This window comes from Ziziphus jujuba, chromosome 1, assembly GCF_031755915.1.
Source record: "Ziziphus jujuba cultivar Dongzao chromosome 1, ASM3175591v1".
In the NCBI taxonomy this organism is placed as follows: domain Eukaryota; kingdom Viridiplantae; phylum Streptophyta; class Magnoliopsida; order Rosales; family Rhamnaceae; genus Ziziphus; species Ziziphus jujuba.
The window spans coordinates 19,718,585-19,790,673 of record NC_083379.1 but is presented as its reverse complement, the minus strand read 5'-3'; the positions used below and the strand labels follow the sequence as shown (position 1 = coordinate 19,790,673).

General features: G+C 32.1%; 3 protein-coding genes across 15 annotated transcripts in view; 1 reads left to right on the top strand and 2 right to left on the bottom strand.

Annotated features, from left to right (window-relative positions):
• Nucleotides 1–43,383: 43,383 nt before the first annotated feature.
• LOC107422015 (vesicle-associated protein 4-2) lies at nucleotides 43,384–47,319 on the bottom strand. Its single transcript, XM_016031398.4, has 7 exons — nucleotides 46,586–47,319; nucleotides 45,297–45,367; nucleotides 44,943–45,024; nucleotides 44,686–44,804; nucleotides 44,148–44,225; nucleotides 43,923–44,042; nucleotides 43,384–43,835 (listed from the first exon to the last, which is right to left on the bottom strand). The coding sequence occupies exons 1-7, from the start codon at nucleotides 46,872–46,874 to the stop codon at nucleotides 43,776–43,778; spliced, it is 819 nt and encodes a 272-aa protein (XP_015886884.3). The 5' UTR covers nucleotides 46,875–47,319; the 3' UTR covers nucleotides 43,384–43,775.
• A 1,360-nt stretch (nucleotides 47,320–48,679) lies between these two features.
• Nucleotides 48,680–49,523, bottom strand: LOC107422001 (uncharacterized). The gene is made up of 2 exons (XM_016031382.4): nucleotides 49,106–49,523; nucleotides 48,680–48,988 (listed from the first exon to the last, which is right to left on the bottom strand). The coding sequence occupies exons 1-2, from the start codon at nucleotides 49,385–49,387 to the stop codon at nucleotides 48,821–48,823; spliced, it is 450 nt and encodes a 149-aa protein (XP_015886868.1). The 5' UTR covers nucleotides 49,388–49,523; the 3' UTR covers nucleotides 48,680–48,820.
• A 16,990-nt stretch (nucleotides 49,524–66,513) lies between these two features.
• LOC107422036 (putative PAP-specific phosphatase, mitochondrial) overlaps nucleotides 66,514–72,089 on the top strand; it is a 7,569-nt gene continuing 1,993 nt past the window's right edge. For 9 of the 13 annotated variants that reach the window (XR_007242433.2, XR_009639656.1, XR_009639651.1 and 6 more), the window contains exons 1-8: nucleotides 66,515–66,815; nucleotides 66,916–67,015; nucleotides 67,148–67,253; nucleotides 67,497–67,708; nucleotides 68,057–68,116; nucleotides 69,328–69,716; nucleotides 71,257–71,335; nucleotides 71,420–71,470. Coding sequence is in view for 2 of the 13 variants with exons in the window: in XM_060818996.1 (XP_060674979.1) it covers nucleotides 66,694–66,815; nucleotides 66,916–67,015; nucleotides 67,148–67,253; nucleotides 67,497–67,708; nucleotides 68,057–68,116; nucleotides 69,328–69,716; nucleotides 71,257–71,335; nucleotides 71,420–71,470 (1,119 nt within the window). In the remaining 11 variants the exon portion in view is untranslated. Of the gene's footprint in view, nucleotides 66,816–66,915; nucleotides 67,016–67,147; nucleotides 67,254–67,496; nucleotides 67,709–68,056; nucleotides 68,117–69,327; nucleotides 69,717–70,119; nucleotides 70,166–71,256; nucleotides 71,336–71,419; nucleotides 71,476–72,089 lie in introns of those variants that run through there. The other 4 variants (XR_009639661.1, XR_009639658.1, XR_009639657.1 and 1 more) reach the window with 2 other exon arrangements.

Genomic DNA, 72,089 nt, shown 5'->3' with positions numbered 1-72,089 from the left:
TATATTGTCATTGCTTTACATATACTCTTATTTTTAACGTTTTATCACAATATAATTATATTGCACCATGTTATTACCTTGAACATATTAGAAAGTTCCATCACTTTGCATATAATAATTACTTGTACTGTTGTATTTATGTAATGATTTCTATTCATCATACTGTTGTATTTGTGTAATGATTTCATGTTTATGATGATCATGCTCCATTTTAACTAGGTTAATAGAACATCTTTATTTTATCCAACAAATCAAGGATATATTTTTGTTGGCACAATGACAAACCTGCTTTTTTTTGTAAGACTTCAACTCCATGAAAGTAATGAAGATCTCCAAGATTTTTGAGAGAAAACCATTGCGAAAGAGCATGAACAGAGACTTGTTTTAAAGAGTTGTTATTACCTGTAATAACAATATCATCTACATAGACAAGTAGATACATTAAGCTGCCCTGTTGATTGTAAAAGAACAATGGGGTGTCAAAGATCTAATTTTGAATGTAAAGTTAAGAGGAAAGGTTTTCAAAGTCATCCACTAAGTATGTGGGACCTATTTAAGATCATAAAGTGCCTTTTTAATCTTGTAGAACTATTTCAGTTCGAAAAGGTTAATGAAACCTTGAGGCTGTGTCATGAATACTTCCTCATCCAGATTGCCATTTAAGAAGGTGTTATAGATATCCAATTGCTTGATGCTTCAGTTTTTTGCAAGGGTAAGGCTCAAAACTATTCATATTAGTGGCTAGTTTTATAGCTGGACTAAACATTACAGTATAACCCATTTAGGGTCTTTAATGAAAACCTTTCACCATTAGAGGAGCTTTATACGTATTAATGGATCCATCCAAACTCCTCTTAATTTGAAAAACCCATTTGTTTCCAACAACATTCTAAGAAAAAGATCCAGGAACCAGGTTCCATGTGTGGTTACGTAATAGAGCTTGGTACTTATTTTGCATTACGTCAAACCATTGTTTGTTAGCTAGAGCTCATGCCACAGATTGTCAGTCCTTTATCAGTGTAGCTGAATCTTTTATGGCTTGGGAAAGATGTTATTTAAAGACATGGTGTGCATGAGATGGACCTATTGAGGTGGTGAAAAGGCTTGTTCCATTAAGGATTAAGTATAGGGATTGGATGTTACTTGCGGGTTAGCATCGCTAGGAGGCTTTAAATGATGTCATCGTGAGTATTGGAATAGGGGTGATTGGAGACATGAGGGTATAGCTCTTTCTTGTGGATATGAAGAAGATAGAGACAATGTAACATTTAGTGTGGTCGTAGAAGTAGTTTGGGAAGAGATGGAAGTCTTTTGAAATTAGGTTTATCAAGAAAAAGAATTAATTTACAAAGGAGACAAGATATATTTTGGTGTGACATATCATAAGAGGATAATGGTAAGAAGTCAGATTTATCAGAAAATGAATTAGTTTAAGAAGGAAATATAGACTTGATTAAAGTTACATGATGTGGTATGTAAATTTTTTCAGTTGAAGGATCAAGACAATTTTAGTCACATAGAGAAGGTAAATACCCCAAGAAAATACAAGGTTTTGATTTGGAATCTAATTTATGGGAAGTGTATAGTTTGAACCAAGGATCGCATAGACATCCAGATTTTTTTAATAATTGATCATTTAGAGACTTGTTAAATAATTTCTGAAAAGGAGAATTCCTTTAAGCGTACCCGTTCTATTATAGTGTATGAGGTGTTGTTAAAAAATGATTGATTCCATGTTCTTTAAAAGAAGATTTCAATTTTATAAATTTTCCACCATTATTAGAATAGAAAGAGATAATTGAAGTTTGAAAAAAATTTACAACAACTTTTTTTGAAATAAACAAAAACCTTGAGGACATCAATTTTTTTTTTGAATAGGAAACAACCACAAATATTTTGTAAAATAATCAACAAATATTAAGTAGAAATTGAATCCATCATAAGACTTATTTTTGGAAGGTTCCCATACATAAAAGTAAAGTAGCTAAAAATGTTTACTACTAGACATAGAAAACAAACCAAACAAAAGTTTTTTGTGTTTTATTACAACAACAGGCATCACAATGAAAATTTTTAAAGCTAGAAATAAGAAGTGAAAATTGCAAGACAACTTGATGAAAGACTTGTGTAGAAAGATGACCAAGACATGAATGCCAATCTAAATAGGTGGCTTTATAGGCTGTAAAGACAAAAGGTTAAGAGTTCAAAGATGGCCATTTATAAAAACTCAACATAAACATTATTAAATTTGCAAAGTTTGGAAATCGATAAGAGATTCTTTTTATTGTTGAAACATATAAAACATCATACAGCACAAAAGATCTTGAAGGTTAATAATTCCAATATGGGTGATATGAATTTGGAATCATTACTTACAACAATTTCATCTGTGTCATCATACTGAGAATGGATGGCAAGTTTTGAAGATCTATGGAAATGTGATGAGAAGCTCTTGCGTCAAGTAGTCAATTCCAATATTATGGAACAGTAGCTGATGGATGTTGGCCGAGAATTTCATTATCCATAAGATTGACATGATATGCAATGATGTCAAATTAGAATGGAAAGATCAAGGTTGTTGTCGAGCACATGTATATGTTCATTGTTGTTTCAATGCATAACAATATTTTGCATAATGAACTTGTTGATAACAAAGTTGACATTTACCATTATAATTATTTGGTTTGGTGGAGTTGTTCTATTGAGAAAAAAATTGAGAATTATTTGGTTGAGAGAAAGATGAAAACCTGAAAGACTTCTTAGAGGAGGAGGATTTGACAGATGACATGTTTGCCACATTTGTATTGATGGCTATGTTATCTAGAGGAGTTGCAACTTGTTTCAGGTATGAATCATATTCAATAAACTGGTCATCAAGATCTTCATACAAGAGAGATAAGTCTCATGCAAAAATGTAACACCTTGTCTTAATAAATGCTTGAAATTTTGACCAAGTTTAACTGACTGGACCATTTATGGGTCTCAGATTTGACCTTTTGTATGATCAAGTTTTGGGTTTGACTAGTATACCATTGTGTTGAGCTTGTTAATACGAGTTCATAGGCTAGTAGCAAGCCTAATTTTAAGTTATGGTTGAAAAGTTATGGCTCTAAGAAATTTTGAGTATTAGTATTATATCGGTGTCCAAATCAATCTTGAAATTTTATATGTTAGTGAGTCAACACCATAAATATGTATTAAGGAGTGTACCTTCATTAAACAATTGCAAAAATACCTAAAAATACCTTCAAACTCGAGAGGAATCCGAGCCGAGTTGACCTAAACTCATTTGAGCACCAAGTGGATCGACTAGTTTTCATAAATTTTTAACCACCTTAACGCCACACATGCCTAACCTCTGGCAAGCCCACCTCGAAGGGACCTTGGCCACCAATTTTCCAACTAGTTGGCTGGAGGACACACTAATATCAATGGCCCAAAGTCGGTGCCCATTAGTCATGGGTTTTTTGGCATGCTGGCCATTTTTCTGTCACTCTGGCTTGACCGATACACCTCTCCCACCATTTTTAGACTCAAATCTGACCTCCATTTGTTCAAATTATTCATGGTTTGAGTAATCCATCAATATTAAATTTGGCCAAATTTTCCAATGTGTTTTCTAATCTTTAACGACACTTTTAGACTAAGGTGAGTATACCAATGCATTTCTCATCTCTTGGACTTTCTATTAATATTAAGTTTATAAATTTTGGATGATATTCGATAATTTTTTCATTTTTAAGTCCGTTAAATACTGAATAAAATTAGATGGTGTTTAAACAATTTAGGACTAAATTAGAGTTATTTTTATGTTTAGATGTTAATAGAACTTACTGGAAGATTTAATTTCATAAAATTGGTTTTCGGATGAAAAATCCCAATTTTAAGTATCGGACCCGAAGCGTTTGCGGTATAATTAGACCTTTTAATGTCCAATTTTTATAATTTGAGAATCGTATAAAGTATTTTAAAACATTTAGTATGCACCAATATCTTGGATTTGATTTTTAAAGCCTAAGAAATATTTTTATTCTATTATTGGCACCCGTACTAAGACTAAAGGCGACCTTACAGAGGAGCAGGAGGTGGACGTTAGCGATATCTATGAGTGGTTTATGTTTTTAAAGATTTTGGGGATATTAGTATAATATATATATATGGTTTGAACATTATATATAGTTCAATTTAAATGTTTATTTTATACATATATGAATATATGCTTATATATATATATTTTATCATTTTATGTGACTTTTGATAAGTTTTTAAATGATTTTAAATTCTGATGAGTTCATAATAAACTTGAAAATCTTAATATTTATATATATTGGTATTTGAATTGATGTTTTAGTCTTTTGAAAAATAAGTAGTTTTAAGAAAGAAAATTGATAATTGTATATTTTGAAGCATATATAAGTGTTTTATATTTCAAGATACTTAAAAGTGGTTTATGATAATATATATTTCCCTATTGGTATTTATGTTTTGGCATGAAATAATTTTGTGGAGGTTTTGGAATATTTGAATAAATTGTTGGGTTTGAATATTAAATTCTAGTCTATGTTACCTTATTTGTTTGGGAAAATTGGAAAGTAAGATCTTGAAATGGTAATTTGTGAGTATTGCATTATTGTTTTTAAATGGTGTACCTTATAGTACTAGTGATTTTGTCTTATGTTATTAGCAGCAAACAAGCTTATTTTCTGTGTGTATTTGCAAAATGAAAATGATGATTGGTTGTATGCCGTTCTCTCAAAGTGATGATGAGTTGTGTATCACTCCTTTATGATGTTAGGTTTTGTGTATCTCTTTATTGTTTGATGATATTTCGGGACGTTGTGCACAACTGGCAGCGCTGGATATACTGTATGGTATATTATTTGTTTTTTTTTTTTTTTGATATACATATATTGGTGGTTTTGCTATGTTTTTATTATTGTTCCTATAATTATAATTATAATGTTTATTGTACAGGATTAAATTTATGTTTCACTTGGTTATTAATATTTTAAATATTTCAATTATGAATTGCTTATTTTATGATTTTGATTTGGGACACAAGTTGGATTTGGTGAAATGGTTTAAAAATGAAAATTTTTAAAACATGGATGTGAGGTCTTGACTGAAAGTTTTGAAGTTAAATGATTATTTTCATATTATAAAATTATTCTATTCATTGAGATTGTATCATAATTTAGTTTTTAAACTATTATCTTAGGCCTTAGTTGACAGGGTAGGTACATCATATCCAAGTATCGTCATTATTCGTATGTTATTTTGCTGCTGATGTATTATTCTTTTCCTTTGACTCTGTGATAATAGATATATTTGTTTTTCGTTGATTTTGATATATACATTATTAAATATTTTTGATATTTTGTGTTTGTTCATTTGTACTTCTTAGATTACTCTGGTGGGTTAACATAATATGTGTGCCTGTTATACTGTCTTTGATTGATGATTTTATGAGATTTCTCTTAAAAAATTTATAATATTTTATCTGTACTATTAGATTATATTCAAATTACATAAATGTTATTGAATGTTTGATAGAAATTTGATAGGTTTTCCTAGGTGGGACGACTTTGGATGTCCAAAAAGGACCTCGGACGTGGTCTTGTCAGAAAAGCTGTGGAGATATCCTTAAGTTCCAGAGCCAGGCCATTGATGATGTACAAAGCAAGATCATCATCACTGACAGAAAGATTAAGAAGTCTTAGTTCATTAGATGTAGTGCATACATCATGGAGATATGCAGCAAACGGTCTTAGCCGTTGTGGTTTGATAAGTTGTTGATGTAAATGAAGAATATAATGCCTAGAGCTTGGTAAAATGGTTTGCCAATTTATTCTAGACTTCATCGTATCAGTAGTGGCAACTTTTGGAATGATTAAAGCCAAAAGGCATTGAGGAAAAAGTTATCCTACCTCACCTAGAAAACATAAGCTGAATTTGTTTTCAGCGAGGGAGGATCAGTGAAGCCGCAACCATAGAAATCTTATGCCACAAGAGAATAGTCAAACTAAGCACGACATGAAAAGTAGGTAATTTCTTTGAATCCAAAAGGTGCTTGGAGGTTGAGTTTCACAACTACAAGGGGAAAAAAGAGGGAAAAAGTGTCTTCAATGATTTTCTTTGCCATGGGAAATAATTAGGATCGAGAAAAAAATAGCTCATTTAAGTTTTTAAAACTCTAATACCATATAGAAAAAAAAAAAAAGATTTAGGAAAACTGTATATTTTTTTATGTGGATTTCATCATATAAATACATAAAAACCACTACAATACATAAATGTGAACAACAATACAAAGAGTAGTTATATACAAAAGGTGTTATAGTATGTTAAAGATAAACAATTCCTTTTGTTCTTCATCTCATAATTATTATTTGTAGAGATGCCTCTTTTTCATAGCCAAAATTTGGTAGAGTTTTTATTTTTAACTGCTCATGCATTTGGTAGAAAATTGGGACAGTACTACAACATATATATGTACATGAATTAAATTTATAAAACTATGGACAAAAATTAATATGTTAGTGTTTAAAAATATAATGAAATGTATCAATAAAAACAATTCCATGTGAAAAAGTAAAATACCACACCCGTGAGGTATTGAGAAAAAAAAAATTTTAAAAAATAAGAAAGAAAAGTAAAACACTATTGTGGAGTAATGCGAACTTAGCTCAAGCTGCTTTCACATTTCCAGATCATCACAGTAGTTAGAGAGGTCATATGGCTTATCACATGCTTATAATTAGTTATTAGTTTGTTAGCTTTAGTTTTACACTGGGTATTCTGGAAACTTTCTAGTCTTTCTCTCCTACTTTCTTATCTACTTTCTTGCTCTTTCTCTTCCTTTCTTGCACTTTCTTTCTTCGCATGGTATCAGAGCACACCTTCATGGCTACTCAAAAATATACACTGCTTGTTTGTTTCACCCTTTTCAAGCAATGTTATGAAGCTTGAGGAAGATAATTTTGTTCTATGGAGATCGTCGATTCTACCTAGATTGAAAAGGCATGATCTGGAAAAGTTCATTCTCATAGGAAGAGCAGCACCAAAAAAGGTTTCAATTCTTGATGAAGATAGATCTAGAGGTGTGGATGAGATTGATGAAGAGCTTGATTATCAGGAGAAATAAGAGAAACAATATCAATTACAGTTAAGGTGCATTCGAGCTACAATTTCATGAAAAGTTCTACACCATCTGCTTGGATTAAAAATAATATTTGATGTTTGGTAGACTCATGAATCTAGGTATGCATCTCACTCACGGTCTCAGATTTTACGTCTTTGAACACAATTACAATCAACTGAAAAAGGAGGTTTAAGCATCAATGAGTAATGGCTTAAAATGAAAATAATTGATGATGATCTTGAGGCTATTGTTGAATTTGTGCATAAGACAGATTTTGCATATTATATTCTTGGTGGTTTAGGAGCTGAATTTGGTCCTGTCTCAGAAAATCTAAACTCTAGGCTAGATTCAATTGGTCTGATAGAGGTTCATTCTCGATTACTTGCATATGAAAACAAGTTGGAAGAATATAACTATGCTCTTTCTATGAATATTGGTAACTCTCACTCAGCAAATATGATAAATTCTGTTTCTAACACTGGTTTAAGTTCTATAAATTTGGTTGAAAATCCAAGTATGGTTCAAAATCCTGTTGATTTCTCTGTTATTTCATTGGGCTAGCAATTGCGTTTAATATGCCTAGCTTTGATAATCAATATGTTCATTTAGTTCATGGAAACATTTAGTCATCTGGGAGTAATTTTCAATTTTCTGGAAACAATGGCAATATTGGTTGTAGTTACCCTCCAAAAGATAGGTTTGATAAAGGATATGTTGGCAACTAGTTACAATGCTCGAGGAAGAGGTGCCTTTGGTGGAGGCAAGGGAAATAATCGACCCATTTGTCAAGTATGTAAAATGTTGAGACATATTGGTGATGTTTACTATTATAGGTATGCTAAACCATTTCAGCAAACCTCTCCATAGCCAAGCTTTAATGCTGTAAGTACAGGTCCTAGGAATTTCTTTACTGGTGTTCACACCAATCTACAACCTCGTTTTCCTAATAACTTTTTGTGTAATTACAATGTGAGACCAATTGTCATGCCAGAACAATTTCCTAAGATTGTTACTCCAAGTCTGCTGCCATATGGTTCTACTTTTGGTTCGTCTAATCCTTTTAACTATGGTGTCTCATCACAACCTGGTAATTTTAACAATCCCTCTAGTCATGGTCAAAATCACTTTGGTGCTCACATATCGTCTTCAGTTGGACCAAATTCTATTGGACACCTTTTAATGCCTTAAATGTCTGCTCATATGAGTAATTTGTCCATTTCTCCCAACTTTTTTTGCTAATATTGCGTCTGCAAAAGTTGATTAAAATCTCTCTTGGTTCTTACACGGTGGAGCTACTAACCACATAGCTGCAGATGGTGACAGTGTTCTTGAGCAAATTGAATATCAAAGAAATAAGAAAATTGTTGTTGGCAATGTCTATGTTAATAAGACTTAACAATATTTTGATTGTTCCTTGTACAGCTAAAAACTTACTAAGTATTTCACAACTAACTAAAGACAATGGTTTAGTTACTGAATTTACTGACAGCTATTGTTTTATTAAGGACAAAATGGGCAGACTTCAACTTATAGAAGTGTTGGAAGATGGATTGCCCAAATTGCGAGCTCTTGTTTTTAGAAGATGAAGAACACAAGCAAATAAAGTTTTTACAAATTTCTGTGCTGCTGGATATAGTCAAGATTATAATAAGGATTATTGCTTGTCAAATAGTACTAGTAAACCTGTTGTTGACACCTCTAATATTGTTGGTGGATCAATTGGCTCTCCTTTAGCATGTACCTCTTCATCTAATTATTTTCCATTTGTAAAAAGTGCTATCTGTCACAACATGAATGCTTTTGAGTTTGCATTGTTTCATAACAGACTAGGACATCTAAATAACAAAGTCACATTGGAAGTCCTCACAAGTTGTAATAAGAGGTTTCTTAATGAAGATAAGTTCTTTTGTGATGTATGTCAACTTGGTAAAAATCATTTAGTAAATTTTCCTATCTCTACTTCTAGAATATCCGCACCATTGGAAATCATATATACAGATTTATGGGGGTCTGCCTCAGTTTGTTCCAAGGAAGGGTACAAATATTATGTACAGTTTTTGGATAATTACTCAAGGTATGTCTGGATATATCCTTTAAGAACTAAGTCGGAAGCTTTAGTAATATTTTCAAAGTTTCATATTATGGTTGAAAGGCAGTTTGATAGGAAAATCAAAGCTCTTCAGGCTGACTGGCGGGGAGAATTCAGATCTTTTTTCCCTTATCTTTCAAAATTGGGTATTATCTTTGGGCACTCGTATCCATATATTCATACACAAAATGGAAAAGTGGAAAGGAAGCACAGACATGTTGTTGAATTGGGATTGTATCTCTTGGGTCTGGCTCATATGCCACTGGTTTATTGGTGGGCAGTTTTTCACTATGCTTCTTTCATGATCAATTGACTGCTAACTTACGTTCTTAATTAACTTTCTCCATATGAGATATTATTTCATAAGAAATCTGATTATACTTTTATTAAGGTCTTTGGATGTACTTGTTTTCCATATCTAAGATCTTCTAACAAGTTTAAGTTGGATTTTCATATAACCAAGTGTCTGTTTTTAGGATACAGTCCTGATCATAAAGGTTATTGATGTTTACATCCATCTGGAAGGGTATATATTGCCAATAATGCCGTGTTCCATGAAACTGAGTTCCCTTTTCTTATTGGTTTTCCTTCAGTTTTTGATAAGGAAATTGAAACCTCTTCTTCTTATTCATCTTCTTATGCACCATTGTTTGTTATACATAAAAGTGTTTATTCTATTTCCTTGTCTAATTTTACTGAAATTACTTCTTCTTTTCCTAATATAAATTTGCCAAATTTAATTTCTTAAAATATTTCCTCTTATGAACTAAATTCTTCTTCTAAAAATATTATTTGTTCCTCTAAAAATAAATCTTCATTTCATAATGTTTTTTCCCAAATTTCTCCAATTACTTAGTCTCCAAATAATTGATCTCCACAATTTGATTGTTGTTTTTCTCCTTTTGATATTTCAAAATCAGCTTCTAGTATTGAATCCTTTGTTAAACAAAATTCTTATTCTAATATTGACCAACCAGTTTTATCTAGCTCACACACAAATTTTCACTCTTTTAAATCCTTACCCAAAACTCAATCTATCCATCCTATGATAACTAGACCTAAGAATGGCATTTTCAAACCCAACACTTCAAAAGTTCTTTTAGCAACAAAACATCATTTACCTCCTACTTCTCTAAACACAATCATTGAACCAAAAATAGTCAAAGCTATTCTTCTTGATCCACCATGAAAATCTGCTATGGAACTTGAGTATTCAGCCTTGATGAAAAACAGTACTTGGCAATTAGTTCCTTATACCTCTCACATGAATGTTGCTGGAAATAAATGGATATTCCGAGTGAAGTATAATGCAAATGGTATTGTCCAAAGGTGTAAAGCCAGATTAGTTGTCAAATGTTTTCTACAAACACCAGGTTTGGACTATTTTGAAACTTTCAATCCAGTGGTTAAGCCACCTACAATTAGATTGATTTTGACAGTAGCTCTTTCGAAAAATTGGGTAATTCGACAACTGGATTTTAAGATCTCAATGAAACAATGTATATGTCACAGCCTGAGGAATTTGTTTCTTCAATAAATCTGGGATAAGTTTGCAAGTTACAAAAAGCTTTATATGGTTTGAAACAAGCTCCACGAGCTTGGTTTGAAAAACTTAAAAGAGTGCTGATTTAAAAAGGATTGATACATCATTATTCATGTTTAACTCTGATACAACCTATGCTATGATACTGGTGTATGTGGATGATATAATAGTGATGAGAATCCGCCCGAACCTAGACAACTGATAACCCGCTAGGGTGCTGACCCGATATGGATGAAGGCTGGGCCAATTACTAAGGCTCAAACTAAGGGATTTAAGGAAAACCTAGTTGCCTTTATTCAGGGAGTTATCAATTCTCAAAAGGGCTTGTCCATACCCGAAGATGCAAAGCCTGTTTTAAGCATCCCAGTGATGGAAGCTATTACGAACCCAGATAGCTATTTTCGTGCAATTATGGACTTCGGGCAACAAGAAATGGTTCCAACACTTCATGGATTCATTGAATATCATTAAGAGGCCATGGAATCATGAAAAGGCAGCAGCTAAGGCCTTTAAAACCAGCTTGTGTGCATAGCATCAATTTTTGGCCGAAAATGACAAGTTTGCCGCTGGCTTTGATTCCATTTGATGATCAAGCAAGTTTGACTTATTCCAATCAAGGGAAACATGTGGGAACCCGTACTAATCCTATTAGGCATCCTACAAGGTATAAGGAAGCTGATTTGGAGTTTAAATTGGTTAAAGATTGGTCAAAGACAGCTTAGTTAGAAAGATAGTCAAATAGTTTCCTAATTTGATTTTAACTTTTTGTTTTAGAAAATTAGTCCTTTTTTTGTTTTTATTTATTTATTTGCTAGAAAAATCAACTTAGAAAAGTTAATATTTTATTATTTTCATTGTAAATTAATTAATTCCAAATTCAAAAGAAAGGAATTAATTAATACAAACTAGTTTAGGAAAGTAGTCTGAGAATCGGCCAACATGTTTCCTTTTCTCTTTGGTGGCCGGTTTTACCCTAAATTTTTAGGATTTATTGTTTTGAGACTCTAGCCTATTTAAGGGCTTAATTTTGAGGAAGAACACACCTTCAATATTATTCAGAAAATTAATTGTGAGATAGAATTCTCTTTGTTCTCTTTGAACACCTAAAACACCATTAGAGAGTGAGTATTTTAGTTTTGACTTATCAATAGGGCTTCCATAACCTATTATGGTACTTCATTATACCAAGATTTCTAATCGCAGGTTGGTTAGGGTTAAGGTTTTCCCAAAAGAACTTGAACTTAATTAAGATCCAGACTAATATAATACGAGTTTAGGCGCGAATTAACCTAGGTTCGTATCAAATAGTCATAGGGAACAATGATCTTTTTATCATTCAACTGATTAAAAATTTGAATGCGAGTTTTCTCTCAAGGATCTTGGAGATTTACATTTCCTTCTTAGAGTTGAGGTTCATCGATCTGGAGTTATTATGCATTTAAATCAACGCAAACACATCACAGATTTGTTATAGAAAAACTAAAATGAACAAGTTAAGCTAGTTTCTCCATGCTCCTACAACAGCACATCGGGAGGCTTGCAAGAGACTACTTAGATATCTAAAAGGTATTATACATATTGGTCTTCAACTACAAGCTTCAAATTAACTAGTATTAAATGCATTTGCATATTCCAATTGGGTCAGTAATCTTGATGATAGAAAATCTACTAGTGGATATTGTATCTTTCTAGAGCAAGTTTAATATTATGGAGTTCTATGAAGCAACACATAGTTGCTAGATCAAGCATAGAAGCTGAATATAGAGTCTTGGCTCATGTTACAGCCAACTTATGTCGGCTAAAAAATCTTACTGAAGAATTACAGCTTTTGTTTCAAAGGCCAATAATATGAAGTGATAATGGTGCAACATTATTAGCATCTAATCCAGTGCATCATGCTCATGTTAAGCATATTGAGATTGATTTGCACTTTATTAGAGATAAGGTGTTAAACAAAGAAATTGAGATTTGTTATGTGCCTTCAAAGGAGTAGATTGCTGATATTTTTACTAAGTCATTGTGTACTTCATGTTTTCAGTTTCTGAGGAACAAATTAAAAGTGAGTGAAGTCCCTGCAATCATGAAATCTGCAATGTTGTAGTTTTTTTTTTTAGATCGCAGAGGTACCTTTAGCTTGAAGAGGCGTATTGTGGAGTAATGCAAGCTTAGCACAGGTTGTTTTCACATTGCCAGATCATCACAGTAGTTGGAGGAGACCATGTGGCTTATCATATGCTTGTAATTAGTTATTAGTTCATTAGCTTTGGTTTTACGCTCGGTAGTAGAACTTGGGTTTAGCTTTGACTATAAATAATGTAATATCAGACTTTTGTAAAGCTAGCTTCTACTAAATTACTAAATAAAATATTCTAGAAACTTTCTAGTCTCTCTCTCCTACTTTCTTATCTACTTTCTTTCTCTTTCTCTTCCTTTTTTCCATTATCTTTCTTCACAAAGACCAATAAACAAATTAAAAAATGTAGTCTCATTTTGCATGTAAAATTTGATAAGTACATCCAGTGCGTAATTAATTTTCGTACATGTAGAATGTGAGATATGGGAACAAAATTTGGTTGTTTGGGTTGATCATAAAAATCAAAACAATATAACGGTGAGTTGAGTCACTAATATTTACTAATCATTTGACATCTATAATATTACAAACATTATTAAATAACGATAATATTTACCAATATTCTTTTTTTTTTTTTTTTTTGAATAACTTATGTATTGTTACATATTGAATTTCGCTTACACTTCACCTGTACATTTATTAAGTGTTGATTTTGCTCTTTTTAAATTATATATATATTTTTTTTTCAACCATTAATATATTAATCCATTATTTACCACATAATATAAAAAAAAGTTGGTAGTTGTATCATTACTCTGTTAATATTGTATCTAATATAACATTGGAAGCAACCTAATAACAAATCAAATACAAGTAATACTAGTTATAAGAATGTCCCTTTTGGAATATAATGACTGTAGATGATAGTATTATGAATTTATCAAATATGGTGCTAAAATGCAAGTAATAATAATAAAAAATTAAACTAGGTAAGAGCAATATTGCAATCGGACAGTGAGAATTTTTATAAATGATAGGTGGTAGATCCAATATAATGCCAGATGCATTACATATTTCATTCTTACAATAAAGCACCAAAGTCCCATAAGCACATGAAGCAATTAGAAAAATTGGCCAACATTGACGACTTCGCTGCGGTTGACGCTCTGTTTGTTTGAACCAAAGAACTCATAATAAGTCAAGTTGAAAATCTGTGCAACGCCAAAACACCTGTCGCCTTTATGTAAACCGTAGACTGAATTACACACTGGGGGGTCTGATTTTGACTTTTCCATGTCTCCTTCCAATTATCAGACAAAAATACGTTAATTGGCAATCCAAGCATATAAATTAATTTTCATATTTAAGTATAAGATACTAATATGAGGTGCTGTATCACCCAACGAAAATATATATTTATATATATATATATGTATTTATAAGATACTAATTAGACTGAAAATTAAAGATCAAAATGTTAAATAATATTGACTTATAATAAAGGTGGAACTCAAATATAAATATATAGATAGATATATAAAACTTATTTTCATATTCTAATTAATCCTGAAACAAAAAACTTACTTTCAATTAGTCGGCTCTGCGCACCAGAGAAAATGAGGAGAAAAGAGAGCATTAAAAGCAGGTGGGTCATGGTAGTCTTGCTTTTAGCCATGGTATAGTCTTTTATATGTTCCTTTTTGAAGATGGAATGCTCTAATTAACTCACTCTTATTGCCATCTTTGGTCTTCTTAAATTCCTCTACTAGTGTTAGTTATAGTTGAAAACGATCAGTGGAAATGAATCATCGGCACGCAATAAGCAGCCAAAGAGTATTACTGATAACTTTAAAGTAAAAGTCTGACTTTCCTATGCAGCCTAGCTTATTCTTTGTTTAGGCCGGCTGGATTTGGATTTGTTAAATGACAAACATTCCTTGTGTGTTGAGAATAATCTAAACTCCCCAACTATAGTACAATCACTGCGCTTTATTATATTGTTTTTCCTTTGGATAATCCAATGGACAATGAGACATTGATGTGTATATATATACATATATTATTTTAATATATTGTAAAATACTATTGCATATTTGGTATTAATTTGTTACACTAAATTGTGTAGTGAAAAACATAATACTCTCTTGTAATTGACGTTTGCTACTGCAGATAAATTTCGTGACTTTAAAGCTGTTTCATTACACATTTTCACACTTGTATATTAAACGAGAAAAATGAAGCCGGTTTGGTTTGGTTCTTTAGATACCACTAATTAACGTCAACTAAAATTTGAGGTACATGTACATAATTTGGTAGAAAGAAGTAACATCAAAGTATTACTCGTAAAACACATTAACCAATAGTTTTCAAAAATAGATGCAAAAGACTGATGTTACTGTTAGGACAGATAATGCCTTTTAAATCATTACCAATTACATATCATAGTTCTAATTTATATCTAATCTTTTTCTTTTTTTTTGTTTTTGTTTTTTTGTTTTGTTTTGTTTTGTTTCTTTTGTTTTTTGTTTTTTGTTTTTTTTTTTTTTGTTTTTTTTTTTGGTGGCACACCTATCCGATTTCATATCATATGCTTCAAACATTAAAAATCAATGAGCTTGCAGCTTCTTGGTTTCCAATAATTTGTAAAGGAGATTATCATATTTCACTTAATTATTCTAGTTTGAATACAATATATATATATATATATTGTTGGATTTTTGCTCCAAAAGCAATCTAAGCCGTTGATCAAGAGTTTTAATTAATAATGACCGTTAGATTTCCAAGCTAGCTAATAAAATGACAGAGCCCATTAAGTAATTGTTTATAGATAAGTGTGGCCCATCAGTTAGGTCCAAGGCAACTAGAAAATTCTAAAAGGCTAGAGTTTGGAGTTTATAAATAGACTGCTTTCTAAAAAACCTCCATATAGAGTTTCTACAGTTTTACTTTTCAGATACTGAAAACCTCAATGGTAAACCAAAATAGAAAAATAAAACCTTTTAAATCTTCTTGTTTCTAGTAATTAGGTGTGTCCAAATGCAGTTTATTGTAACTAGAATAGCTTGGAAGTTCTTGCGGAAAAGGTTAGTAAATTTAATAGATAATGACACCAATTTATCACATGGTCTATTCAATCTTGATCCAGCTTCCATTATATGCATGATTTCAGCAATTGGTATTAGAGCCTTAATTGAATTGGTGTGTGATAAATCAAATATGAACAATTTTGAATTTGCCTCAAATAAAAAATAAGTAACTCCCTTGATTCAAGAAAATTTTCAAATTATTAAGTATTAAGGTTCCTTTCGTTTTGTTAGATCACACCCTACAAATCCCAACTATTCATTAGTTGGTAATAATCATGTCTTAATTTGGATTGAAATCAAATTAGTGCAATACCTGTACCACATTAGTTCAAATCCCCGAGGATTTCATTTAATTAGGAATTGATTATAAATCATAAAAAAAAAAATTTTCTAGTCGAGTCTTAATAAGATCATGAAAAAAATTTTGATTTTTATCTCTTTTTTTTTTACATATAATGGATTTGCCACCAAAGCCCCTTATTGGATTTGAACTGATGACTTACGCCTTACCATGGCGTTACTCTACCACTAAGTTAAAAGGGCCCATTTACTTTAACTCCTGAATAAGCCACTAGTTACTGTGAGTTTAGTGTATATACTTATTATATGTTATATGTCTATAGACATATCTTATATGTTTATACGTTATAATCTATGTAATAGATATATCTTAGGTGCATAGTGGGTTATTTAGGAACGCTCAATTTGATTTACCTAGTGAGTATGGAATATACTAGTAAGTGCATGTAAAAAAAGGTTTATTGATATTGGATTTGATAAATATCAATGCAATGAATTGTTTCCAGACTGGCCGACCCTAATTTCTTTCCATTATTTTCCATTATAACAAAATTCATTTGCTTGATACATGTACCTACCAATTCAACATAGCTTCGAAACATTTTATCGAAGCAATCGTTGATAAAGAGATTCGGCCTGTCCTCTGAACCAAAAAAAAATTTAGAGAAAAAAATTTAATAACTTATCGTTTTTTTTATTTGAATTTCCTGTCTTAGTGTGAGGTAGAAATATGCCTGACTAATCTTAACAATGAGTGAATCAATGAATGAAAGTGTAAGAATGGGGTTTAATCCCCTTTTTTTGTAGACCAATTACTCATCGAAAAGTGCTATCCTTTGTATTGAGTCATACCATTCCCATTCTATTATATTGTATATTGACAATTTCAAAAAAACTATTCATACATAAGCATAGTATGATGGCGTTCAGGCAACTATGCCCCATCTAGTGGTTCAGGACATCTCTCTTTCAAGGAGACAGCAGGAATTTGGCTTCCCCTGTGGGTAGGGTACTATGAAAAGAAGTTGATCATGGACTATCAATAAACATAACATTGCTTCTTCCTATCCTAGGTCGATGCCCGAGCGGTTAATGGAAATAGACTGTAAATTTGTTTGCAATATGTCTACGTTGGTTCAAATCCAGCTCTGCCTAATGATTTGCCAATCCGCCATGATATAATCCATTTGTTGTTTTCCCGAAATGCTCGATCTCAATAGGAAAAAATTAAAATTTTTTGATATATCTCCACCATTATTTAGTTACTCTATTTAATTTATTTTTTTTCCAACAAATTCAGATTTTTCTAATGATCTAGATTCATATCAGGATTGGTAAGTGTAAAGGCTAAGGACAAGAGTAAAATAAAGAAAAATGAACTTTTTCATGAAGTTGGTTAGCTACCTCTCATTTTGTTCTAGGATTTTTCCTATTTGTAGGTCATTTATGGCATGCGGGAAGGGCTCGTGCAGCTGCTACAGGATTTGAAAAAGGAATTGATCATGATTTTGAACTTGTTCTTTCCATGACTCCTCTTAATTGAGACGAGAAGCCTGATGCTTGAAGTAGGAATCAATTTGATTCCACCATATATTTTAGGTTAGTTGGGTCAAGTTAAATTTAAAAAGTATTCATTTTTCCCTTCCTTTCAACCCATTTATATCTAATCTTTTTTTTTTTTTTTTGGGCTAGGCTATCCCACTTAGCCGAGTCTTTCCCCTTTATGATACTGAAAGGGAAAAACCAATAAAATAAAGAAAAGCAACAAATCTATTCACCAAACCAAGAAAGGAGAGAGAGGGATTCAAACCCTTGATAGTTCTTTGTTTTGAACTATATCGGTTTTCAAGACCGAAGCTATCAACTTCTCAGCCATCTCTCCGAAAGCTAATTTCTATTTTTTTTTTCACTGAATAGAACACGAACATATGAGTTGATACCATTACTATCTATGGAAAGATATCGAGTATGAATCTATAGGCCTATCTATCTGTATATATATAGATGCATGATCCAGCATGCCCCTTCGTAAAGTAAAAAAACCACCCTCGACTCTGTGCCTTAATAAAAAAAGTGACAAAAGTCGGTAATAAGTCATATAGAATCAATGATGGGGTCATGGTAAAATACTTTTATGATGCATTTTTTTTTTTTTTACTATTTTTTGGCTGATAAAGAGATCAAATGGTATAATTCTTTCGTTGGTAGATTGGAAGATTAGAAGCATGACTATTGCTTTCCAATTGGCTTTTTTTGCATTAATTGCCACTTTATCAAACATGACTATTGCTTTCCAATTGGCTGTTTCTGCATTAATGGCTACTTCATCAATCTTATTGTAGCTACTTCATCAATCTTATTGTATTTGCTTCTCCTGATGGTTGGGAGAAAAAAAATGTTGTATTTTTCGATACATCATTATGGATCGGATTAGTCTTTCTGGTGGATATCGTTAATTCTCTCATCTGTTGAACCTATTCGCTTTAGATCTATAACTAACCTTCCTTGAATTCTTTTAGGTTGTGAGACACATTAAAATTCCATATAAGCCCCAAAACTAAATACAAATAAAAAAAATTCTAAAAATTAGAGGGAGGGGTCAAACTTATTGTATTTGTGTATTTGTTTTGTAAATTTTGTTTATATAAATATGAAATAAATATGTATTATAAATTACATATAAACTATATAACAAATATTATATCGAAATAAAATATGTAAATATATAACAAGATATATAATATATAAACAAAAAAAAGGTTATTTATTTTTTTATTCACATATAAATAAATTTTAAAATTATATAAAATTATATTATATATATAATTATATATACTACAAATAACATAAAATATAAAAATGAAAGAGAGTATTTGGCCTAGCTCTGCTCCAATATAATCTATACATTTCGTATCAGGAAAGAAAAAAAAGATGCGGATATAGTGGAATGTAAGTGAAATTGATCACAATAGTATATTAGTTCTATCCCCCCTTTCTTTTTCTCTCGCTCCCAAAGAAAAATGGTAATTAATTACTAGTTAACAAATTAACAAAATCAAACCTAAATTTTTTTGTCAAAAAAATATTGCAGAGACAGGGTTTGAACCCGTGACCTCAAGTTTATAAGCGCTACCAAGCTACTCTACCCCATAAACTAACGGGCAAACAAGGATTGAATGCACCTCTCAACCATATCTGTACAAATAGGATAGCCCATTTATACAGAATGGTAAAGGGGCCTTCTATGATCATCGATCATAGAAATGAATAGAAAAACGAAGAGATAGTTTAATCCTTACTAATTCTATCTTGTTGCTCCGACAACAAACATGAATAAATCATTTCATGAAGTATGTGTCCGGATAGACCAAAGTCTCGATAGTTAGCTCTCGGTCTTCTGGTCAAAAAACAGCATTGATGAACAGCTCTAATATGATCAGATTTATAAGTAAGCATCTCTTGTTAAATATGAGCAACACCAAATCCCTCTAAAGCCCAAACTTCCATTTCTCCTACCCACTGCCCCCCCCCCCCCCCCTGCTTAGCCCTTCCTCTAAGTAGTTGTTGCGTAACAAGTGCATAATGTTCGCTAGAACGTCCATGTATGTTATCATCAACTTGATGAATTAATTTCAAGATAGAAGGCTTTCCTATTATAATAGCTTGTTCAAAAGGATCCCCTATTCTTCCATTAAATATTCTGCTTTTTTCTAGATACTAAGGTTCAAGTACCCATGGATTCGTTGTTTGCTTACTGGCTTCATATAATTCAGAAAAGACTAGTTTTCTCGAAGCCTTTTGTTCATATCTCTCATCAAAAGGTGTTATTCGATAATGTCTATCTATCAGATTTCCCGCCAACCTGAGAGAGCATTCAAATATCTTGCCTACATTTATCTGTAAGGGTACTCCTAATGGGTTGAAGACCATATCAATGGGTCTTCCATATTGCAAATAAGGCATATCTTGTCTAGGTAAATTTTTTGAAATCATACCTTTATTTCCATGTCTTCTAGCTACTTTATCCCCCACTTTAATTTCACATTTTTGTGAAATATATACACGAATCGTTTCTGGATTATAAATAGAATCCCTTTTTTTTTTTTTGGACCCATCTCACATCAATAACTTGACCTCTATCACCGATAGGTAATTTTAGACAAATTTCCTTTGAAGTGGATACATGAATGCCAAGGATGGCTCGTAATAATCTATCTTCCTGAGCATACGATGATTCTTTTGCCATCTGGGGCATTAATTTACCTACAAAATATCACCCATCTCCACCTAAGACCCCAACATCACAATTCCTTTTTTGTCTAAATTTCGGAGTAAATGGGCTTCTAGATGTGGTATTTCATTAGTGATTCTTTCAGGATAGTGACTTGTTACATGAGTCTGAATTTAATATTTCCGTATGTGAAAAGAAGTATAAATATCCTCATATACCAGACGCTCATTAATGAGTACTGCATCCTCAGAATTGTAACCTTTCGATGGCATATAAGCTACTAATACGTTTTTTCCCAAAGCGTGTTCGCCGCCAACGGTAGTAGCACTATCCACTAAAACTTGTCCCTTTTTAATATATTTACCTCGCGCCACTTGGGTTTTTTTATGCATACAAGTATTTTTGTTGGAACATTGATATATATCACTAATGGAATGCTTAAAGTATCCTTATTGCCTGATAAAAGGATCTTGTAATTATCGGTATAAATTATCTTTCCCTCATATTTGGCTATAGCGAGAACCTCGAAATCTAGAGCTACTTGGCATTCCAACCCAGTTCCAACAATGCACTTTTCGGATCGAGAAAGAGGAACTACTTGATGTTGCATATTAGAACTCATTAAAGCTCGATTCGCATCATTATGCTCGATAAAAGGAATGAGGGAAGCTCCAATAGAAAAATATTGGAAGGGAAAAATGCTTCGAATATGAACCTCTTCCCATTCAATAGTCAGGAATTCTTGAACAACCTACTCTTCCTGAATACCTCGATTCAGTGCGAAAGAATTCCTTGCCACTACCATATAGTATTCATGCCTACTTGGTGATAAATACAGCATCCGTACTTTTTTTGATCTCTTAGAGATTTCATAAAATGGGCTTTCTAAAGACCCCAATGACCACACCTCGCATGGATTGCTAAGGAGCCAGTAAGTCCAACATTGTTTCCTTCAGACGCGTTAAGAGTACAAATGCGTCCATAGTGACTATGATGAATATCTTGTATCCGAAAACTAGCAGTTTGCAGACCTCATACAATAGCTGTCCAAGCTTTACCGTATCTCTTGTTTCATTTCTTATGGAACAATCACAAACACTTTCTTTTATTATGGATCTACTAATATAAATTCAATGCATAATCTTAGCATTCAATGTGTATTCCTGAATAATCTCATTTTTCAATCAATCAACATTTATATGTTTTGATGCAACAACAAGATGTTATTTGTAACAAGTATTTTTGTTGGTTGGTTAATTGGTCACATTTTATTCATGAAATGGGTTGGATTGTTATTATTCTAGATACAGCAAAATAATTCTATTAGACGTAATGTACTTATTAGATTTAATAAGTACCTTGTGTCAAAATTGAGAAATTCTATGGCTCGAATCTTTAGTATTCTCTTATTTATTACCTATGTCTATTATTTAGGTAGAATAGCATAACCCATTGTTAATAAGAAATTGAAATAAACCTTAAAAATGGAAGAAAGGGGGGAAAGCGAGGAAGAAACAAATGTAGAAATAGAAACAACTTCAGAAATGAGGATCTAAACAGGAACAAGAGAGATCCACCAAAAAAGATCCTTCTTCTTCCTTTTTTTCGAAAGAAAAGGAGGATCTGGACAAAATTGATGAAATAGAAGAGATATGAGTGAATGGAAAGGAAAAAACAAAGGACACTTTAAAGAGACACACTATAAAAATAGACCCGTTTATGAAACTTATTATATGAATGTGGATGAAAATCAAGAAAATTCAAAAATGTGAATAACCCGCCCTCCTATCTTTGAAACAAAGGGCACTTCTGGTTATGTCATTGCTTGAAACAATTTTGTCTTCTCCATATTATTATATCTCTGGAGTTAATAATTTTATATGATGAACTACTAAACCCAATCACTTGCTGCCGTTACTCTTTAGTTTTCTATTAAGGTCTATCCTATAAAGGTACTCAAATTGGATCAGTGATCGATTTCTAGGTTTCGTCGTAAACCTAATTGGTTACTTCAAATTACATAAATCAATAGTTTAAACCACACTCAAAGGTAAGGAATTTCCCATTTTTATAGGAACTTTTGCACTAGAAACAATGGTATCTCCAATTATAGCCCCACTGGGATGTAAACTATATCTTTTCTCACCATCCCTATAGCGTATGAGACAAATGTATGCATTTCAATTAGGATTGTATTCTAGAGTTATGATTCTACCCTATATGTCTTTTTCATTCCGTCGAAAATCGATTTTATGGTGTAGACGCTTATGACCTCCCCCTCTATGCCCTGCAGTAATGATTCCTGTAGCATTATGACCTTTACCACAACGATGCTGCTCATAGATCAAATTATTTCATGGATTGGATTTCACTTGACTGTCTACGGCTCCTTTGTGTGTGCTCAAGGTAGAAGTTTTGTATAAATGTATTGCCATGCTATTAAGTATTTTGATTTAAGTTCTTTTCATTCTAATAGGTGGAATAGAATAACCCCGGTTGAAGCGTAATGATCATACATCTGTAATGCATTGTATGTCCCATAATAGATCCCATTCTTCTACCCTTTCCCAGGAGTCGATGACTATTCATAGCTATTACAGAGTTTTTCATTACCAAAAATTTTCTTTCATACCCAAAATTAGACATTGTGAGTACTCCAATAAGGCCTTTCATTGGAAAAAAGGTCATAATAAGGAAATTGTTTGATCCAAATTTCTCGTGACTGTAGAAAAATTTCAATATTGGAATCGAGAGTTCATACTATAAAACCTATCTAATCTTATCAAGCATTATGTTAGAATTGTTTTTTTTTTTTCCCAAATCAATCATGAATTTGGCTAGAACGTTATTAAATATCTCATCGAAAACTTACAACAACCTACCAAACAAAAGCTAAGAGAAAAAATAGCACAGGTATTATTGGCATAACATCTATGATTGGATTCAAAAAAGTGTAGGCCTCTAGTAATTTGGCAATGAAAAAATCGTTTGAATAAAAGGCAAAATAAAGATAGATCCATATCAAACTAAATATATTAAGCATAACAAATATTTTGTTATTTTTGTTATTGAAGATAATTGTATTATTTTGATTGAGCTATTAATAAGTTATTGATAGAAGGGAAAATGAATAAACTAAATAAAATAGACCCCAAAAACCTTCTTTGATTTGAACTCCCCCAATCAAAAATCCTTCAATTCTCAAATCAAAGGAGAATAGAATAAATCACACTTTCATATAATATATTAATTGAATTCTATGTAATGATCAATAAATTCAATTTAATTCTATTTCAACGCATATTAAAAATCTAGCAACAATCTATTTATTTTATAGATATTTATACTAGAGTTGACAAAAAACCAATACCAATATTAGTGTTTATTAGGGTCGAATAGAAATGGGCCGTGGCCGAGTGGTAAGGCAATAGGTTTTGGTCCTGCTATTCGGAGGTTCGAATCCTTCCATCCCAGAGCATGCCTAACCCATTATAGCATTATAATATATATAATGCTATATATCAGAAAAAAGATTGCCTTTTAAAATAAAACACATTTCTGTTTAAGAGTATAATATTGGATTGGAAAATTTTTATTAAATTTTTAATGATCCTTCTTTGAATCATATCTTTTTCACAAATTGAATCATGTTCAAATAACCCATAGATATAATTGGATCCATTTGTGATCCCTAAATGTTAAATATTTAACATAAAATATCTATAATTCCTTTCAATAACTGTTTCATGGCCACATATCTTTCCGACTAAGGAATGAGAAACCTTTCTCTTGTTACATGAATCCAATTTTCATTTCATCCAGGAAAAACCATCTTTTTCTCAACAATATATGTGTTATTTGATCCAATAGCGTTCCGCTAGATAGGAACAGCTTTGATAAATATTGATGATATTTATAGAAGAGGAATAACATGCCTTTATTTGCCTTATCTTTAGTTCTATTCTATCCATCCAGTAATAGAACAAAAAATGACAAATTCTTTCATTCTTTTTCTTTTAACTCAAAGCAAAATGAACAACTCTATAAGGTTGAATAAAAATTCGATTAATCATTTGATATAATTGCTACGCTTAGTGTGTGACTTGTTGGTTTTCTTAGTATTAAGATTCAAAAAAAAGAAGTACCAACCCATAGAATGAACTAATAACTATTATAGAACTACTATAGATATAAAACTAATAACCAACTCATCATTTGCATATGGCACCTAGGATTCTATTATTCATGTTATTTATAATTTTTGTATTATGAATTAATGATTTGTTTTTTGCCTCAATCCATAGTAGATTTTTGCTTTTTTTTTTTTTTTTTTTGGGATGTAACAAGGATGCTAATCATAATATTAGGTTTCCTCCCTTGATTGATTTATTTATTTTTTTCTGCAATTTTTTATTTGAAATTTTATATGTTAATTCAGATTTATTGGAAAAATATGTAAAGGTACCTAAGAAAAACTATATACATGTTGTTGTTCATCATTTTCATGCCGATTGAAGCTACGTTTTGATAAACCAACACCAAGAGCAGATACAGGTCATGAAGGAGGATAGGTAAGAGGAGGATTGCCATCGGAGACAGCCGCATGTGCCCACAAGCACCACCCAAAGTGGCTGCCAGTGGGCTTCACGCTTCTGACTTCAAACGGTGCATGGTGGCACGTGTGGACCATTTTTGGGTAGTTGTTTCCTCCTGTGGTGGTCTACCTCCCTATAAAATTTTGTGATGATCCAAGTTTTGTATGGCAGCTGATGACAATTTCGGTGCTCGGAATCCATAGAGGAAATGTTAAGGATTTGTGTTTTTTGGGCTAAAAACCCTAGAAACCAATTTTAACTTTGCCCACACCCCATAGACTTGCAAGACCTAAAGAAAAGAAGAAGTACGAGCCAGATATCAAATTGGGCTTCTTGGCCCTATTGGGTTTGTAATTTTCTTTTCTAGGAAACCATGGATTAGGACTTATTAATTATTCTATATTTATAATTGTTTAAATTATATGGATATAACATGTTATATATTCTTAACATGCCATTTAGAATAAGTGGTGCCATATAATTGCATCATTTGATATATATATGTGCATAATAATATTTATTTTATTTAGATAAGATTATTATGAAAAATCCTAATTAATTAATGTAAAATATTGAATGGGTGAAGGTTAAAATTAATTCAATTAATTTGAAACCTATGGGTTCCATTAACGGTCCAATAATAAAATGATTACATGATATCCCAACGGATAAGCATGATTGGAATTTATTGGATTGGATCTAAAATAATTTCAAAATTTTAATAAGGTTGTACAGTCTAACATCGACAATGCCTAGATACTTAAGATAAAATTAATGGTTATTACATTCAATTTTGGTAACATTTATAATCTTCCCAATGAAGCTCTTTTAGTGTTATTAAAAGCCCAAAGATTATTGAAACAATTGTTGAATGGTGTGTGTTTGTGTTATCTGAGAAGACTTTGTCTAAGGAGGTAGGTTTTTAAAGTCTTTGATCCACCCCACATTTCTTGAGAGCTGACTTGGTAGGATACTTTGCATATCATCTTCAAAATTTAGCTTATTATAAATGTCTTGCCCAATATAAGTATTTGTAATGGAAACTAAATTATTGTTGCAATAAACATTAATAATAACCAGTTTAAAGGATCTACATATTTGTGTGTTTGTTGTGTTGATTACATGTTAATATATGTACATTTTAAATTTCAAAAAATGACATCCTTTAATCCTCTAGCTACAATTTTGAGTTAAAAGCCATTTGATGGAAATAACTATGACCTATGGAAAACCAATTTTTATATTGTCCTTGATTTTGAGAGAATAAAATTTATTTCAACAAATTCGAAACCCCAGGGACCCGCTATAATATCCCACATCGGTTGGAAAGGGGAACGAAGCATGGCTTATAAGCATGTAGATACCTTTCCCTTTAAGAGGCCTTTTCCTGTGACCCATCGTTGTACTGGGTCGGGAAGAGCAAAACCGTGTGGGCCGGGCCAAAAGAGGACAATATCTTGATGCGGGTGGTCTGGGCTGTTACAGTGGTATCAAAGCCAGTACCCGGATCGGTGTGCCAGCGAGGCCGCTGGGCCCTAAGGAGGGTGGATTGTAACATCCCACATCGGTTGGAAAGGGGAACAAAGCATGGCTTACAAGCGTGTGGATACCTTTCCCTTTAAGAGGCCTTTTCCTGTGACCCATCGTTGTACTGGGGTCGGGAAGAGCAAAACCGTGCGGGTCGGGCCCAAAGCGGACAATATCTTGATGTGGGTGGTCTGGGCTGTTACACCTGCTATTAATGCTCTAGAGGAAACTAACTGCCAGATTGGCATCGGGCTTGTAGGCGTTACAAAACATTTGGGAAAGTAAATTGATAATCTGGAGTGTGTATCAAAAATAGTTCAGACTCTAGATAGGATTTTAGCTAAAAGTAGCATTACTGCTAGACAGCCAGCTATAGGGACACTAATGAACACTCGTATGACTAGAAAAAGTGTGCAGGACCATTGTCTAAAAATGATAGGACACATCAGTACTGTGAAAGTGATGAGGCTAAGCTGGAACAAGAGATGAAGATTGAAATAATCTTAGAATCTCTACCGAATAGCTACAGTCTGTTCAAAATGAATTATATGATGAACGAATTGATGCTTATTGAAATGATGCACAAGCTTGAGAGTGCTGAAAGTTCTTTCGTGAAGTAAGGAATTGATTATCATGCTGAAAGTTCCTGAAAACCTAAAGGGAAACCTAAGGTGGAAAAAAGAACAAGAAGCAGAAAGGAGCAGGTCCAGCTATCAAACCAGCTGCAATGAAGAAGCCGAAAGGCAATTGTTTCAAATGCGGACAGAAAGGTCACTGGAAAAAGAATTGCCGCAAATCAGGTATGGATAGTCTAAATGTTGTTAAGGCTTGTTTAGTGGACAATTATAATGATAAATGGATCATTAATTCATGAGCCACTAACCATGTTTGTTACTCTTTACAGTGGTTCAAACAAAGCAGCTCCCTCAGTAAAAGACAAAGAAGCTTGAAGTTGGAAAATGGGTAATACGTCTCCTTAAGGGCAATAGAACTAATTGAATTATGTTTTGATCATAAAACTTTATGTTTATCAGACTGTTTGTTTGTTTAGGATTTTAAAAAAAATTTGGTTTCTGTTAGTTGTTTTGTTGAACATGGTTTAACAGTGTAGTTTAATTCCTCAGTTTCTATAAAGAGTAATAATACTTTAATTTGTTCTGGATTACTGATGAATGGTTTATATTATTTAACTCTTTAACTCTTTTATCTTATAGTATTAATGTCATTGAAAATACTGATGATGAGCAACTTCCCTTCTATAAGAAAAGGAAGATTTCAAATGAAACCCATCCGTGACATTTGCCATTGGATCATATTAATTCTAGCAAAATTCATAGTTTGGTTAAAAGTGGAATTTAAAATTCCTTGATATTTGGACCTATACCAGTATATGAATAATATTTATAAGGTAAAATGACAAAGAAGCCCTTTAAGGCCAAAGGGAATCATGCCACTATACAATTGGAATTGGTACATACTAATGCATGTGGACCAATAAGCACTTAAGCCAGAGGCAGGTATAAGTATTTCATCACATTTATTGATGACTACTCAAGATATGGTTATTTTCACCTAAGGATAAATTTCGAGAGTATAAGACTGAGTAGAAAAGCAATTGGGTATTCATATCAAGCAGCTTCAGTCTGACCAAGGATAAAAATACTTGTCTGAAGAGTTCAAGTCTTACTTGGCTGAAGATAGGGTAATTTCTCAATTATCATATCCTAGAACACCCTAGCAAAATAGAGTATCTGAAAGGAGAAATAGAACCCTTTTAGATATGATGAGATCGATGCTAATTATCATTATTACCATAATTGTTTTGGGGATATGCCTTAGAAACAACTATATACATACTAAACTTAGTTCTATCTAAATCTGTTTCAAAAACACCCACAAAATTATGGAAAGGGCACAAATCCAGCTTAAAGCATATTTGAATTTGGGGTCTCCAGCACACATCTTGGTACAGAACCAATAAAAGTTGGAATCTCGTACAGAAATGTGTATATTTATTGGCTACTCTAAGGGAACGAGAGGCAGAATATTTTATGATCCAAAGGAAAAGAAAGTGATAGTGACTACTCATGCCACTTTCTTAGAAGAGGATTATATGATCAATTTTAAACCTATGAATGAAGTGGTTCTTAAAGAGCTTGACTCAGTTCGAGATCCACCAGAAACTCATAGCTTTCACCCCTATTTTTTATTGATGTTCAAAGAATGTACAAAATGTACAAAATGTACCCGAAGGTGAATAAATATAGGAAATAACTCAATATCAAATTCAAGAAGCTCAAGAATAAGAACAAATGCAGAGATTGGTGATCCATCTAAACCACAAAACTTAGATCCTCCTATACATGCACAACAACCAATGTAACAAACTTGTAGTGGGAGAATGATATGTAAACCTTCAAGGCATGCCTTGTTAGGAGAGACTTATCAAGTCATTTTAGATAATCCTAATGACGACCTTACCAAGACGGAGAGGCATTAGAGGACGTTGATGTGCAAGAGTGGAAAAAGGGAATGGACCATGAGATGGAATCTATGGGTTCAAACTCAGTATGGTTTCTTGTAGAAGCTCCTAGAAGGATAAAACCTATTGGGTGGAAATAGATCTATAAGAGAAAAAGAGGACCAGATGGGAACATTGAAACCTTCAAAGCTAGATTGGTGAAAAAGTTTATACCCAGAAAAAGGGCATAGAGTATGATGAAACTTTTTTCGCCAATAGCCATGCTTAAATCTGTTCGGATTCTCTTAGCTGTAGTAGCAGCTCTCACTTATAAGATTTGACAAATAGATGTCAAAACAACTTTTCTAAATGGGGAGTTGGAAGAGGACATCTATTTGCAACAACCGAAGGTGTTCATAGAAAAAGGTCAAGAACAAATGGTTTGCAAGTTGCATAGGTCTACTTATGGACTTAAGCAAGCATCCAAGTCATGGAACATCAGGTTTAATCAAGTTATCGAATCATAAGGTTTTCAGAAATGCCCTGATGAACAATGTGTGTATAAAAAGATTTAAGGTATAGCAATAGTCTTTTTGGTTCTTTACATAGATGACATTCTGTTAATTGGAAACAGTCTGAAAGTGTTGTCAGATGTAAAGTATTACCTAAAATAGCAGTTTGATATGAAGGACTTACGTGAAGTTAACTAGATTCTAGGAATCAAACTTTTATGAGATCGAAAGAATAAGGTGTTAACTCTATTACATTGACAAAATAGTGACTAGGTTCGGAATGGAAAATTCCAAAATGGGACTTCTGCCCTTCAGACATAGAATTCATCTTTCTGAGGAGCAATCACGATGGTTCGATTGTTGGTAAGCTCATGTATGCCATGTTATATACTAGGCCAGATGTCTACTATGCAGTGGGAGTCATAAGCTAGTACTAATCAGATTCCAGAATAGAACACTAGACTATAGTGAAGCATATACTTACTGGAATAACAGTGGGGCCATAGAAAAATCCAAAGAACCTAAGTCTCATAAAAAGCAGAAACACATATTAAGAAAATATCACTTGATCCATGATTTCATTAATAGAGGTGATATAGTAGTTACTAAAATAGCATCTGAGGATCAGACCCTTTTACTAAAACTCTTCCCGAACATATATTTGAAAAGTATGTAAATGTATGGTCTTAAAAGGAACCTAGGCTTACTTTAGAGTAAGTGCGATTTAGTTACATTTATGCTCTAGGAGCAAGACTAATTGTAATTTTATTTTCTAATTTAATGTCTAAATTTCTTCAATTCTTATGCATGCTTTGTTTTACGTATAAGGTACAGATTAATTATGTAGTATATGATCATATGGATACGTCCATAGAAGATATGGTCATAAGTTCTCATAATTAATGAATTATCTCACATTTAATAAATAAAGTTGGGCGCTTTATTTAGACTGTAATATTCTGTTAAATAATTTGTCTTGGTTATTATAGAATACTAGAATAAATTATGTTGTATTCATTCTGAGAGGATCATGGGAGATTTAATTAAAGATAATATTCTGTGAAAAGGAATTAAATCTCAGGTAATATTAGTTATGTTATTTTTTTTAATCCTAAATATATTATATATAAGTAGTTAAGTGATTATTGTTCTTTGAGTTATCAATAAGTGAGGTCTATTTTAAAAGGCCAATATCTTGATAATTTAGGAATAATGATTATTTGATTACTAGAGTTTATGAAATATACAAAATAGAATTTGTATGAAATGTCCTCTTGATATGTTTCAGTACTAGGAAATAAGAAGTCACTGGCTAGTGTAATGGATGTAAAGAAATTGATAAATCAAGAGAATAAATAATTAGTTGATGCACAGAAAAATTATCAATTAATTATTGACATTTTACAAAAGAAAAATATATTTAATATATACATTATTAATTTTGAAGTTCACATCTGGGTTTTAGTGAAGTAACACTGGATAAGATCAAGGTCCCAGACTTGCTCCCAAGTAAGTGAGAGATTGCTAGATTTATACTCCATAAGCAATCTAAACCGTTGATCAAAAACCTTAATTAATAATGGACATTGGATGCCTAAGCTAGCTAATAAAATGACAGAACCCATTAACTAATTGTTTAGAGACAAGTGTCACCCATTTGTTAGGTCTAAGGCAATTAAGAAACCCTGAAAGTTTATGAAATATACAAAATGGAATTAGTACGAAATATCCTTTTGATATATCTCGGTACTAAAAAATAAGAATTCACTGGCCAGTGCAATGGATCTGTTAGAGAAACTGATAAATAAAGAGAATAAATAATTAGTTGATGCACAGAAAAATTATCAATTAATTATTCATATTTTACAAAAGAAAAATACATTTAATATATACATCATTAATCTTAGAATTCACATCTGGGCTTTTAGTGGAGCAACACCGGATAAGATCACGATCCGAGACTTGTTCCTAAGCAAATGATGATCCTAGACTTGCTCATAAGTAATTGGGAGATTGGTGGATTTATACTCTAAAAGCAATCTAAACCATTAATCAAGATCCTTAATTAATGGTTGTTGGATCCCCAAGCTAGCTACAGAAGTGATAGAGCCCATTAACTAATTGTTTAGAGACAAGTGTGGCCCCTCTGTTGGGCCCAAGGCAATTAAGAACCTTGAGAGGCTAAGATTTGGAGTCCATAAGTAAACTGCTTTCTAAAGAGCCTCCATATAGAGTTTCTGCAATTTTAGTTTCCAAATACCAAATACTTCAGTGGTAAACCAAAACAGAAAAATAAAACCTTTAAGTCTTCTTGTTTCTAGTAATAAGGTGTGCCCACATACAATTTTGTTGTAACTAGAATAGATTGGAAGGTTCTGCATAAAAGGTTAGTAAAATTTTATGAATAATGACACTAATTTATCACGTGTTTTAGTCAAAGGTTAGTAAAATTTAATGGATAATGACACTAATTTATCACATCTTTTATTCAATCTTGATCAGGCTTCCATTGTATGCATGATTCCAACATGTGTGTGTGTGTGTTTGTGTTCAGTACTATCATTAATTAATGTAACATATTTCACTTTTTTTATATCATCATATATAGAGAAAAAGGAGACACACAAAGTTGTGAATTTTATCTCAATATTGATGTCGAAGTCTCTTGAGAACCACATATTGCAAATTAAAAAACGAAGTTCAAGAAAATTTTCTCAGGTATATCCTTATATACCACATTCCTAGGCTGATTAATTAGCTAGCTTATGCATTTTGAAATTCTCAATCGGTAACAACTGGTACATCATGTTAATCATACTACTAGTCATTAATTAATTAAAATTATTATACAAGTTTATAAATGCTTAATTTAGTATGAAAAAATCATTAAAAATTTATTATACGAGTTAGTTTACCTATAAGTGGAACTTATAATGCTATCATTATAAAAAAAAAAAAAATTATAATTTAGCTCTGTGCTTTTATATATATATGTATAAAACTAATCTCTTGAGAAATAATTTTCAATTTATCTTGAAGAACATGTTGATATGAATGTCCAAATTAAATCACTTCTTAAATATAGGAGCCATATCTTACCATATCAAATCCTTCTATATATTAATATTATTAATTTATTTTCACAAGAAGTTATAAATTCTTTCTATATGTAGAATTTCAACTCTTACAAAAAGATAAAATACTTTAAAGCATATGAGCCATGACTTCTTAATGAAATCCAAAACCAAGTACAATGGAAAACGTAGGAAGAATTTTCCAACCAATGAGAGATTCAAATTAGTTCACTCTTCTTATTCCTTAATTTTATTTCTATATGCAGCACTTAGCTGGTCCTGCCATCAATACAAAGCCATTGACCAATGAAGAGTGAAGTGCAATTGAAGCTGGGGTTGATTAAATCAAATAAGGCAGTAGTTAAATTGGACGTCTATGCAACCTCAAGACATGTGTCTCCACTTTGTACACCTTACACGGAATCACATTGCACAGTGGGTTTCGGATCCAGGATTCCTAATGCTTTATTTCAACATACCAAAATATAAACAAAAAGAAAACATAATTTCAATACTTAAATATATATTTTATGCATCAAATTAATTTATATATATGGGAGACTGAAGCTTTACAATGTGTATTATATATATTAATGCCATGAAAATAATTTCTATTTAGATTATAATAGATATATATATATATAAATATATATATATATATTTGTCTTCCTATGCATTGCTATATATATCTATCTTCCTATATGCATTTCTATTCTATAATACAAACTTACATCCAAAAATTCAATTTTCAATTTCAAAGAAAATGAAGAGAAGAGAAAGCATCAAAAGGAAGTTGAGAAGCATGCTAATTATGCAGTTGTGTTGGCCATGTCTTCCTCTTTCTGTATTTCTTTTCTTTCTTATTAATCTAGATAATGTTGTGATTCTTTGATCATGAAAAACACACAAAACCAACACAAAAACAAAGAGAGACAAAAAGCATGAAAATTGAGAAGAAAAAGATGTGTTATTTACTATGAAATTTATACACAAAAAAAACTTTTCTAAAACTCTCTCTCAAAACCTGTGTTGTCTCTAATGTGTGTTATCATACAAGATTGAAATTGAGCATCTATTTATAATGCTCTCTAGGGTTGAAAACGTAATGGGCCGGGCTTTAAGAGAAAAAGGTTGGACCCCCACAATTCTCCCCCTCCAGCCACATTTCAAAAACTTGATGGTCACCCAGCATCTAAACCAGCTAGGTCTCTGCACAGCTTCAACTTCTCTGGCATGACAACCTTTGTAAATATATCTTCTGCTTTCTCCTTTGTGTGAATTTTCACCAATCTGAACAATTTATGCTCAGTCACATCACGTATCTAGTGATAGCAGATATCAATATGCTTTGTCCGAGAATGATACATTGAGTCCTTGCTCAAATCCATAGCACTCTCGATGTAACAATGTATCTCGTAGTCCTTCTGCTTGATGCACAATTCATGGAGTAAACATTTTAACCACAATCATCTCCTTACCGGCTTCCGCTTCGACAATGTACTCTACTTCTGTCATAGATAAAGCTATACACTTTTGCAATCTTGACTGCCATGACACAGCTACTCCAGCAAAAGTGTAAATATAACCTGAAGTAGATTTCCTACTATCATGGTCTCCAACCATATCTGCATCTGTATAGCCTTGTAAAACTTGGATCACCTCCCCCGTAACATAAGCATACTTTGGATGTATCCTTAAGATATCTAAGAATCCACTTGGCTACTTCCCAGCATTCCTTTCCAGGATTTGAAAGAAATCTTGTCACTGTACCAATTGCATGAGCAATGTCTGATCTAGTACACACCATTGCATACATTAGACTTTCCACAGCTAAAGAATAAGGCTCTGAAGCCATCTCCTCTATCTCAACTTTGGATGAAAGGCACGATCTCTTGCTCAACTTGAAATGGTTTGCTAATGGAATGCTAACTGGTTTAGCCTTATCCATGTCGAATCTCTTTATCACTCATTCGACATATTTCTCTTAAGATAGTCATAACTTGTGATTCTTCCTAGCTCGGGCTATTTGCATTCTTAAAATATGTTGAGTTGGTCCCAAATCCTTCATATCAAATGACTTGGAAAGTTCCTTCTTCAACTGACTAATTTTCATTGCATTTTGTCCAAAGATCAACATGTCATCAACATATAGCAAAAGTGCAATGAAATTTCCATCTGAAAATCTCTGAATATAAACACACTGGTCTGTATCAGTCTTCTTGTATCCTTGACTCACCATAAAAGAGTCAAACTTCTTATATCATTGCCTAGCTGCTTGCTTGAGGCCATACAAGCTCTTCTTTAGCTTGCAAACCATCATGTAGATCACCATGAAGGAATGTTGTTTTCATATCCATCTGCTCAAACTCTAGGTCTAAACAGGCTACTAAACCGAGAATAACTCATATCGAAGTCATCTTCACCATTGGTAAGAAAATCTCATCAAAATCAATTTCTTTCTTCTGAAGGAAATCTTTGATGACCAATCAAGCTTTGTGCTTCACCATACGTCCGTTGCCATCTTTCTTGAGCTTGAATTCCCATTTGTTCTTTAGTGCCTTCTTTCCCTTTGGAAGCTTAACCAATTCATAGGTATGGTTCTTCTACAAAGATTCAATCTCATCTTGCATTGCATGCAGCCATTTATCTTTGTCTCAATGACAATTAGCTTCCTAGAAATTCTCTGGCTCCCCCTCTTCAGTAAGCTGAATATATTGAGATTCTAGATATCTTTTTGATGGAATACGGCCTCATTCAGATCTTCAAAGAGATATACCATCATTTGACCGCTATGATGGTCCTGTAGCTTCTGGTGTTTGAGCATCTCCTTATTCAATATCCTCTTCTCTCTCTTGTTCTGCTTCAGGTAATTCTCTATGCACCTCGTCATCATCTGTGGAGGGTTGTTCTGGTGCTGGATCAGAAATAAAATCATGGGTACTGGTACTGGAAGACTTCATTGGCTTCTCAATGTCTTCTATAGTCTGGTTTTCTTGGAATACTACATCCCTGCTTCTAATAACCTTCTTTGCTTTTAGATCCCATAATCTATATCCGAATTCTTTATCTCTATATCGAATAAAGATGCATGGAGTAGTTCTTGCGTCAAGCTTCTGTCTAAGCTCCTTGGATACATGTACAAAGGCTAAACATCCAAATACTCTTAAATGAAAGTATGAGGGATTCTTACCAGACCACATTTTCTCCAGAATTTCAAAGTTCAGTGGTACCAATGGCGATCTGTTAAACAAATAGCAGGTGGCACGAACAGTTTCTCCCCAAAATGACTTTGTCAGCTTAGCCAGACTGATCATACTTCTGACCTGCTCCATAATCATCCAATTCATTCTCTTGGCTGCACCACTATGTTGTGGGGTGCAAGGGACCATCTTCTCATGCTAAATGCCTTATCCTCTACAGTAGGCATCAAACTCTCAGAAAGTATACTCACCTTCATTGTCTAAGTGAAGACATTTCAGCTTCTTTTCTGTCTCATGCTCTACCATGGCATGGAACTCTTTAAAGTGATATAAAACTTGATCCTTTATCTTCAGAAAATAAACTCACACCTTCCGGGAAGCATTATCTATAAAGGTTAGGAAATATATGTTGCCATCTAGAGATTCCTCTTCCAAAGGTCCAAAAACATCAAAGTGCACCAGGCTAAGGAATTCTAATCTTGTTGTTAAAGAAGATTTAAATGAGACTCTGTGTTGCTTACCATACAAACAATTATTACAAGGATCCAACACAACATCCTTGGAAATAATGATAAGCTTCTTATTCGTCAAGGTAGACAATCATTTCCAACTCATGTGACCGAGTCTCTGGTGCCATAGATTTTGAGATATTTCTCCTTCTGTAATATTGAGGCTATCTGCACAAATCTTCACATGAGTCTTGTAAAGTGTTCCACAAATATATCCTCGAGCGACAACCATAGCACCTTTTATCATTTTCCACATGCTATTGCAAAAATGGTTGCCAAAGCCTTCCTTATTAAAGGCTATTCCTGATAGCAAATTGAGTCGAAGGTCTAAAACATGTCGGACATCCTTCAAAGTAATTATATGTCCAACGTTGGTAAATCCGAATATCACCAATTCCAGCAATCTTAGCGAAGCTATTATTTCCCATCTTCACTATGCCAAAGTCTCCTGCTTTATATGTTTTGAAAAACTCTACATGCAGAGTAACGTGGTAGGATGTTTCAGTCTCAACTATCCACTCAACTAGGAATGTCAACGAGGTGGGGCGGGGCCAATTTTTAAAATCTCATCCCCATGGTTTTCCCCATTTCTTTAGATGTAGGTGGGGATGGGGATTCTCTAATCGGGGACGGGACGGGCCGATTTTTTTCCTTTTTTTATAACAGATTTATTTTTTTGAAAAAGTTATATAGAAGAATTTTTTTCATAAATTATTTACTCATAAAACTAAAAGCATCACCACTTTACTTCACCAAATAAAAAATGAAAAAGAAAAATCTCATTTATGTAATGGTAAAGCATTAACATTTACAAATTGTTGGAATTTTTTAACATTCAAAATGGATTTTCTTAACTTACAAATTTCTATGTTTATTATGTTGAATTTAAAGTTAGATTTCCGTTCGCACATGTAGTAGTACATATGAATTTGGTGAAGAAATTTCACATGTCTCCCATGAAATCTAATTCTTCACCACACTGTAGCACAAATAAATATTATCATAATTTGCACACAGTTTCGATTCTCGAAAACATCAAAAAATTGGGCTTAACGTGGCAGCAAAAGAGCTGTCCCAAATGAAAGAAAAAATAAAAGATTCAAGCATTGTTCACTAAGCAGTATTGAACATTCTGAACCAAATTCCCAAAATGCAAATTGACCAATTTATTCTTATAAAAATAAGTGATCATAAAAGAACCATACGATTTATGAATTCAAAAAGAAAATGAAGGACTGACCTTTTGAAGATATAAAGGTGCGGCAGTTCTTGAAAACCTACTAAATCATCAGACAATGAAAGTGCGGCAACTGTGAGGTGAAGGTGAAGGTGAAGGTGCGGCAGCAGCTCAGCTGTGAGGTGAGGTGAAGGTGTGGCAACAGTGAGGGAGAAGGTGATGATGGCTCACGCATAGGCACGGCAAGAAAAAAAGGAAAGGAAAGGAGTTGTTTATCTTAGGGTTACATTATTTTTAACATAAAATAAATTATATAAATAAATATATATATTGGGCCGGGTTTTCATTCCCCGGGCCCAGCCAGGCCCCGATCTTGGTTTTGATATATTGCCTCGTCCCCACCCCGCAACCCCGATTTTTCGGAGAAAAACCACCCCATTAAGGACAATGCACTACGGGTTTCGAGGCGTGCGGGTCAAATTGCCATTCCTACACTCAATTTCCTGGGTTGAAATGTGAATGCATGATTCTTCATGTGTGGAACAATATGCCACTTTTCCTCTGACAGTGACCAAAGTTTCACCATCCTTCTTCGGTTAATTACTTTTCTGCCCCTCCTCTCATAACATCTTCCTGCAGTACTTCTTCAAGTATCCTTCTCGGCCACAATAATGACATTTATATATTAGCCTTCTTCCATCTGTGGATCTGCCTCTGCTCTGGCTCCTGTCTCTCCCCCTGTCATGAGTACCTTCTTGCTGTCTCCCCTGTTTCTCTGTGATAAGGCATGTGTTTGATCATTGCCATTGTCCTTCCCCCTGGCCTCCTCATTAAATAGAGCATCCGTCACCATAGCGATAGTAAGTTTACCGTTAAGGGCCGAATTGTTGAGAGAGACTACTAGTGTCTCCCAGCTGTCTGGAAGAGAGCTAAGAAGTAAAAGTGCATGTTCCTCATCCTTTAATTGTAACTCCACCGTAGACAATTGGTTTATCAATGTCTAAAACATATTGGTGTGCTCAACTACAGAAGTTCCATTCTTCAACTTCAAATTCACCAAATGCCCCATCAATAAAGCTTTATTCCAAGCAGTGGTGGCTTGGTACATGTCCTCCAACTTCTTCTAGAGAGTGTTTACATTTGTCTCTTGCGCAACATGATGGAAGACATTGTGGTCGATCCATTATCGGATTTAGCCGATTGTTTTCATGTTCATCTTCTTCCATTCTACTTCTTTGGTGGGATTGGGATTTCTTCCTTCGGCATCTAAGAGGTCAAATAAGTCCTTGCAATTTAGAAGATATAACTCCCAAATATAACTCATCCATTGACATTTTGTTTTGCAAAAACTAGAGTTGAATTTGGCAAAATGGAGTCCACCAATGTGTCCAGAATGGTCAAAAACATTAGGTTTGACTCTTCTTAGCTCAAAATCTAAATCTCCAAAATTTGATATTAAAGTGCAATTTTCAAAAGTTCTAGGTCAAACTGTAAATATCAAAACTTCTGGGAAAATCTACAAATACAAAAAATATAGGGGTATTTTTGCAATTTCAAAAAAGTTTGGGACCGGTGATGATGTGGCAGACCAGGGTGGCATGGCACCACATAGTAGAGAGCTGGTGGATAACGTGTCAGGACATGTGTCACAGCTCAGGTCTGGAACTCGAGGATGCGGCTCGGCTCCGCGCTAAGTTGGCAGCTAGTCTCCTTGGCAAATGAGATGTGTGGCGCATGGGTGAGCGTGAAAACTATGGAAAAAGTTTGATTGGCAAGTGAAAGACCTACAAAGAGTTTGACCGATGCATGGGGACACGTGCAACAGCTGTTGGAGATCCAATTGGGTTCGTTCTCTTCGTTTCAGCAAGATCTACCTCTTGATATTCTTGAATACTTTATTTAAGCTTTTGGATGGCAAACCCTATATTTGGATCTTAACTCTGATACCACTTGTTGTGATTCTTTGATCACGAAAAACAAACAAAAACAAAGAGAGACAAAAAGCATGAAAATTGAAAAAAAAAAAAAAAAAAGATGTATTATTTACTATGAAATTTATACGCAAAAAAACTTCTCTAAAACTCTCTCTCAAAACCTCTGTTGTCTCTAATATGTGTTATTGTACAAGACTAAAATTGAGCATCTATTTATAATGCTCTTTAGGGTTGAAACCCTAAGGTAGAAAACCTAATAGGCTGGGCTTTAAGAGAAAAACGCTGGACCCCCCCAAATAACGTTTGAATCTCTCTTATGGTTGTTGAGGTATTCTTAGGGTCCGTTTGGTATAGCTGATGAAAATAAAGCTTGAGTTTGTAGAGTTTTATATAATAAATTTTTTTGGAAAAGAATTTTTATTAAAAAACTAATAAGTATTTGATTGTAAATAAAAAACTGCATTAAATGCTCATTAAATTTCCATATAAAGTAAAAAAAAAAAAAAAATTTAAAAAGCGCAAAATATGGGCTTCTTTAAAAAACTCATTTTTTAATCAATAAGTATTTTTTGACTTGTACTAAACTTCTTTATTTAAGAGCTTTTGACCTTCAAATAGAGCTTTTAAGCCAAAAATAAACTCTGCCAAACAGAGGCTTAATCCCTCCCATTTTTATAGTACGAAATGGACGACAACTGGGAAATAACCAACTTGCTGATAATACCAATATTTTTAGCCGGATATTCTATGCAAGCTGGATAGTGGGTGCTTGTACATATATACATTCACTCTCTTATTAGAATATCAAATGAATTTTTTATTAATAGTTTATTTATCAGTTATTGAATCTCCTTAAAAACTAAAATTTAAAAATATATTTGAGTTTTTTAAAATATAACAAAATTCTAAAACTGTAAACTTAAATTTTAAAATTTGTAAATTAAACAAGCTACAATTGTATCAAATTCGGTTAACCACAACTTATTTATAAAAAATTAACCAATCTTAACTTTTTCTTTTTCTTTTTCTTTTTTTTTTTTTTTGTTGCAATATCTTAATTTTTAGTAACAAAGCCAACCACCTACTTAGTAAAGAATAAAGAAATTTGAAATTGGAAAAATGGAAAATATATCTCCGTCATGACAACTAGACTAGTAAAAAGAGACAAAGTGAATTCTATCAGAAATCATACAAACCTCTAATATATATTTAAATCTCAATATTTGAAAAAAATTCAAAGGCTGATAAAAAAAAAATCCATCAGGTATCATAATTAGAAACCGACTATATATATAGTTTGATATATTATTGCAAGTCATTGTATAATAAAATGTAACAAAAAATGCAAAAGGCATTGCAAAATGAATAAATTCAATGATTTAAATATTTATCAAAACAGAAAATTCAGGATTTATACTTTTTTTATATGCTCTAGGGGAACAAAGTTAATTAGGGAGGAGAAATTGGATAATTAATCCACACTGTAGCCTAGTGGTGTATAGGGTTGCAATCCTTAATGGCAAGTTTGGTATGCATGACTGTATTATATTGGATTAGAATGTTTTTTTAATAAATTTCTGATAAAAAAAATAATTCTATTAAGATAAAATTGATTTTTATTATCATTCATCTAGTTTTGTTAAATAATTACTTTACTAAAAAATAAAAAATTGATATTTATTATTATTCAATTTTTAAATAATTACATTATTCGTAATATACATCAATTGAGTTTTTATTATTATTTATGAGTAATAGCAACATTATCTAAAATTATATAATATTACAAGATTTAAAAAATTAACATTAAAAAAAAATCTGAATATTTATTTATAATTATTAAATGGACATAATATACAAAGGAAAAATTAACGCTTACTTTAGCAAAATAACATTTATCACATCTTTGACCCAAAATAAATAAAAAATAAAAAATAAAAAATCAGTTGTCAAAATCTATTAAAAGTAATTATCGCATAAAAAGGATGCCTTAAGCAAATGGTACCCCCCAGGGAAGAAAATGTCGATGAAGTCGTCGGGATGCCGCCGAGATTATCGAGTGTCGCCGATCGTCGATAACGACAGAGGGGGGAAGAAATGTCCGTCAGCTTTATCGTCGAAAGGTCGCCAGTTTTCGCTCGATGTCGCCATTGTCGAAGAAATCGGCCGGAATTTCGCGAAACCAATGGAAAAGGTGGAATTTCGGGGAATCAAACAGCTTCGGCAGTGGGTTTTCGGGAAATCAAGGGGTGGTGCAATCGCTCCTGCGGGAAATTAACAAAAATGAGATTCACAGGGGATTGGGAAATTAACGAAGAGAGGAATCAACTGGAACTGATGATTGGGGATTCACAGGGGATTCACATAGGATTCACAGGATTCACAGGGGATTCACATAGGATTCACAGGGCCGACCGACTGATACTGATGAAGGTTTTCAAGTGGGGTCCAAATGTCCAATCGGTCATGGGGGGAACTGCCGAACTGGGAACTGGGGATTGAAGGTTTTCACTCATCTGCAATCGGTGGACTGGGGAATTAACCTAAAAAAAAAAAGCTTGGTCGAACTGGGAACTGGGGACTTACAAGGGGATTTTGTTTTTGTTTTTATTATTATTATTATTATTGTTATTATTATAGTTTTTTTTTTTTAATGGTATTTTTATTATTGTTAATTTTTTATTATTGTTATTATTATTGTTGTTATTAATTTTTTTTTTGTTATTAATATTATTATTGTTGTTAATTTTTTTTAATTTTTGTTATTAATATTATTATTATTATTGTTAATTTTTTTTTATTCTTGAATTATATTATATTTTTAATTATTATATGTTTCAAAACGAATGCTATATTCTATTTTAGATAAATTCACATTATTCTTTATTTGGATAATTGGGTGGAATTAATAGAGAAAGATATTCTTGGTATATCCACAATTATATGAAAAATTTTTCTAATATGATAAGTTGAAATGCATATAATTATATTCGGAAAATATCTAGATATAATTATTAATTTGAAACATCAAAAAGTTTTTATCTGTATTGATAATGTATTATAAATTATGTTTAATAATTTTATTTATCTTAATTTTATTTGTTAAATTTTCTATATTTAAATGATATTTCTGTCAATATTAATATTTTCATCGCTGATACCCTTAACCCAACCCGCAGAACAATTTGTGCGCCTTGAACGGTAGAAGCCACCTCGAAAATCATGTTGCACAAATAGTGCACCAAAATTTACATGTCAAACGGAGAATTGTACTAATTTATACAATGCAGGCCATCAGTGCGGGCTCCCAAGCATATGACCTAAGGATATAAACAATTGAGTTCCAGTGTACATCTTTTTCATTCGATTGGTATAAAAAACTAGTTTCCTATTTTATTAGGGGTTAATTTGTAGTAAATGACTGCCGTAGGGCAACCTTACATATCATTCTTCATAAACCAACCATGCTTAAACTCAGCGATACCAAACACCTAATATTGCATTTTGAAATGGTTCATCAGTGTTGGACATGTCAAATATGCACTCCACCATGGTGGTGGTACTGCTGCTTATAGTTGAAAGTACGTTTTTGAGCCTCAAAGCAAACTCGAAAGCGATTGCTACCAATAGTACATTTTAGTTGAAATATCTCTTTATTATTAATGGACAAAATGCTATTCCAAATGGGAATGCACCACCATCCCATTTTCTTCTACTGTTTTTTCTATTGCAAAAATAAATAAAATGACATCAACAATAATGTTGGCTTGGTTATATCAAAATAAATGGAAGACAAAAAAATTTAAGTTTTTGTGGGAATAAGGTAAAACATAACGATAAAAGGTGGAAAATAAACATTGAACAAAGGGAATGCAAAAATCTAAAACAAGGAACAAATTAAAGGGCCAAATATACATAGTAACAAGAGAATGCAAAACGGACAGAATTTTATGCCTCAGGTTCTCAACTATGCATGTTTAGGTAAACGAATCCAAATAGCAATGCATACCTATCAACAAGAATATTCCACACTAACAGATGTTTTTAGTGATTTACATCCCCATAAAACCAGTTTTATTACTGACAGGAAGAAACAAAATCACTTTATCTACAGGTAGGTGTCAAGCCGAATTTAGAGTATCCCAAATTATAGGAGACTCACCAATCCAAGTTCTTTTTACATCAAAGTATATTGGAGTGTCCTTATCATTTCTTCAGAACCACATCTTTCAGGTCACAAGACACATAAATTTATCAGCATTAGACTGTATATAGACTTCTTTTCAATTTGGAGAAAAGCATCTGGAAAGAAAGAAACCAGTCTATGCTGAGTCCACACCTTCAACCTGCTGTCGAGCAAGATATCTTTCCCTCCGCTCCTTCTGTAAAAACAATGATAGAATGGAACAAAATTATAAAATTAATTATTCCGAAAGGATTTTATTACATATTAATGGACAAAAACTCACCCATTCATCTATTACAAGCCCTTCCCCAATAATTTTTGGACCCGCATCTTCTGGAGGTTTTTTGCGTGCTTCAAGTGCAGCATCCGCATCAGCCAATTGACGCTTCAATTTTTCCAAAGCCTTCAAGAAACAAAAGAGTAAATCTCTTAAGTGTGAATACCATAAAAGTGAAGACAACAGTTTTTCTATGGCATTATATGAAACAGACTACTCAATAACACTTACTGGACTCGGACGCTGTGGATCGATAAAGACAACCCGCAATATCTGTTCTATTGCCACTTGGTCCTTTTGCTCATCAAACTGTCCCAATAAAGAACATCACCAATTACTTTTTGAACAAGACATGTAAAAATAAAGAACATCTAAGATTATTGTAGCAACTTCAAGTCAAAAGATCGCACACGCCTTTTAAGTTGCATTTAGAAGCAACAAAATATAATGATTTAAAGAGAGAGACCAATCGAGATAAGAAAGGAAAGAGAACCAATGAGAGGTTTAATGTATCCATTATGCAAACAACAGCAAAGCAACTAAAAATTTGCATGACTGGACCTTTACACACTTCAAATCCTACCAAAAATGACGACTAACTTCTTTCCAAAACAAAATAGACAATCATGAGTCGAATATATGCAGCAGTTTACAGTTTTTCATCCAAACAAGATATACTCAGCCCCATAATTGGCATGATATAAAGCATCAACAAAAGTGATTATAGTTAACTTTATAATATTTCAGAATAAGGGTGTATCGAACGCACCAGCTCAGGTACATAATCCATTGCTCCCTTCACCTTCAAGCTCATGATTTTAAACTTAACCTTGCTCTTCTGATCTACCAGTTTTTCATTGTTCTCAGGAAACTCCACAAACTTGAACACTGTTATATCCATTTAAAAATTAAAACCAACAAAATAAACTTGTAATAAAATTTAGTCTTAAAAACTTATCAAATAAATTGAATTTAAAAATGAAAATAATTATACGATTGTGACCGAATTCATAAACAGATTATTACCTGTTGCTACAATAGTCTCGCCAGGAGCAAGAATGGCCCCTGGAGGTCGCATAAAACAACTTTTTGGTTCTGTTGTTTGAAACTAAAGCAAGAAAACCCAAAAAACTAATTAGATTTAAATTAGGTAAGTATAGAATATAAACTAAACTGTGCTCTATGCAATATCTGGTAACTGAGGGAATGATAAAAGGAACAGCTAAAGGATTTACCTCCTGACTTTGGGGAATATTTTTATATAAATATACATGAAACCCTTGTTTTGAGGCATCGTAATGAACTAGCCTATAAGCATTGAAGATAAAAGAGAAGGCTATGCAATAAGGAGAAAGAAAATATAAAAACTTATGCACGTACCTTGAATGCTACATGAGACTTGGTTGTGTTTTTAATTCTAATGGCACTCCTGACCTGCTTCCCAGGTTCACCTTCAAAAGAAAATAATTTATAAATAAAAATCATACAAGAAACATCAAGCAAAAACAAATAAACCCCATCCAGGGGAAAAAAGTTCGTTACATGGGGGGAAAAAAATAAAAAATAAAAAATAAAAAATAAAAATGAAAGAAAAAACAACCATCAAGGTTCCACATGCATGAGAGCAATCACATGTGTTTGTGCGCACTCCTACATGCAAAAATATGTGGTAGACACCATAAAAGCCCCTATTTCATGTGCACACACAGCAACATACAAACAAATCCAAGTTTTGCCCTCACAGACAAAAAAATTTCTAGCCTGTTTACATTTAACCATATAGAAAGTGGTAGCCTATGCATCCAATTTTCAATAAATGTAGCCATTCTCAGATAGCAAGATCTGAGACATTCTTCTATAGCAAAATTCTTCTGCAGTTCGTCAACCTCAACTACTTTAAATAAATTTGATACTTTAGAAGGGTTTTTGAGTCCTCAACATTTAGGTGCTGCCATAGTGGTTTTGAACATACTTTGATTCTACGAATAAGTTCTCCTTCAAATAAGTCATTCGCATAAGACAGAGCTTCAAATGATATACCATGTGATTGTTCAAGTGCCTCTCTATTTTTTGCCAAAAATATAGAAGTTAAAGAAGTACTCGATTATTTTTAGATAAAAGAGTGAGAAAGTATTATACCACATGCTAACAAAATTACGTTTTGAACAAAGTTTTGGATAAAAAGATTCCCCATGAACGTGTTAACCCAAAAGAAAATGGGACAAGAAAAATAATATGCTCGACCATCTACTTTTTTAGTATCAACGAAATTAGAAACAAACCTGTAAATTGTATAACAGCTTAGGCAACGATTACTATTTTTATAACAAACTACATCTTAAGCATTTCCAATCTTATAAGTCAAATTTGATCAATTTATCTAACAAATTCAGCTCACAACAAGTAACCCCCCCCCCCCCCCCACCAAAAAAAAAAAAAAAAAAAAAAAGAAAGAAAGAAAAATCAAATATATGTAACTTCCAAAAGAGATCAAGGCCCCAAATCAATTAGATCGCACGCTTAAACAAACCCAAGCCACACCAAAAACAATCTTCAACAAACTAAAATAGATAAATATTCACAAAACTAATTTTTCAGAAATAATAATAACAATAATAATAAAATAAGCAAATAAAAAAGAAAAAATTAAAGAGCGGACTAAGGCGTACAAGGAAAGTAGAGCTTAGTGGAGGGATCGAGCTTGAGCCGACGCCGAGTTGGAAGCAGAGACCGTGCAACCGAGGAAACGGAATTGGGGGCTTGTGGATTGGAGCCCTCAAGGGGTTGTGAGCTATGGTGGTGGTGGTGGTGATGGTGGTGGTGAACATTGTGCGAAGTGGAAGAAGACGACAACGTCGTCGTATTGATGGTGTTTCCGGCTTGCTGCCGGAACGGACGCTTAAAGAAGCCCCAAACTTTACCGTCGGACGGCGATTTCTCTTCAGCTATAGCCATCATTCCCAGATCCCCTTACGCCAACAACTTCAAGAGCATTTGCCAAAAAAACATAAAAATAAAAAATAAAAAAGTCAACCTAACCTCCTCGGTGTATCAAACTCTCTGTGCACTCTCCTCCGCTCCTCGTTCTTTTCTTTTTTTCTTTTCTTGAACTATCAGTTTTTTTTTTTTTTTTTTTTTTTTTTGGCGGTGGACAGGATTGGGCGTGGGTGAGAGAGCCTCAGAGAAAGCTTTTTTTTTTTTTTTTTTTTTGGGGGAGGACAGGTCGGAACTCAGGTTCAGAAATTAACTGGATTTGATCGATTGGGTTTCACATCCAGGCATCATGTTATGTTCGCCTTTATCGGTTTCATTTCTTTGCTTTTCGGCAGCTATACGACACCGTTTAGATTGCTTTTCTTTGACATGTCAAAATAAAATGGGTTTCGAGCAAATCGATGGGAGGGATTTCATTCACTAAAAGACAAGCCGTTGACGTTAGGCTGTGGAGTTGACTTGGGAACAGACCCAAAAAAAAAAAAAAAAAAAAAAAAACACAAATCGGTGCCTTTTTCCTTGTGTTTGGTTGTTGGAGACTTTTGGAGCTTATTTGCTTTTAAGGATTGATGGGTTTTTGTGGTGGAAATTGGGTTTTCTTTCTTTTTTGAGTTTAAAACGAGTCGTTTCTTTAGTGGGATTAGTTTTAAATAAATAAATTATATAAAAAGGAGAAATAATAAAAGGAATGTGAATGCAAGAAAATTAGTGTGGTGCGGTGTAATAAGTTGGGAATTGGCAAGTGGTCACTAATCACCGAAAGAGGCTATCTCAACAATTTTGTATTTTTGGTTTTGCAGTTTCTGATGTGTTATTTTTTAATTAATAAATTTATTAATACCTTTTGTTTTTTTTTTTTTCCTTTTAAAGACAAGACTTGAATTGGAGGGAAAACTAGATCAGTTGAAAATATAATACATAACGGACCAAAGTTAGGTAGCTATGCAACCGCACTAGTAACTATGATTAATCCCATAGAATTATTTGTCTCAATGATAGATCAAGATACTGTGGCTTCACGCAAAAAAGAAAAATTACTGTGGCACATTTTATTCCTCATATTATTTTTGCATTTTTTGTTTTTCATTTTTAAAAGAATCTAAGCTGTACCTTTTCTTTTCGTTTTCTTTTTTTTTTTTTAATTCCTGTTTCTTCGAAATTACTTCGTAATTTGATTGAAATTTATAAAGGATACTGGTCAATTTTTAAAAGCAGTTGAAAAGTTTATTCAAATCATGTCGAATTTTTGAAGATATAGTACAAATCCTTTTCTAATTTGTTAGTAGTACTATGTGAATTTTTAATATTTTAAAACTTGAAAAAACATATTAAGCGATCATATTTAGTTTCATAAATCTAATTTATACCCTCAATCCATCATAGTCGTACAAAATTAGATTTTTTTTTTTTTTGATGAATAAAAATTAGATTATTTAAGTGCAGCTTGCAGCTTTGGACGCCCCCCCCCCCCCCCCAAATTGCAAGTACGGAGTACTAAATAGAATTGAGCGTCAAACACGGCCGGTCTTAAAGAATTACAAAGTAAAACTTTTAGAACAAAGAAAAAGTGGAAATTAAAATTTAAAAAACAAAAACTTTCAAAGTCAACTACGCGTCGGAGTTCAAAAACCACTACTTTCGCTCGCTGAATGAATATTTATGCACTTGGGAGTTTACTGAAATCCAAAATAGTTTATCAGAAACAATCAAACCAATTTGATCTCCATTCAAGCATCAACTATTCAAATGCTTGACCGCAGGAAACGAAATTAAAAGTAAACAATGTTTGTTATTAAATAATCACATTGCAAATCCAAAGTCACATTTTAAGTTTGGCTCAAAGATAATCAATCATAAATATCATCCATATATCGTTTTAAGTGAGCAATAAATAAATAAATAAAAGGGGTTTAAAAAGGAGACTCGGAGTCGTCCCATTGAAGAACAGCAGAGTCGATGTTCTGCTCCCTTTTGAGCTTATCTTTAACAAACCAATCACAAACCCTCCCAGCATTTAGTTCTTCAATTGAACATCCTTCTTGCTCTGCTATTACTCTTAGCAGATTTAGCGACGATATCTGATTTACATAGTAAACATTAAACAAAGACAAACCCAGTACTTAGTTATTAACCTTAAAGTGTTCAAAATTCAAAGAAAATTAATCAGAAAGAGTAAAAATCTATACTAATAATACCGTTAAACGGCATAGAAAGCGCTCGTGAGTGCCGAGACCAGATATTTCAACTAAACCAGCTTCTTCAAGTGTCAAGAAAGTACGCCTTTGGCTACTCTTATTTTCTCTTCCTTTTTCTTCCTGCCCACTACACCCTCTTATGCTTAGGCTTAGACTTCTTCTAGGAGCTAACTTGGTGGGTCTAATTTTGGTTTGGGTTTGTTTAATAATGTTTTGAAGATTGAAAGGGGAAGAGAGAGATGATAAGCGATGGTGGGTCTTACAAGGTTTCAGTGATAACATAGTTTTAAGCCTATAATTTTTCAGCTCTCAAGCTGAGGCTAACAACAAAAGAGCAAGAGCCAGGGAGAGCCTTATCGGTTTTGTTTTAAAAAAAAAATGATGGTTTTTAGTTTTGTGTGGTGGAGATGGAGACCGTCACTGATGGCAGCATTCGTTATCGGATCAGAGAACTGGTCCATGTGGCATTATACACCCAATCATGTTTTCTTGCTTGTCCAATTACACAGAGAATGTGAATTTCACTCTGTAGTCGATGGCTGAACATGCTTATCACTTCGCTCTTCGTCCTTAAGCTTTTATTTATTTATTAATTTATTTGAATTTTCTAAATCAATTAACAAAATATTTTACTTTTAATTACTTGTTTGTAATTTCCAAACTATACAGAATTCCGTGACCGGAATTTAACCAAAAAAAATAAAATTGGACGAAACAACAAGTATATATCATGCTAAAATTTATGGTAAATTATATTTTAGTACTTTAAAATTTTAGATTTGTACGATTCTAATCCCAAATTTTTAATTTGAATAAATTGGATCTAAAGTTTCAAAATCATTATAAAATAAAAATATCATTAAAATTAACATTGTTAACATCATCATGATATCATAATTATTTTTTTACAATAAAAAATATTTTTTAAAAAATTGAAAAAATAATACATTTGTTATATTCTCTTTTATATTTATGATTTTTTATTTAGAAAATTATATCTATTTTTTTATTTAAATTAAAATACTTACAATTATAATTAAATGTTTTTGACCTAAAATTAAACCAAAAGATAAAATTAAAATTTTTGGTCTAATAAAAATAATTTTAGTAAACCAAAATTAGAAGATAATTTTTTGTCTGAAACAAAAAAACAAAAAAAAAAAAAATGAGACCAAAATACCAAATTAAAAATTAGACTAAAAATAAAATTTTTTGGTCAAACTTTTACCAAAATGGTCTAAGTTTTCCATTTTAGAAAATTTTTTCTATTTAACCAAATAATTTATGAACCAAAATACCAATATGGAAATGAATTATTGATAGAACTGCCACCCAAAGTGTAACACACAGTCCCAAATCACATCGGAATTCGTGCACGTTGACCGAGATTGACCGTTGATCGAGTGGGTCAAAAGTTGACTTTGTCCCAGTTGGAATTTCTAGTTGACCAGGGTACCGTGGCGAAGTGCATGATGTCCCGAATTCGTAGACTAGTAGCACGTCAAAAACGGAGTTACGGTTTGAAAGTTATGGGCAAAACAAGTCGAGGTGCAAACAGTCCAAAAGGTGCCGGGAGTTGACTTTTTCTTGTTGTGTAATTTTTTTTGACTCTTGTATGGTTGTAAAGTACTCATCGATACGAGTTCATAGACTAGCGGCACACTTAAATTGGACATCTGGTTAAAAAGTTATGGATGTTTGAAGTTCACCGGATACCGTAATATTTTATTATATCTGGCTTAAGTGCACAGTAACACCACGTGTCATCACCTGATTGGTCCACGTGGATGAACAGTATCACCACGGTGGCTTTTATTTAGCAAAAACATCGGGGAGGAGAGAGAAAGAGAGAGAGAGAGAGAGAGAGAGAAAGAGAGAAAGCCAACCGGCTGCCAGAATCGTCCAATTTTCCGGCCGACTCTTGCTACACGCGCCGGCTAGACGGGAGCGTCTTCCCATTTCCGGCCAAACCCTGAAATTTCACGACCGACGGTCGCCGGATGCACCCGGATCTAGGCGGCGAAGCTCGGCGGCGATTTTTCCCTCCACCGCCTGCCGCCGCCGTTTGCCCAGTTTTCGGCCATTTTCAGGCCACACATGCCAGCCATCCCTCACCACCTCCTCAATTCCGGCCTACCCACCAAATTTCACGGCCATCAGACCTTTGATGCGCCGGGATCGGAGCGTTTTCCGGTGAGGCCCCGAAAATCTTCAAACCCCGATTTCTCCACCGTCCGGCCTCCGTTTGCCTTACCGCAGGTCCCGTTAGAATCCTCTCCCCTCGATCTACAAAACCGCAAAAAATCTCAGCCAACGACCGCCGCATGCGCCGCCACCGGCGACAGTTGCTGGTGACCGCGGCGGCTCGTCGGAAGTCACTGTTCCGGCTAGTACCCAGTTGCACTGGCGGTCCCTGTCCACTAATTCTGACCTCCTGAATCCAAATCCGACATCTTTTTCCCCCAATTCGTGACGGTTTGGGAGAATTGAGGAGTCGAATCCCAAAAGCTTTCCGGCGAGATTCCGGCCACCTCGGGTCCGATCTTCGGAAAGTAAGACCGAATCCGTGATCCTCATCACTCAAGCTTCGATTCGATATATAATTCGTAACTTTTAGTTGTTGTTTGTGTTCGCTCCCCGGGTACCCATTTGGGAGTTATCCGATTAAAATATTAATATATTTGGTTGGTGTACTGTGGATGTTTTAGGTGCTCGCACGAGTAGTGGAGTTGATCCTCCAGAGGATATTAGCTGATATACGCGCTTAAGGTGAGTGACCCACCTTTAAAAATATTTTGGGGCAATTAATTATGTTTAATTGGTATTTGAATTATGCTCATGTGGTACAATTTAGTTATTATTTTATTGTGATTTAATTTTAATTATTATGCATGAGCAAGGTATTTTCAGTAATAAATTGTGCGTGGTTTTAAATATTACAATTTGGGCATAATTGGTTGAAATATTTTATGAAAATATTTGTTTAAAGTGGTGGTTTAATTTTTATAATTATGTCCACGGTATTTTAGTTGTTGAACCTCGTATTACGAGAAAATTATTGTTTTATTGGTTATCGATGTTTTCGTACCGGGTTTGTTAACGAAAATATGTGGGATGGTAAATGTGAAATTTTGGTATATTTCCCATGGTAATTTTGGAAAACGGTACGGTTGATTTAATAATTATTTTAGACGCATTCATACAGTATTGGTGTTCTGTTGTATGTATATGTGGTTTAGCGCGCAAGTATTATGTCTCCCGTGAGTTGCCATTGGACCGTAGGCAGGCAAGTTTGATATTAGCCACAGCCGCCCCCTCCTTGGCCGGGATGATGGTTTCAGCAGCGGTACTGTAGGGACGCCAAAGTGTCGTTTGCAAGTTTCTCTCTTTAATCTCCCCGCCATTCGGTGCTCAGGACGCTGAGTATTGAAGGACATCACCGGTATATGGTGTGGTGCATCAAGTGTAAATTTTCAGACAAAATTTCAAACCCCAAAAATGTTCAAAAATTATTTATTATAATTTAGTACGTTTTAATTATATTTGGGGTATTTATTTATTATTGTTTATTAAATTGTTTGATCCCTTGGTTTTCGGAAAATACGAATATCGGGTTTTGTGAAAATGATTTAAAAAGGGAACATTTCCAACGGAGTGATTAGTGAGAGTTTTGAGGAAAATTATTATTTCCAACTGCTATTATTTATTTACCTATTAATTGTTGGTATTAATTCAATTCCTCTATTTGTTCTATTATTAGTATCATTATTAAAAGTGTTCAGTAGCTAGGGTCACTCATTAAGATGATTAGCATCTCATGTTTTTAAGTTCCGTTCCCTTAGGTGCAAGGGGTGGTAGACGTTCTTCTGGGGCGAACCAATTCTCTGCTGCTATCGTGTTTCGAGAAGTACTTTTGTACTCGTTCATTTCAGTTGTATTATTTCTTTCATTTTTGTTGTATTTTCTGTTGATTAGCACTTCATGAAGCTCTGTATACTATTTGGACACTTATGTTTTATTTATGCACTGGATTGCTGTTATTGTTGTGAAGTGTTGTAAATTTGTGGAAACAATTTGTAGTTTTGTGGGAGGAATAAGGGGATGAATATAGAAGTGTACTTTCAGTGCAGGTAATTTTTGGTAAGTCCTACCTTTAGGGGAGGTGCTGCCGGATTTTCTGTTGGAAGGTTCGGTGGTATTTCCCTGGGATCAGGGCTTGTCTAGGGTTTCAGGGAAGGAATTCTGGACGGATCCTGACACAAAGTCTTTTTTAGAGATTCAAACAGGTCCCGCCTAACAAAGTCTTATCAAATTTTCTATTGAAAATCCATAAACCCTTTTTATAATTTGAATGCAACTCAATAATATAGATAAAATATATCATAAATATTTTTATTGGAAGTCCCACTAGATCATCAACATAAACATCAAAAGATCTCAAACACAAGATTCAAGAAAAGAATGGATAATGTAAAGAATTATATATATTGAGTCAATCTACCATAGCAATTTAAAAAAGTATAAAAGTTGAATTCGAAATAAACTGATAAATGATAAGTTCAAGGAAAGTATGTCGAGAGGAAAATACATTAATTATAATACTGCGATGGCAATGAAAATATAGAAGGATGAAATATACGGGAAAGATAACGAAGATATTGGACATATTATGCGCAACCTATCAGTAGTGGTCTAGAAAAACAATTTAAAAATATAAAACTATGAGACAATAGACCTAGAGAAACAATTTTAAAACACAAAACTATGAGACAAACTCAATGAATGAGAGAAAATAATAATATAAAAAATCATTTAATTTTAAATTTTTTTATTCAAGACCTTACATTTACTTTTTTGAAAAGTTTTCCTTAAAAAAACCATTTCATAAAAATCCAACTTGTAACCCAAATTAATATTATAAAATGAACATTTCATAATTAGAGAATTTAAAATATTATTAATTAACTTAAATATAAATTTAATACTGGATAATAAATAATATAAACATAATTATAGAAACAATAATGCAATTGTAATAAAACCCTCAATATATGTATATTAGAAAGAAAAGCATATAATATACCATACGATATACCTAGTACTGCTAGATAATGGACAATATTACTGAACATCACCAGATAGTAAAAATATACAAAGAAATCAATGTCATGAAGGAGTGACACATAACTCATAATTATTTCGAGAGAATGACACAAAACTCAGTCATCATTCTTTTATATCAGGACAATTTATTATCTTATGGTTATAAGGAAATGGCACACAACTCAATCATTACTCTGAGATAATGCTATACAACTTAAACTTCATTCTCATTTCACGACTATACATAGAGGATGCATTTGGTAAGCAGGATAGTCGGATTGGATTGGATATGTCAGGATCAGACTGAATCAAATAGAAAAGATATAGTTCAATCATATATTTAGTACAATCCCGAATAGAATACTAGATTAGTTATCATGTATTTGGTGCAACCTCGGACTGGAATGCACTATACTATAATCATTTCAAATAAATGCTTCTAAAAATAAAAATAATAAATTATGCATTTATATTTACAAAAAAAAAAATATGAAATTATATTTATGCCCACAATAATAATAAATATATTGTTTTAAGAACTCATATTAAATTAAATTATAATATGGTTAACCATAAATAATAATAATATAAAAATAAAAATACTTAACATTATATTTACAAATGTAAATATATATATATATATATTTACAGATAAATTTTTAATTTTTATTTACATCCACAAATTATGTTAATATATTGTTTAAAAATTCAAATTAAATTATAACATGGTAAGCTATAACTAACAAGAAATTTAAAATAAGAAAACTTAACGTTATATCCATCTTCATTTTATACCTATATACATATATATATATATATATATGTATATATATATTATATGTTGAATTTTATTTACACATATATATATATATATATTATATGTTGAATTTTATTTAACTAATTTACTTATACAACCAATAACTAAATATGCCCATCGATAATACTTCAATTAAACAACCTAATATGAAACCATTAATCCACTCATTGTTCAAGTGAGCACGTGTATGTGTATGGTGGTAGTCCGTACAGGTTCATTTATTGGTTTTGACTCAATGAGATTCTTCATCAATCATGCAACATACTCAATATATGCAATTCCAGCTTTTTCAATTGTATGATATAATTTATATAAATTATTTTTTAATACATTCACTTGCTAATAACATTCAGGCATAAATTATACATTATTGGTTGTCTACTTTAAACACAGCATAGGCTGCATTTTTTGTCATTCAATATTTCTACATGTAATGATAAATGATAATATAGCATATCATAACATGATAAAATAACTATAAAAAAAACATATAATATCTTACTCATTCAAATGCATAATAATATAATAAAACATAACATATTATTATAAATATGTCTCCAAATACATAATAATTAACTAACAACCATTAACATATAATATATGTCCATAAGTTTTAAAATAAAATGTTCATAAATGTCATCCTATCAAACATAAATATAAGTATATAATCCATAATATGACTTGTTTAATTATATAAAAATCCAATAGCAAATTCAATCTTCTCCAGATCAGTTTCAATTATTTTTAAAACCTCCACATTTGATGGGTCCAATCTCATTACCTTTGAGGTTCCAATCTCATTACCTTTGAGGTTTTAAGGTTATCAGTAACAAAGAACTCCAATCTTTTAAGTTCTTCAGCTAAGTACTTTGAATAATTAGCTCAAATTTATTATACTTCTCCGCTAATTGATTGAATAATTGAGATTCTACCTCATCAAATCCTTTTGCAAGGTCATCCATCTTATCTAATCTACATTTTCTTTTACTTCTTGCTTAGGATTGTGTATTAAGTTCATTAGATATGGTTTCATTCACAGACATTAAAGAAGGTGAAATATCAACCTCAATGTGTTCATGTTGACCCTCCATAAGAATATCATCAACCATATCATGAACAGTTTGTACTCCAATTCCAGTTGCATGGTCCCTCCCAAATATGTTTGCAAGCTTCTTATATATCAGAAAATGTTTACCTTTCCAACTTCCAACATTTTTATTACCCTAAAACAAGAAAAGAAAAATATTTATTATGTATAACTACTAATCTAGTTTAACAAAGTAAACACTATAAGAATTCAAAACCTGCATATATGAGTTTCAAGCTTCATCACTATCAACCTCCACACATTTAAGCGAGTCGTTCCATCCAAAACTACTCTTGTTTAACGTATTAAATATTATATATATTGTTTCTTCCACTTTTTCAACTTTGACTCGATATATGGAGTAGCTTTCAAACTCGATTGAGGATACATCTAAGACAATTTTCTCTTAATCATACCCATTGTTCTAGTTTTGAATGTTCCAGTGTTATATCGTTGTTCAAGAACTACAATATCTTCTAAAATATTTAGCAAAGCTTCTTCCTTAACCTTACTCCGTATACACCTATTAACTTTCTTGATCACTACTAGTATCTCCAATTTTTTTGCAATTCAACTATACTAATTAAATTGTCATAATATCAACTGCTAGCATAAAAACACAATAAATATACCATGAATTTGAAAATTATTCCCACACTAAACAAAACATAAAAGCACAATAATTATGAAGATATAAAATTTAAGTATTTTATTTTATAAAAGTATTATTAAAATATAGTAAGATCCAAAACAACACATGCAATGATAGCTACAATAGGAATGAAAAAAAAATTGCTTTACAATAATTGACTAACGACCATAACAATTTCTCCACTTATCAAATATCTATCTAAATAACCCATCTTTTCACATCGTCCACTGATTTGAGGAAGCAATTGATCTAATAATATCATCATTTATTTCGTTTTCATTATCTTCATTACTATTGAACTCCATTCCGGAGGATCAACTGACATCTCTCTTCTTATTAGATTATGTATAAGATAACATGCTGTAAGAATCTTAATTTATGTTTTTATTGGATGGAAAGATAGATTTCTTAAAATTCTCCAATGCTTTTTAAGAACTCCAAAGCATCTTTCTATGATATTTTTTACAAATGCATGCTTCATGTTAAAATATTCTTTACAATTTAGGGATGTACAACCATTTTTCCATTCTGAAAGGTTATATCATATTACTTTATATGGTGCAATAAATCCTTCACCATTAGTATATCTAACATCTACTAGATAATAACAACCTAAAAATTCAAAATTAATTCCTATTAATTTATGTAATTAGGTATCATGACTAAAAATTAAAGTTTTAGAACTAATCTTACCAGTAGGTACTACTTATTGCATCTTGTAATACTTTTGCATCCGAGACTGATTCTTCCCAACCAGGTAATACGAATATGAATTCCATATTCCGGTTATATACACCTAGTACATTCGTGGTTATCTCACCCTTCTTTGTTCGATATCTTGGTTTATTTATCTCAAATATATTCACCTTAATATAAGTTTCATCTAATGCTCCTAAACAATTCTATGTCATAAACAAAATTAACAAGGTAAGAGAATATTACAAACAAGCTAATTATAATCCATAAGCTTAAACTAATCCATAAATATACATTAAACATTTTACATCTATTGTGTATACAATTATCCGATATAAGGTGTGGATGTCTTAGTAAACTAGTTAGAAAGGACATACGTATAACTTTCCTTGGGAGTATTTGATTCCTAAAACCAACATTGTTTTTATAATGTCATGATGCGTATATTACATAAGCAAAACCATCATAAAATACATACAAAAGGATTCTAATTCTAAGTAGTTGGCAAATAATAAGAACGCATCAATCTTTCTTTGGTCCATATCTAAGACACTGAAAAGAAGAAAAGCAAATAAAACTAAATTAACATGTGCAATTATGCAACTATTTAGAAGAGAGGTAACAAATTAATTTAAAAAATTCTTTATTATCATGTCAAAAAACTCTTAACACCATTTGCAGAAAAAATTGCAATATATATATATATATATATTAAAAGGAATGAATAGAATGAATTCACTGCACAAGTTTCAAAAAAAACATTTATTCTTCTTGTCTTTTTCAATTTCAAAGACTTAGTAGGCCTCCATATCAGTAGACTTATAGAAACTTAGAGCAAAAGTAGAAAATCTAACCCACATCATCCCATATCTAATTGAGTCATCCCCATCCTCCCCCCCCCCCCCCCCCCCCCCCCCCCCTAAAAACAACAAAGATGAGTCAAAATAATCCCCCATGTTCTTCACTGTTTTGATATCTTAAACTAAATTATCCTAGTGAATCCCATTTAAGTCTTGCTTACAAAACACCTTCCAAGCCATTATCTTATTCTATCCTAATGAATCCCAGTAACTAACACACTCAAAATAACTAAGCCTGGGCACAGCTAATAATATAAACAGAATCACTTGAATTATATGGTACACCTTTAAAAAACAACAGTGTAGTACTTATAAAGAATTCTTTCAAAATCATATTTTCTATTTTTACCAAATAAATATTGTTTCATAACCAAAATTAATATTTAAGCCCAACCATTTATTTAAATATTCTGAATATTCCAAATTACCATTTCGTGCTAAAACATAAATACCAACAGTAAAATATATATTATCATAAAATATTTTAACCACTTGAAATATAAAACACTTAAATATGTTTAAAAATATATAATTTTTAATTTTCTTTCTCTAAATCAATTATTTTCTTAAAAGACTAAAATATCAATTCAAATACAATGATATTTATACACTAACTTTTCCAATGTCACCTTGAGCTTATTAGAATTTAAAATTATTTAAAATTTTGTTAAAAATCACATGAAATGATACCACATATACGTAAAAGCATATATTCATATATGTATATGACAAGCATTTAAATCGAACCATATATGTATTGTACTAATATATCCAAAATCATTTAAAAATATAAATAACTCACTGATATCGCTGACGTCAATTTCTACTCCTTTGCAAGGTCACCTTTAAACTCCGGACAGGTGACTATAATGTAATAAAATATCCTTTAGACTCCAAAAATTGGATTCAAGACATTGTTGCGTACCAAATCTCTTAAAATACTTTATATAACTTTAATATTATATAAATTAGATACCGAATGATCCAATTATACAGCGAACCTTTAAAATTTAGTATCCAAAATTGATATTTTTCATCAAAAGGCTAATTTATGAAATTCAACCTTCCAATGGGTCTATTAACATTTAATTATGCAAAACCAACACCAATTTGATCCTAAATTGTTTAAACACAATCCAATTTTATCCGGTATTTAACTAATTGAGTTAAAAATGAAAATATTCAAACGATGTTTAAAATTCAAAAATTATATGTCAATCAAAAGCTTGTGGGATAAGTAATAAGATGGTAACCTCACCTGGTTTAAAAACTTTGCGAGTGATAGGAAAATGCAAGAAAAGATTCAGTCAACTGAATATTGATAAATCTTCCAAATTGTTAGGAATTTCGAAAAACAGATGCCAAATTCAAGCTCAGAATGTTTAAAATAAGGAGGAAAGAGGTTTGGATTAGACTGAAAAGGCCAAAAAAATGGAGATATTGTCGAAAAATTGCTAACCACTATTGCCGATGTTGGAGGCCTAATATAGGCTTGTCTGGAGATGTCTAACCATGGGATTTGAGTGGTTGGAGGAAAATTCCTTAGGCTTTCTAAGGATCAGGAGTGTGTAACAAAATTGAGTTGAAAAAATGGTGAAAAATGGCAAAACTAATATGCTAGTGATGGGTAACAAGGCGGATTAGGTTAGTTCAAAAAAAAATCTGTCATGAAGGGTTTTGGGATAAAAATGTATTTTTTTATTTACTTAATGAATGACACACCTTCCTGTGTATATAAGAATAAAAGCTTAGATTGCTTAGGACATAAATAAAATATTGATATTGAAAACTTATTAAAATCATAATTTTTTAATCATAACTCAGAGTTAGGTATGCTACCATTCTACGACCTCATATATACAAGCTTTACATTATGATGTACTAGTCAAAAATTTAAAATTTTAGACTATACAAAAATTCAAACCTATGACTTATTTATGATTTACTTGGTCAAAACTTCAAAGTCTAGGTGTTTAATTATGATTTATTTTCCATTTTGGAAAAAAAAAAATTCAATTTGACACAAAAAATAAACCATTCAAAATGAAAAATAAAAATTAGAGCAAAAAAACAAAAGGGAGGCCATTTTCCGTTTTTGAAAAAAATTTCCATTTTTCCATTTTGATCCATTCTAATTGATTTTTCGATTTTTGGCCTTTATTTTAGTTTATTAAATTAATGGTCTAATTTTTTTTCAATTTTTTTTAAAAAAATTATTTTTGGTTTAATTTTTATTTTGGTATTTAAATCTATTTTTAAATTTTTTTTGGTAAAAATATTTTGTTAAACCGAAAATTCTAATTTTATCTTAATTTTTATTTTTCAGTATAATTTTAGATCCAAAAATATTCAATTATAATTATGAATATTTTAATTTAAATAAATAAAGAATGAATACAATTTTCAGAATAAAAAAACCATAAATTTGAAATGCAAAAAATAAGAAACATATTTTTTCAAAAAAATTTAAATTACTTTTTAATTTTTGGTCTAATTTTTATTTTGATATTTTGGTCTTTTTTGTGTTTTTAGTTTGGGAATAAAAAATTATTTTTAATTTTTAGCCTAATAAAATTATTTTTATTGGACCAAAAATTACAATTTTATTTTAATTTGTATTTATTGGTCTAATTTTAAATTAAAAAAATATTTAATTATGATTGTAGGTACTTTAATTTAAACAAAACCGAAATGGATACAATTTTTCAAATAAAAAACTATAAATATAAAATGAAAATATAATAAATGTATTTTTTAATTTTTTAAAAAATATTTTTTTTATTTTTAAAAAATAATTATAATACCAGTTAATTTTAACACTATTGTTATTTTAGGATACCAATTTATAATGATTTTGAAACTTCAATGTCCAATTGGCCCAAATCAAAAGCTTAAGCCTGAAATTTGTATAAATCAAATGTTTAAAGATAAAATCATATAAATCTGAAACTTCAAATACTAAAATATAATTTATCTTAAAATTTATTTTTTCTTTATAATTTGAGAATCACTAAAAAATTTACTTAAAAAAAATATTGTTACGAATTAAAACTAGCCATATATAAGTTGAGTTAAAACCCTAGTTCTTAAAGTTTGATTGATTATTTTTGGATTGAAATTTTCTATCCCATTTTTTTATGTCCAATTCTATCTCACCATTTATATTATAACACCGACTCATTCAATACTTTTCTATTTCTTCATTACTTAGTCACTCCGTCAGTTTACTCATTCTAGTTTCTACCTCTCCTTCATATTGGTGTTTTTTTTCTTTTTCCCTTTTCTTTTTTTTTTGGTGGGGGCTAAAGTGCTTCAAGGAATCTAAGAAGAATCCCAACAACAAAAATCAATAGATGATGAAATAAATAAATAAAATCTAGTTTTCTTTCTTTCATTCAATCCAAAAATAATGAAAAACAAATCTAGCAATGGTATTGCAGAGAAATTCTCTAGCTGTTCAAAAATCCAAATTTCATCTTCCATTTTTACTTCACCCTTCTCCATGTTTTTTTCCATCATTTTTTCCCTTGGCTTGTCAAACTCTTTCATTCCCTATTTTCATTAAAGGATGAACTCGTTTTATCCTTTGAAATACACAATGATGCTGTTACATGGGACCTTTTTTTAGTCATTCATAGTTTTGCTTTTGTGAATCAATCATAAGGTTTCTCAACCTTAAACTGATGGAGCTTCAATTTCAATATGAGCAATAGAAGAGTTTTAGTGAGAGTTAAAATATATACATATATATATATATATATATTTAATTTTTAAAAAATAAAATTTTTTAAATGAGATATTATATTAATAGTTTAACAGAATTGAAGACAAAGAGCAAGAATACAAATCCCATTCTGTTACTTTAAAATATACTGATATTATATGTACATATAATTTAAAACAAATAACATTTTAGACTATACCAATATTTCTAAATACAATAAAAAAGAACATATTTCTAAATTTCAAAATAATATATATATATATATATATATATTTTTTTTTTTGAAACCATATATATATAGATATATAGATATATACTTTAGCAACTTGATGAGCTTGTCGGTTTTGTCAGTGCGATCACAATGTTAATACAAATCTGTTTTTCAACAAGGATAAAGAAGGCTTAACACCATTAGTGAAGTGGACATAATTAAACATAACTGATAAGGAATAGCATTTCAGTTTGCCTGATTAGACCCCACGCCATAAGTAAAACTGGAAACTACTACACACTGAAACTGCTGCACATTACAAGCCATTCATATATGTACAGGAAACCACAAGCCTTTCTGCAATCCAAAATCTTTGTTGTGTATTATACTTATACATGAATATACACATATGCAATGATGCAAAATTACAAAGTATATACAAAAAAGCGATCGACAAATTTCTTTCTGGGGGAGATTGACCTTATCATGAATTAATTAATTAGGACCCCAACAGCTCAAGTACATGATCGTACGGAGAGACTCCTCAGCCTGCTTAAGCCTCTCACTGTTAGCAGCCTTGAAAGCGGTTGAATCAATAGCTCCAGAGAAACGCCTGGCTTGCTTTGAAGAAGAAGAACAAGAAGAAGCTGAATCTCTGAGTGTCTTAGCGGTGGAATCGCACTTGGAAGCTTGCTCTTTCATCCCAACCATAACCCTCAACCCAGCCTGGTACAATACTCTGCCAACGTACCTCAAGCTCATAGATATGCCACAGATTAATCTCCAAGTTCTCAACACAAAACCCAATTCACAAAATGCTTGATTTTCAGTGCCAAATGCTTTTCAAATCGATTTTTTAAGCTAATATTTATGTCTCTGCACAAATATATATAGTCTATATAAAGCAGCCCAAGATTGCTGAAAACCTGGGGCTTTTTACAAGCGGATAAGTGGGAAACGATCGGCTACGAGTCCATGGATAAAATATTATTTTATAACGGACTTTGTTTAGATGATGAAAATGAAATGAAAACAGGGGGCAGAGGAGGCTCATCCTGTGGGTGGTGGTGGACACGTGTTCCAATCGTAGATGGTTTAGATCCGGATAGAGACATTCGTTAGGAATTTTTTATTTTTTTAATATGTTTTGCTTCTGGATAATTCTCATACACGTAGGAGTGAGATATTTTTTCAATGGAACCTCATCGAAAATGCAGATTTTTTTATTTTTTTTGAAAAAAAGAAAGCTCAATTTGACATATTTGTTTGTTTTACTCTTATCCTCTTACGGTTTAATTATTTAAATTTTTTGGTGAAGTTACGGAAAAGCAAAGGAAACTTTTTTTTTTTTTTTTCCCATGGTATTAATAATTACAACTAGTAGCCGAGTAGGTATCGCAGATTCCCATCTTTTTCATATATTCTTCTCCAAGTGAGTAATTATCTCTTTTTTATTATATAAAAATGAGTGATTATCTTTTCAGTAATTATCAAATATAAAGCTTCGAGATTCAGAGGTGTCCATTTCTTTGCTTTTTTAGCAAAACTTTTCTCCTTTTGCAATGCCATTCAATCTTTAATTATATCTTTTTAGAACTTCTTTGATAATTTTCAATTTTTTCATTCTTTCGAACCATTTGAAAATTAAGAAACTTTTCAATATACACTGAATTATTTGAGGTAGATTCTCACGTATTCCACATGGCTAATCTAGTGTAGCCATGTGTACCATTTATTGGATGCTAGATTAAGTACAAAATGAAATGCACACCTTTTTTCCAAGCCCCCAAAAAAAAAAAAAAAAAAAAAAAAAAGAAAGAAATGCATACCTTTTTTTTTCATCTACCACCTCCATCGCATATTGTCTCGTAGGTCCATTATATTCTTGTTCCCTCTCAATCTCAAATTTATTAACAAATTCAGTCTCTTCTTTCCTACAACTTAATTTTTTACATTTTTTTTTCTTTTTACAATTCAAAATCAATTCATCTCAATCACAATCTTGAAAACAATGGACTTTATAAATATACATAAATATATACATATATGTATTAATCATTTTCATTATTTATTTACAGAATAGCTGCTCCTATTCCAGTCGTACCATTAATATTTTTCACATATATTTAATATTACAAATTAATCTCATTATATTTCAAATATTTATGATATAGAATCATAAATTTATGATTAGTTTGCACCTAGAGACGGAGCTATAAAGAGGCTGGGGTGGACTAATTAAAAATAGAAAAGGAGAGGAAACAAAACAATAAAATGAAGAGTGAGAAATATAAAAGGAAAGAAAAGAGGTACATTCAATTAATAAATATTTTGTAATTTACTGGGTAATATTTTTATTTTCTAAATAAAGTTTGAGAGGAAAATAAAAGTTTGAAGTGGCTTATTTGGAGGAAAATAAAAATGAAAATGTGGAGAGTGAAGATTATGTACTTTTATCTATTCTTTTAAAATTAAAATAATTTCATATTAAAATTATTAATTATTAATTGCATTTACTATTTTGGTGCTGAATTTAAGGTTAAATGATGATTTAGAAGATGTTTTTTGCTAATATGGATGATTTAGTTATTATTTTATTACTATAATAAATATAAAATTCAAAGTTGATTTGAGTGTTAGCATTTGATATTTTTTTTGGTTATACTTTGTTTGTATTAGCTTTTTTTTTTTTTTTCTTTTATGCCTTTTATTTTTTAAAATTAATATATCATAGAAATATAATTGATAGGTAAGATTTTTTTATATCTCCCTCTAACTAGATATATTTTTACTTTACATTTACATCTAGTTCATCTCTTTTTCTTTTTATTTATTTATTTATTTAATTTTAATCTAATCACCCGTAAAGTCAAATCTTGGCTACATCCTTGAAAAAAAAAATGATAATTGTTTTGGGCAATGAATAATTATTGGTGATATCACTTTCTTTTTCCTTTTTCTTATTGGAAGTGATATGACTTTTTATATAACTGGATTCTATTGACGTTTTTAATTTGAAAATTTTAAATAAGTTATACCACTACACAATTAAAAATTTAAATTTCTACAAAAATAATAAATTTGAATTTCTTCTCAGTTTTTACTCAAGTAACACACTCTACATCAAACTCTATATTTCCAACCTTCTTTATTCACTAAAAAACAAAAAACAAAAAACCCACCATTCAAATAAGCAAAATCATAATATATGTACGGATAATTTTGTTATCACAATGTCTAGATAATTTTTCCATTAAAATTTTATTTTTCAACTTTTAAATTATTTTGAAGATTAAATTGTAAAATTATTTTTGAAATTCGTATGAGTTTAAAAAATATTTATTTATTTTTTAATTTTTAAATTATTTTAAAGGTTAAATCGTAAAATAATTTTTAAAATTCGAATGAATTTAAAAAATGTTCATTTTGCCTTTTTTAAAATTTTAGTATATCATCTAATTTATTTATATTATCAATAAATATTTAAATTTAAACATTGATGACATCTAAACTTAATAAAAAAAAATCCTGGTAAAAAATCCATTTTGCTGTTCTGATGAGATATTAACAACGTATATATTATATTTCTTTTTTCGTTTATTGTAATTTAATATTCTTTCATTTGGGCTATTCTTTTATTTGGGTGAGATGCATTTTAGGCTTTTAATTTTAAATGTTGCAATTTAAAACTTTTAAATTTTAATTTATTGCATTCTGGTCCGTTTTGATTGATGTGGTTAATGAATGTTTCCCTCGTTCATATCAAACTATTTAATTTTAAATTATTACAACTTAGGTTTTCCATTTTTTATATTTTTATTTTTTACTGCTCTTTAATTTAATAAGTTTCTCATTATCGTTTTTAGTGAAAAATTTTAATTGTACCGAAATATAACTGAAGCTCTATGGTTTAAATTATATTCACTATTAATGATGATTATCATTTCAAATAATAAATTTTTATTAAAATATTTAATTTTATTATATTTTACATTAAAATTTTAAAAATTAATTTTTTATAGTTGTAATTTAAATTACTAAATAATATATATAAATATTATATATCATTCATCAACAATAATAAATAATACTTTTTTAAATTACAAATAAATTTAAAGGTCAAAAATGCATTTTAATCACACTTAGACGATTCTAAATTGCAATTATCCTCTTTTGCAATTTCTTTTTTTTCTTTTTTATAAAATACTAAAATGAACCCGTCCGACGTGGCATTCAATGGCTCTCCATGGGCAAAGCTCGAATGAGTATCCTCACCCGACCCATGTATCCCATAAGAGAGCTTCGCTAACCGGTCCGCAGCAGAGGACCGTTGGGGTGAGTTCCCATTTTTCCACCCACCAAATCCTACTCTCTCACTGTACCCACTCCCATCCAAGCTCCTCCTACAATCTCCGCCGTCCACTCCACGCTCCTTTTCATGGACCTGTCAATTCCCGCCATGGATCTGTTTCTCTCGTCTTCCAATTGCTCAACGGTTCGATTCGCTAACCTCTACTACCGTTCCCCTGCGCCTCTCCGTAGACGAACTTTTGCCGTGAGGTTTCTCTCTTCTTCCCGATCCCTTCGCTCCCACCGAATCTCCTCCCTGCGTTTTGGGGATTCCAATTCCCGGTTTTCGTGACGCTCGATTCTGTTGCAGGTCCACTGCTCTGCCATTTCCCAACCATAAAGCCAAGTATTTTCGAGAGCTCCAGGCTGCTGTGGATGTGGTGGAGAGAGCTTGTCGTCTTTGTCTTGACGTAATCTCTTCTGTCCTTCTCTTTCAGTTTCTTTTTCTCTGTTTGTTTGCCGAGAAAATCTTAGAAACTGAATATTTGGCAATGATACATGTATCCATGCGCATTACTAGTATCTGAAACTTTTTATTTCAGGTAAAATCATCCTTGTCTGCAAAAAGTGATGGACGGATTGTCGAGAAGAACGACCAGACGCCAGTCACGGTTGCGGATTTTGGTGTGCAGGCTCTGGTCAGTTTGGGTAATTAATCCCTCCGTTTCAAATTTATTAGCCTTTCTTTAGTGAATTTATTTTCTTGGTTAATAGGTTTGTTTTCTCTGGATGAGATTAGCCACCTGCATTGGTTTTATTTGTTGGATATAAAAGTTAGATAATTACATAAGAAGTCCTTGTATAATTTCATTGCGCTTTGCTAACATAATGCTTATAAATGTATTAGGAATCAAACTTTTACCCATATTGCTCTTGTGCTTGTGGTTACAGAACTGGGTAAACTGTTCCCCTCAATTCCTTTGGTCGCCGAAGAAGACTCTGCTTTCGTACGTTCAAATAACCTAGTAGAACCTGTTGTAAATGCAGTAACTGGTTGCTTGAGCTCTATAGATAAGTCAAGGACAGAAGCTGATGTATTGGAAGCAATTGATAGAGGTGGAAAGGATGCTTTTGTGTTTTGTACTAAGCCAGCCACATATTGGGTGGGTCTAAGTAACCCTTTAAACTAAGTTTGAGGAAAAGAGAAGGTTAATAGTTAACCTCCATTGTATATATATATATATATATATTTTTTTTTTTTTGGTATAGTTTTTATAACTTTGGATGATTGTCTCTAGACTGAGTAAATGGACCACCGTGATTACGACTGAATGAATTAAGATTGCTCTCTGCTTAGATGAATTGGGAATTTCCTCTCTTCCTTTTATTTTACCTTTATAAATATTGTTGTAGTATAACATTATTTCTTTATAAATAAAAATTTTCCAATGACTTTATGATTAGACCTGTAATTTTGACAATCTAAGCTGAGCCCACAAGGTCTTATGCAGGTACTAGATCCAATTGATGGCACACGAGGGTTTCTAAAAGGAACTGAGGCCTTATATGTGGTACTGCTAATTTAGATGCTTAAATTGCTGCATATCTACTGAATATTTCTTAACTTTTTGTAAATGAATTACCTCTAGAGTACAAATGAATTTGAGGTTGCTTAACTTTGCCCATGTTTAATCCATCTTAAACAATGCCTTTGTTAGATTAAAGTACTGAAGGTTCGGCATAAATGGTGATATTGCTAGAATATATTCTTGACTTCTCTCTACTAAAAAGTAAGATTAAATAATTTTGTTGGAGTTATAATTCCACTCATTGATAGAATGAAGAATAATTTTGGTTGAATCCTGTTTGGTTTGCTGCATGGTTCAATTGCTTGATATAAAAAGTAATCATGCTATTAAAGACCGGGCATGACATGCAATCGTTAAACTTTGTGAGGCTTGCCTTACAATATTCTATTTGGGAAAGGAAAGATAAATTGTTGAATTGATAAGAAGTTAGATATGGCATATCATTCATGTATCATGATTTATGAGATTTCTATCTCTATTTATGTTTTTCTTCTACGAACAAAATAAGTTAGATTCTCTATTATAATTTGAATAGTTAAACAGTTAGAATAAGTAAGACTTCGTTATTTTTGTGGTGGTAATAGTATTCCTCGTGTGCAATATCCAGGAATCAAGTATCAAGCATTTAAAGTTGGCCCAAAATGGATTTGATTTTGAAATTCTAATAGAAGTGAGAAAATAGTACTGCTTTTGATTTTTTAGAAGGGGCAACTTGAAATGAGAATGTTTAAAGCAAAGGACAGGGAACAAGACCTATATACACTACAGCTGCAAGAATCTAAAGCTTTCCATCTAGCTAGACATGTGCGAGTCCTCAGTCCTCATAGCTGGAACTTATGTGCTGCTTACTTATAACTGGAAATAGTCTAGCCTGTGGGGAGGTCCTATATAATGGACAGCTCTAATTTAAGAAAATTCCTTAATATGCAATCCATAAAACAAATTGTGTTCTGTGATGATTATGGTTATTAAATATTTATCTGATTTGGGAACAAAGGAAACTGGAAAATGTGGGGCTGCTTGTTTTAAGCAAAACATATTAAGACATTTTTATTTGTATGCTGTTGCATAAAAGGTCCAAAGTAATAAAGCTAGTTTCTTGCTTGAAGGAGATAGTTTTATGTCTCAATTTTTTATTCTTGCTTCCTGCTTTTCTTCTATTTTTGAAGGTATGCCCTGAATCTGCACTGTAGGTAGGTTTGGCTCTTGTAGTTGATGGAGAGATTGTTTTAGCTGTTATGGGCTGCCCCAACTGGAAGGAAGATTTGAGGAATAAATCCATCTCTGAGGTCCAGGGATATAAGAACATTCTATCTGAATCAGGGATTGTTATGGTTGCTCACCTTGGCTGTGGCACATGGGCAAGACGTTTAATATTTGAGCGGCAAGACACAATCAATGTGCCTCATAGTTGGACGAGATGCTGTGTCGACCACTATTCCTTAGTACATGAGGCACGCTTTTGTATTCCAGAGAGCCAAACATGGGATTCTTTGCCAATCTCAGCCCTATTTAATGCAACAACTGATGCCAATAGTATTGGGGACAATCAAATTCTTCTTTTGCCACAATGTTGTGGGAGGTGCACTCTAATTTCAAATAGAATATATTTTCCTGTTAATATGCTTGTTGCAATAAGTTTTGGGATGGTTACTTAATGTTGGATTTGTTCTGTCTGTTCACCAATTCAATAGATCTAGGAGAAATCATGGACTGCATTGCATACCAGTGTCAACCATAATTTGCTGGCCTGCTTTTATGGCATTATGGGACTTCTTGGGCTAATTATTATCCTATTTAGTCATGACCATTTTGTGTGATGGTATTACCAGTGTACATTTATGGCTTATCTTTTGTCATGCTGCAACTTTGTGATCTGTTGCAAGTTACATTTTATACTCTGTAATGGTCATTTCTTTCAAAAGAAGGGAGTAATACATGCTTTCCTAAGCTTGTTTTGAACTTGGGTGTTCTCCTTTTTGCAGTCTGGTAGGTTGTCAACTCTGTGTTTTGTTGGCTCGATATACATAGGTGGGTCTATCGGACAACCTAACCTTTTAAAATTGATGGTAACTTAACATAGGTCTCATTTGCTAGACCTCCCTTGCATTCTTATTTAGGGATTGGTTTTGGCATTTATGTGTTTTGTGCTCTTGTTGCTGTAACAATAATAAAAACAATCTTATTATAACTTGAATTTCTTCCTCTGCCACCCTTTCCTATCCACGATTAGATTTGTCGACCTATGAAATATGTAAGTATCACTATGGAGGTTATCTTTTGTTCCCTTTTTCAAAGTAATAAATAGATTTATACAAGAATCTAAGAATACTTTAAAGAGTACAATAATTTGAATCTGTGGAGTCCTTGGCTGGCCTTTGGAGCAGCTATTGTAAGGAAGAATACTGATCTTAATTCCTCATGGACTTTGAAGTCCTTGTCTGGCCTCTGGAGCACCTACTGTGTGGAAAAATACTGATCGTAATACATCAAGGACTTGAGCTTCACTTAGAATGTGTTACCTGTGTAATTGTTAAGGTGTCTAGACAATGCATAAGCCATGTGCATTTGCTAGATCATGAAATACCTGGGCTACACCATGTTGATTAGACTCTGATGTGAGTTTTGGGTATATGTTTAAGTTGAAGTTTTGGATTTGTTTGTTTTCTAAAGTCTTCCGTATATTTGGAGTGTCAGTTAGGCATATACTTATCAACATCCAAGCTCCAGACGTGGGGGTATCATGAGGTAAAAGAGTAAAAATAGTAGACGATGGACATGTACTTTACTTTTTCATATTTGGAATCCTGCCTGGACAGAAAGAAGGCATCTCACATAGCCATGCAAAATACTCACTGTTTTCATAATAGGAGGTTTCTGTAGAATTCCTTGGAAAGCCTTCTTTTCAGTTATTGAAATAGTTTCTGTTTCCAAATTTCTTTTATTATGAAGATGTTTTTTACTTTTCTCATCTCACATGGCCATGCAAAATATTTTCTGCATGATATATTATTTTATGTTACTATAGCTATATTGTTGCCAAGCTTTAGAGTATGTGTTTATTTTTCACTTTTGGATTGTTGTAATGCTTACATGTTATACGTTAATCTTTATGCGTGCAGCTTATGCAAGTATTTAATGGTGGCTTCAGGTAGGGCTTCAGTTTTCATTCTCCGCACAAGAGATGAAAAAACTATTAAGGTAACACGTTGATTTTGTCCTAGACAATCGTGGAATCAAAAGTTGCAGCAGTATGACTTAATTCTTCAGCTTATTATAATGTAGGCTTGGGATCATGCTGCTGGCATTATATGTGTGCATGAAGCAGGAGGACAGGTAATTCCCATTTATTGCTTTCCATGTATTGGCTTATTTATCATTTTTTATCTGTTGAAGTTTTCTAATATTCATGATTTAACGTGAATTTTCTAAGTTGGATGATTGAAAATACTTAAAATCTTTGAATAAGTTGAGCTACTCAAAATTCAAATGAAAAACCAAAATGTTACACGAACAAGACAAACATAATAAGCATTTGGCTTTGTTACTGCTTCTGTCATCTAGAAAGTGTGTTTCACAATATTAGGAAGCTAGGTTGCTAAAAATATTTGAGATATTATTTGGGATTAATAAGAGATCTTCAAGATCTAAGTATGAATGTCAGTATGTTATGAACGATTCAAAATATTGGTAAAGGGTTTTATGGTAGTTCTTACAACTGTGCAGTTTTATGATTTTACAAATCCTCCTCAACTTTGCCTATTTGGTGATATTTGCATATTATCATTTGTTTGCAAAATAAGGATCATAATCATGCCTGAAAGAAAAGACAGTGAGCTCCAACTAAGAAATAGATGTATGACAGGGAGCTCCAAGTAAGAAATAGATGTACTTTGAAGCTTTTGTAGACTGCAAACTGAAGAAAATTTTACGAATTTGGATATTGTTGAAGCTA

Bases quoted from the DNA above. Each gene is read 5' to 3' on its own strand.
- LOC107422015 (XM_016031398.4), bottom strand. From the start codon at position 46,874: ATGATGGCTATAGCTGAAGAGAAATCGCCGTCCGACGGTAAAGTTTGG. The intron at 44,226-44,685 runs GTGCGTTCGATA...TTATTGGGACAG, and splicing joins TGGATTATGTACCTGAGCTG to TTTGATGAGCAAAAGGACCA. The intron at 44,043-44,147 runs GTAAGTGTTATT...TGTTTCTTGAAG, and splicing joins ATCCACAGCGTCCGAGTCCA to GCTTTGGAAAAATTGAAGCG.
- LOC107422001 (XM_016031382.4), bottom strand. From the start codon at position 49,387: ATGTTATCACTGAAACCTTGTAAGACCCACCATCGCTTATCATCTCTC. The intron at 48,989-49,105 runs GTATTATTAGTA...TATGTAAATCAG, and splicing joins GCTTTCTATGCCGTTTAACG to ATATCGTCGCTAAATCTGCT.